The sequence below is a fragment of the Salvia miltiorrhiza genome, chromosome 2 (genome assembly GCF_028751815.1).
Source record: "Salvia miltiorrhiza cultivar Shanhuang (shh) chromosome 2, IMPLAD_Smil_shh, whole genome shotgun sequence".
NCBI classification, from domain to species: domain Eukaryota; kingdom Viridiplantae; phylum Streptophyta; class Magnoliopsida; order Lamiales; family Lamiaceae; genus Salvia; species Salvia miltiorrhiza.
Window position 1 is genome coordinate 65847741 of NC_080388.1, and position 71422 is coordinate 65919162.

The 71422-nt window shown below is 35.3% G+C and overlaps 7 protein-coding genes across 10 annotated transcripts; 4 read left to right on the forward strand and 3 right to left on the reverse strand.

Annotated features, from left to right (window-relative positions):
* Positions 1-4457: 4457 nt before the first annotated feature.
* On the forward strand, positions 4458-5568 carry LOC131009895 (uncharacterized). The gene is made up of 3 exons (XM_057937298.1): positions 4458-4606; positions 4677-5047; positions 5125-5568. The coding sequence occupies exons 2-3, from the start codon at positions 4685-4687 to the stop codon at positions 5566-5568; spliced, it is 807 nt and encodes a 268-aa protein (XP_057793281.1). The 5' UTR covers positions 4458-4606; positions 4677-4684.
* Positions 5569-18322: 12754 nt separating this feature from the next.
* On the forward strand, positions 18323-20848 carry LOC131013103 (pollen receptor-like kinase 3). The gene is made up of 2 exons (XM_057941115.1): positions 18323-19855; positions 19929-20848. The coding sequence occupies exons 1-2, from the start codon at positions 18553-18555 to the stop codon at positions 20600-20602; spliced, it is 1977 nt and encodes a 658-aa protein (XP_057797098.1). The 5' UTR covers positions 18323-18552; the 3' UTR covers positions 20603-20848.
* A 243-nt stretch (positions 20849-21091) lies between these two features.
* On the reverse strand, positions 21092-24959 carry LOC131013104 (uncharacterized). The gene is made up of 5 exons (XM_057941116.1): positions 24470-24959; positions 22752-23670; positions 22202-22297; positions 21885-22021; positions 21092-21520 (listed from the first exon to the last, which is right to left on the reverse strand). The coding sequence occupies exons 1-5, from the start codon at positions 24685-24687 to the stop codon at positions 21349-21351; spliced, it is 1542 nt and encodes a 513-aa protein (XP_057797099.1). The 5' UTR covers positions 24688-24959; the 3' UTR covers positions 21092-21348.
* A 2457-nt stretch (positions 24960-27416) lies between these two features.
* Positions 27417-30697, reverse strand: LOC131013105 (sm-like protein LSM1B). Of its 2 annotated transcripts, XM_057941117.1 has the most exons (5): positions 30119-30696; positions 28803-28871; positions 28598-28713; positions 28448-28510; positions 27417-27782 (listed from the first exon to the last, which is right to left on the reverse strand). In XM_057941117.1, the coding sequence occupies exons 1-5, from the start codon at positions 30189-30191 to the stop codon at positions 27705-27707; spliced, it is 399 nt and encodes a 132-aa protein (XP_057797100.1). In that variant the 5' UTR covers positions 30192-30696; the 3' UTR covers positions 27417-27704. The 2 variants fall into 2 exon arrangements, with proteins under 2 accessions (XP_057797100.1, XP_057797101.1); XM_057941118.1 differs by lacking the exon at positions 28803-28871 and having other exon boundaries at positions 30119-30697.
* A 1656-nt stretch (positions 30698-32353) lies between these two features.
* Positions 32354-33701, reverse strand: LOC131013106 (protein DEEPER ROOTING 1-like). 3 transcript variants are annotated; one of them, XM_057941120.1, is made up of 5 exons: positions 33424-33701; positions 33297-33343; positions 32858-33143; positions 32674-32773; positions 32354-32603 (listed from the first exon to the last, which is right to left on the reverse strand). In XM_057941120.1, the coding sequence occupies exons 1-5, from the start codon at positions 33427-33429 to the stop codon at positions 32584-32586; spliced, it is 459 nt and encodes a 152-aa protein (XP_057797103.1). In that variant the 5' UTR covers positions 33430-33701; the 3' UTR covers positions 32354-32583. The 3 variants fall into 3 exon arrangements, with proteins under 3 accessions (XP_057797103.1, XP_057797102.1, XP_057797104.1); XM_057941119.1 differs by having other exon boundaries at positions 32858-33176; XM_057941121.1 differs by having other exon boundaries at positions 32858-33186; positions 33424-33610.
* Positions 33702-39074: 5373 nt separating this feature from the next.
* Positions 39075-44108, forward strand: LOC131013107 (uncharacterized). Its single transcript, XM_057941122.1, has 9 exons — positions 39075-39400; positions 39864-39974; positions 40288-40606; positions 41364-41561; positions 41668-41940; positions 42397-42499; positions 42606-42724; positions 42804-42980; positions 43199-44108. Coding segments are annotated over exons 2-9 (1995 nt in total). The 5' UTR covers positions 39075-39400; positions 39864-39972; the 3' UTR covers positions 44003-44108.
* Positions 44109-60713: 16605 nt separating this feature from the next.
* LOC131013108 (uncharacterized) lies at positions 60714-62289 on the forward strand. Its single transcript, XM_057941123.1, has 3 exons — positions 60714-61190; positions 61293-61455; positions 61773-62289. The coding sequence occupies exons 2-3, from the start codon at positions 61295-61297 to the stop codon at positions 62113-62115; spliced, it is 504 nt and encodes a 167-aa protein (XP_057797106.1). The 5' UTR covers positions 60714-61190; positions 61293-61294; the 3' UTR covers positions 62116-62289.
* Positions 62290-71422: the final 9133 nt, after the last annotated feature.

Here is a 71422-nt window from a genome sequence, read left to right on the forward strand (position 1 = left end):
AGGCTGTAAGCGGCGTCGGAGGGTGGAAACGGTGACAATGTTGTGATAATGGAATATGGGAGGCGGAGATAGGCCAAGTAGGCTAGGCGGCGGAGTAGAGAGCAAGTAGGATTTCGTTCCCTTTAATGATCTAGTCTGGACGTTTATATAGGAGACGTCAGGCCGCTAGGGTTTCTACAGTCTGGCCTCGTCAAAACCCTTATCTCCCAGGTTGTTGCGCTTTGGACGGGATCATGAAGATTACCCTTTGACTGCGTTAGCTTGGTGGGCGACCCCCTTTAGAGTTTGACGACCGAGAGACGTCTTTAGGGTTTGACGGCCGGATTGATGGTACCGTTTGGGCCGGATGCGAGATATCCGGCTTGGCATTCCAAGTTGATGTATAATTATTCGGGCTAGATGGGTCAATCTGCTTGACTAATTGGGCCTTTTAGGATCGTGTCAGGTTGGCGAACTTATCGTAATGGGCTTAGACTGAGTGGGAATTATTCAGTCCGACCGTTTAGACCACTTGGGTTTGAAGTGAGATATTCAACCTGGAACGGTCCAGGTTGATCTTACAATAAACATAACTGGGCTTGTCGGGCTGGACAAACAAGTTTCCTTAAGTAATTGGGGTAGCCTTGTTATCAATCCAAGTTGGTTCGAAATTTGACGGGCTGGATTAATCGGATCGCTCGTCTCATTGGTCCAGCTTGGGGTGTTAATTGGGCTTGAGCCAAGTTGACGGATTTTGTCCACTACAGTTAGCCCCCCACTCTACAATTAGAATTTTCTAATTTGGAGAGTTGATTCGATTATAACCATTCTGGAGGTGAAATTGTGAAAATAGCGGGCCGCTCAGTCACTCGATTGTAGAAAACCATTTGCTAGCCAGCCTGACAAATGATCGTGAAGGGAATGTGCGGCTGGGAAATTCGAGCTTGGCCAGCTGAAAATAGGAAAATATCCCGAAATTTGCAAGTTACTTCAGCCTGGTTCTTATTTTGATGTAACTAACTATTCCAGCCAGCCTGTATATAACACATTGAATCCATCTGAATAATCAATTCTTCAAATTGATTAATCTCCAGCCTGGCTCGAAAACTGAAGACAGAAGGGTATCCAGCCTGTAAATTGTTAGAGTCAAATTGGTCTCTCTCATTTTGCTTTTATTTTTTTAGTTGGGTTGGTGTTGGCCCAAATTGCTCGGCTGTCTCGGTGAATCAAAGGGGAAAACACTTTCTTGTCTCTCTCCAGACCGCCTCTCGTTCAAAACATGAGGAAAAGGGGATCTCGCCTCTTTCTCTTTCATCGCTCTTCCCGTTCGAGCAGAATATGGCGGCCATCGCCGTTTTATCGTCGGCGTAGTTCAGATTGCCAGACGGAGGGGGACCCATCGGCGATTGACGCCTAGGGTTTTCTGGGCGTGGCTAAGGGGCTGCTGCGACTGTTAGATGGGGACCGGCTTCGCCAGATAGTCGAAGGAAAAGGGTTCGTTGGCCGGATCTCTGCGTGCTTGAGACGGGTTCGGAGGGAGTAGAGAAGAATGAGAGGAAGAGAGGGCGTCGGCTCGGTGGCGATTTGCTTCCCCTGCCGCTGCGACCGCCGGATTTCGGGAGGATGGGCTCTCTGTTGGTGAGTTCGTGACAAAAGGAGATGGCGGCGACTATTTTTCGCCGTTGTCGAGGAGGGACGGTAGAGACTGCCACCTGTCGATCTTTAAGGCTCAAGTGTGGTGCCCCCAACTCGATTTTTCGACCATTTTTTCCAGAAATTTGAGGTGTCATCGGATCCAGTTTTCTCAACAAGTTTGATGCGGCAATGTGTAGTCGTGGGTGGAGGGTGAGTCATGCAGCGACGATGTGGTGTCGCTGGCCGCCGTTCCCAATTTTCAAGGTGACAGAGACGAGCTGAGGGGCGGCGGAGGTCCAATCGGATTTTTCGTCTTCTGTCGGAATTCTCACAGGCGGTGGCAGGGGTCCCCAACCGGAGTTTCGACGACTTGGTTTGTCATGTCTTCACTGCGGCGGTGTGCCTTTATTTTGCAATTTGAACTGTTGTGTAGCAATAATTGTTTAATCCTAAGTCGAGTAATTGTTTTGCAATTTGAACTGTTGTGTAGCAGCTGTAATTGTTTAACTGTAAAATAAGTACAGTCACAGCTAAGGTTTCTTCTTTTGCTTGTTATGAAGTACGATTCTCTGTGTAAATACTAAAGAGTGCTGGTCATATCCTCTTCTTAGACCCAGCTATTTGAGAGTCCTTCTTAGGCTTTAGTAAATAAACAATCTTTTCGTATCTGATTTTCCAGCTTTTGGTGGTTGAGTGGTTTTATTAGTGTATCTTGGAATTGTAAGAATAGTATCATCCTACGTTCCAGTCTTCATTCTTCACTCTACTTTTCATTTGGTGGTGAGAGACTGAGCTCTGCAACGAAGAGAAGTGCAAGAGGAGGCCTTTGTGCAAGAGCTTGGAGAGGAGGAAGCAAGAGGAGGCTTTTGTTTGGTTAGTAACTTCCTTTTGGTATATCAAAGCGAAGAGAATGGTCCTCCCTTTTTGTTCGTTTATTTATGGATTTCTATTTCGTCTTTTGAAGGTTTTCAATCATCTATGGCGAAGGCTAACTCGGGATAGAGGGGCAGCGCCGTAACGAGATAAAACGAGACAGCGAGGTTACAGGCTTCCTCCATTTTTTGAACGGATTTGGATGTTATTTGCTCTATTTGTGCCTTGTAGACTCGTTGGTTTCAACTATCCACTTATTTCTAGACAAGCGGTTGTCGTGCTGTTGTTATTTTACGTTTCCTAAACTCGTTATTGCTGGTCTTTGTTGATGTGTAAATTTTGCATAATTTCTTATGTGATTTGAATCTGGAGGCTAGAATGTGAAAGATCGAGCATGTATACTTTTCGTATATTGGGAGTTGTTTTGATATTTACAACCTATAAACATATTTTGTAAATCAGGCGAAATGTGGAGTAGAATGGAGTAATGACCATAAAGTGGGATGGTGGGGTAACCAGTGTAATTTTTCATCCATAATAGGTGGCCAAAATGTGGCAGAGTAATCAATCAGAGTGAATAAATCTAACTTGAGGGTCTATTATAAATTCGTTGGACCAAATTTGATCTTTGTCTCGTAGAGCTGTAAATATGACTTAAGTTTGTGTATTGGAATACTTTTTTGAACGTCGTATATGATCTGAATTTGCTGAAAATTAAAAGTGAGATATGATTTTGATTTTTTATCTCGTTTTCTTGGATCGTTAAACTAATAATGGATGTCGTGATTCCATGTATACCACTCGATTGTAGTAATAATTTAAAGGAATATTGAAGTTCATTCATAATGGGTTGCAGCCTTAAGCAGCAATGAAATTTAGAGGTTGTTTTTGTTGACCTCTCTTGTAGCGATAATTACCGTGGAAGTGAGGAATTTTCTTTAGCATCTCACAAGTATTTGATGTTGGAATGTTGTTGTCTACTTCCAGCTTGTGTTCAAAGTACCAACTTCTCATTTAGTTTATAATTCTGACAATGCAATGTGTGCAATGATTTTGTTCACTCTGAGTTTATCTAGTATCGTTTTCATCTTCTTTTTGTTGCATTGTTTAGTACTTAGCAATTTATTTGTTTAGGTGTTTCTGGACATGTCTGCCTCTTTTGTGTCGAGTGGGTCGAGTAATGAAAATTCTAGATCGTCGGACGACCACACAAACTGTGTAAGTGGTGTGATAAGGAATAGGTCCCGGGCCGGGCGTGACATGGTTGTGTTTGACTCCGGGATTGGTGAGAATTTTTCTAGACCGCATGAAGGGAGTATTCCTGCATATAAGCTGGAAGACGGGGGTCCGAAATCCGTTATAACTTTTGACAAGTTGGATGAACTCCGTGCTGCCTATGCTATTCCTTCTTGTGCCAGTCTGGCTGCCCCATCCGATTCAGAAAGGCCAGATTGGTTATATCCAGGATGGACGGTACTGTATGAGTGTTTTCTTCAGATGGGGGCCCGTTTTCCTCTTCCTCGACTTGTGTTCGAGGCTTGTACTCACTACCGCATTGCCCCAGGTCAATTGGTTCCGAATGTGTGGCGCACTCTCATGGCCATTCAGGTTTTTAGCGAGCTGAGGGGGGTTCACTTCAGTTTTTCTGAAGTTTTGCAGGCTTACAGTCTGGAGACGCATATGACTGATAATGTTCGATATCAATTTAAGGCAAACCGTCCGCTTGTGCTATCTCTTCCAGATAGCGCCAAGAAATGGCGTTCTAGATACTTTTTCATATCCAATAACGCCTTAGGGGAGCCGCGTGATTCGATTATTCCACAGGCATGGGAAGCTTGTAGTGAGTGTTACGTGTTGGATGACTTAGAATTTGAGTATTTTTTGTTGTAGCAACATGCTATTATTTTTATGTATTCATGACTTATATATATATATATATATATATATATATATATTTGCTTTGCAGCTTGTCCAAGGAGGGGGCCTATCGGCTTGGCTTTCGATAGTGCTAGCAAGATCGATTGGTTTTTAGGTTTTAGTGAAGAGGATCGCCATTTCTGTAACATTTTGACCGAGGCCAACTTGCGAGTTAGCTCTTTGTGGAGCCACGTGCCCGCGGGTATTGCTTTGCTTGTCAATTTTATTCCGACTTGTCGTTAATACGACTAAGTGTTTTTATTTTGATGCAGATCACAGGATGTCGAAGTCATATGTTCCACCTCTGCTTGGGAAGGGCGCTGCAATGGACGTGATCCGTAGGAATAGGCAGAAGGCTGCTAGCTCGAGTGGTGCGGTTACAGCTGATGTTACTGCAGCACGTGTCCCGAATTCGACCCGTGTTCCGGCTCACAAGAAAAAGCGGTCTGCTGAGGTTGACCTCACTTTGTCCGACCAGGTGGACGATCCCGTCAACCTGTCATTTCCGAACGTATCGGCGCATGCCCAGCTTGGACCTGTTCGAGGGGTGGCCGAACAGCTATTACTCCCACGTGACCGGGATTATTTGAAGGAGATGGGGAGTGGCAGCGTGGCTAGTGAGCTCTTCGATCATGCCTTCTTGGTAAGTATTTTCGAGTATAGATTATTTTGTTGACATGAGAATTTTTCTAACTTGTTGCATTTTCATGTTTGATGTAGAGTTTGCAGAAAGCCGCCTTCCTCATGGAGAGGACTGTTGCTATGGAGGCGGAGCTTAGCGAGTTGAGGGCCGAGCGGGAGAACTGGAAGGGAGAGATGACGGCTGTCAAGAAGACGCGTGATGAGGCCCGTCAGGTTGTCAAGAAGTTGGAGTCTGCCATGTTGGAAGATGCTCGCCGACTGGAGCGGGCTGTAGCGGACTGCAAGGAACTCGAAGCCAAAGTTGTTGCGTTGGAGCAACAAGTACTTTATAAAAGCTGTGAGACAGAGGTTCGAGTTCGGGGCGAGATGGCCTTGGCGTATCTCGAGAATCAGCCCCCCAAGACTTGGGATGTCCAACAATACATCGATGAGTTTAATGAGTGGAAGGCTGGCCAGGAGGAGCAGGAGATGCCGCTTGCAAGCAACTTTGCCGGGATGACCACTGGAGACGACCATCCTTAGACGGGGAAACGACTTCTTGAAGCGGGGAAGAGATATCTTGTTATTTTTCTCGCACTGTTTGAAACTTGACTGTTTGACTAACTGTTCGTATTGGTATGCCTCCAGCTTGAACTTTAGACCATTGGGTCGGTTCAAGCTGTCTATTATATTATGATGTTTTGTTTGTGAACTCTTGGGAAATCAACATTGTTGGCTAGAGTTGAGATTTTCCTTATTCTATGAGATGTGGTTGCCTTACAACTTGTATCACAATTTTGCATGCGAAATTACCTTATTCAAATCATGGCTTCAATACCGTATAGATTGATGCAACATATTGCAGCTTGTATATTTGAGAAAACAACAACATTGGAAGGGGTGAATAGACACAATTTTTCCTTTTGTCTTCATTTCGTTGCACCAGCCTGGACCCAACGTTGAAAAATTTATTGTATTTGGACAAGGCCAGACTGGACTTTGATTTTATTTGGTTGTCCAAGTTGGAATCGACTGATATTAGCCAACTTGTCATTTGTGTTTGACTTGGGCGAGTTGGGTTCCAACTTGGAGTGTTAGCTAATTATATAGTTTCATGCAGCATGCCGGCTTGGGAGTATTTTTACCAATCAAAATTGTAGAATCGTTGGCTCTGAATTGTCCAAAAATAGTTGAAGTTGAAGCAAGTTGGAATTCATTGGATTTGGGTCGTACTGACTTCTACCAATTGTGGCTAATACAATGTGACGAGTGCACTTAAACGAGACGCTATTCTAACTTTAAAAAATATAAATGTTTACGATCTTCTCACTTATCTCGTTGATTGTTCACAAGCTGGGTGGTTCCTTCGACTGGATGACCAGAGACCAAAGGTCTCGAACTCTATGTGGTGATGATTTCTTCTTTATAGATCCAGGTTGACGTCGTCCGTGTAGGCGAGTCATCATTAGCGGCTTGTATCTCGCAAGCTGGGACATGTAGATTTGAGGTTGGTGGCTGCACTCCGGAGAGTTGCCTACATACCTCTTGCGAGGATCAAGCCAAATGTAGTTCTTGGGCCGGACTGAGCTCCGTAGAGCCATGCTCCGTAGAGTTGCCTACATACCCTTTGACGGGATCAAGTCCGATGTAGTTCCGACTTGGCCTGGGTAAAATTGTTAGTAACAGTGTGGAAAAAATTATAAACTTAACGAAAAAATAAATAATCGAATGGAAAGTTTAGAAATGATAAGACCGAAGGTGGATGGCGTTCCAGCTGTTGCTGATGTCGCGCCCATCCTTATCCTGCAGCTTGTAAGCGCCATTGCCGAACACCTTGGTGATCAAGTATGGACCCTCCCATGTTGGACCCAGCTTGCCAGCTCCGATCTCCTTGGTGTTTTGGAATACACGTCGGAGTACCCAATCGCCCAGCTTGAACGTCCGAGTGCGAACATGCCGGTTGTAGTGTCTGGCGACACTCTGCTGGTAGGATGCAAGCCGTAGTCTTGCCGTATCTCTCTTTTCATCCAGTGTGTCGAGCTCGTGGCATATTGCTTGGTCATTTTGGCTGTCTAAGGCGATCTCGGTCCTGGCTGTGGGCACTTTGCTTTCGGTTGGAATGACTGCCTCCATCCCGTATGCTAGTGAGAATGGAGTTTCTCCCGTCGGGGTTCTGGTGGTCGTTCGGTATGACCAAAGCACTCCCGACAGTTCGGCGGCCCATAAGCCTTTGGCTTTTTCGAGCCTTTTCTTCAAGGTGTTGATTATCGTCTTATTGGATGATTCAGCTTGGCCGTTCGCCTGTGGATATCTAGGCGTTGAAAAGCTGAGCTTGATGTTCCAAGATTCGCAGAAGTCTTGGAAGTCGTTGCTGATGAATTGTGAGCCGTTGTCGGTTACAATCTCCTTTGGTATTCCATATCGGCATATCACATTCTTCCATATGAATCCTTTCACCTCTTTATCCCGGACTTTGTGGAATGCTTCGGCTTCTATCCACTTGGTGAAATAATCTGTTACGACCAGCATGTACTCCAGTTGTCCAGGTGCCCTGGGTAGCTTTCCTACGATGTCCATTCCCCACTTCATAAAAGGCCACGGCGACGTGACTGAGATCAATGGTTAGGGTGGAAGGTGAGATAATTGGGCAAACCGCTGGCACTTGTCGCATCGTTTGGCGTAGTCGGCCGAATCTGACTTCATTGTGGGCCAATAGTACCCACTCGTTAAAGCTTTGTGAGCTAGGCTCCTCCCGCCAGAGTGATTCCCGCATTCTCCATCATGTAGTTCGGCTAAGACCATTTCTGCTTCTGCATGGTTAATACATTTTAAATATGGACCAGAATATGATCGTTTGTACAACTTACCTCGGATGATGGAGAATCGGGCAGACTGAGCCTTTACTCGGCGTGCTTCATTTTTGTCATCCGGGAGTATGTTTTGCTCCAGGTATTCTAGTATCGGGGTCATCCAGGTACGTCCGTCTGATATGTTTGACACCTGTTCTTCTTCTTGCTTCCAGACTGCCGGCCATTGAAGGTAGATAACCGGAATGGTTTTGGAGGTGGTAGTCTGGATGGAGGAGCCCAGGTTGGCTAAGGCGTCCGCGTGGCTATTGTCTTCTCTGGGTACCTGACTGATTGTGAATTCTGCGAAGCCGGACTGCAACTCCTTCACCTTGGTTAGGTAGGCTGTCATCTTGTTGTCCCGAGCTTGATAGGTTCCTTGCATTTGATTTACTACCAGTTGAGAGTCGCTAAAGACGTTGATCTTCTTGGCTCCTAACTCCTTGGCCAAGGCAAGACCGGCTAGCATTGCTTCATACTCGGCTTCATTGTTGGTTGCTTTAAATCCACATCTGACTGCTTGTTCCATTTTGTCTCCTTGGGGTGATGAAAGGACTATCCCGAGTCCACTTCCGTGTCTGTTACTCGACCCATCCACGAAGAGCTTCCACGCCCCTAGCGCTTCGTCCTCGGTGAGGCAACAAATCTCTTTGTCTGCCTGTATCGAGAGGTTAGGCGTAAAATCATTTATAAAATCGACCAATACCTGTGATTTTAGTGAAGTGCGCGGCTTGTAAGATATGTCATATTCGCTTAGCTCGACCGTCCACTTGGTTAGTCTGCCGGACAGCTCCGGTCTGTGGAGGATGGCCTTCAAAGGATATGTGGTGAGGACCACTATCGGATGGCACTGAAAATATGGACGGAGTTTCCTTGCTGCATGAACAAGTGCTAGGGCTAACTTCTCCAGCAGGCCGTATCTTATCTCTGCATCCAGTAATGACTTGCTAACATAGTAGACTGGTGACTGCTTGCCTTCATCATCACGAACTAGGACCGTGCTGACTGCTGTTTCTGACACGGCTAGATACATGTACAATATTTCACCGTCTTTTGGTTTGGATAGAAGCGGCGGCTTTGTTAAATACTGCTTCAGCTGGCTGAGTGCTTCCTCACATTCTGGTGTCCATTCAAACGTTTTAGATTTCCTCAACGTGTTGAAAAACGGGTGACATCGCTCTGATGACCTTGAGATGAACCGGCTAAGGGCCGCCACCCTTCCAGTAAGTCTTTGCACATCTTTGATACATGTTGGAGATGCAATTCTTTGCACGGAATCGATTTGGGCCGGGTTGGCTTCTATTCCTCTTTGGGTCACCATGTAGCCAAGAAATTTACCTGCAGTCACACCAAATGAACATTTAGTCGGATTAAGTTTCATGTTATACTCACGAAGTATATCGAAAGATTGTCGGAGGTGGTCGATGTGATCTTCTGCTCGTAGGGACTTCACAAGCATGTCGTCTATGTAGACCTCTATTGTCCTTCCCAATAGTTCTTCAAACATCTTATTGACCAAACGTTGGTAGGTTGCTCCAGCATTCTTCAGTCCGAATGGCATATATTTGTAACAGTAGATGCCTATGTTGGACATAAATGACGTCTTCTCCTGATCGTCTGGATGCATCAGTATCTGGTGGTACCCGGAGTACGCGTCCATGAAGCTAAGTAACTCGTGCCCGGCTGTAGCATCGACAAGCATGTCTATGTGGGGTAGTGGAAAAGAATCCTTAGGGCACGCCTTGTTCAGATCTGTGAAGTCTATGCACACTCGCCATTTCCCGTTCTTTTTCTTTACGACCACCACGTTGGCTAGCCAGTCTGGGTATTGAACCTCTCTGACCAGCCCATTGTCCACAAGTTGCTTGATTTCATCGTTGATGACTTTGTTCCTTTCTGGGGCGAATTTTCTTCGCTTTTGTTTTCTTGGAGGGTAGTCGGGATCGACATTCAACCTGTGCACAATAATATTAGGATCAATACCAGTCATGTCCGCATGGGACCAAGCAAAACAATCATAGTGTTCAGAGAGAAATTGAAGGAGTCTCTCTCTGAGAGAGGGTTCCAACTGTGCTCCAATCCGGACTTTGTTGTCCGGGAAGTCTGGATGAATGGAGACTTCATCTAACTCCACTGCATCAGGTTGGTCAGGCTGGACGGGCTGGGGGTCGGATGATTCTTTTCGCTGTAATTGCTATAAGACAGCTTGCTTTGCTTTCATCGTTGTTTGATAGCACGATCTGGAATCCCTTTGGTCTCCTCGAATCTCCCTAACTCCCCACTTTGTCGGGAACCTCAGGACTTGGTGGTAGGTGGACGGTACAGCCCTCCATCTCGTGTATCCATGGTCGACCCAAAATGACATTGTAAGCGGATGGAGAATCCACCACTAGGAACCGCGTGCATAGGTTGACCCCTTCAGCATAGACGGGTAGCTCGATTTCACCAAGCGTGCTTTTTTGCTCTCCGCTGAAGCCAACGAGAACGGTCATCTTCCTTATGATCTTAGTTTCGTCGATTCCCATTTCCTTGAGAGTAGACAAAAATAGGACATTGGCAGAACTACCATTGTCGATTAGTACACGCTTGGTTAAACAGTTTGCAATACAAATTGAAATTACTAAAGCATCATGATGGGGATTAAGTAGCCTGGTGGATTCGGATGTGGTGAAAGAGATGGTTTGTGCCGGCTGGATGGTTGCGTTTCTTTCGGCTTTGCCATGTTCAGCTTGTAAATGTCCAGCCTGCCTGGTGTGTCTCCTGGCTGCCGAGTGAGTGATTCCACTAACTTCTGATCCGCCAGTTATCACGTTCACCGTTCGATCAGGTTGCGGTGGTCTAGGCGGGGTGACATCCGTGTTGCTCTGCTGACGATCTTGGCCTTGTTGCAAGGTTTGACGTCCCTTGTCGGTAAGGAGGTCAGTCAGGTGACCTTGCTTTAGTAAGTGCGACACTTCTAACTTCAATGCGATGCAATCTTCTGTTCGGTGTCCGTGATCAGCGTGGAAATCGCACCACTTTGACTTGTCCCTCTGATCAGCTGGTGTCCTCATCTTTTCTGGCCATTTGACCTTGTCTCCGAGCCCCTTAAGAGCTTCGACCGCCTCGGCTGGTGAGATAGACAAGTTGTATTCTGGTATATTTGCCCTCTCACGTGGTCGTGACTCGTAAGGGTGGTCATACTGTCTCCTTCTGTATTCTTGTCGTGGGGGTGGGTAAGGCTCAGATCGCCTGTCACTCGTCCGTCTATCCACCCTGGAATCTCTTCTAGTGTGTCTGCTTGGTGAAGATCGGTGATGGCTGTATTGATCTTCCTCCCACTTGATTTGTGCCCACGCCTTGGCGAGGACGTCTTCCATTGTTCTACAAGGGTATTTGGTGAGGTCTTTGTAGAGGTCCGAGTCGGGCAGAAGACCCTTTCGAAAGGCGGTGATCGCTGTCTGGGTGCTGCAATTTGTAATGGACACCTTCTCCTTGTTGAATCGACCTATGTAGTCTCGAAGGGACTCGTCACGTCGTTGGATCACGGCGTAAAGATCCTCTGATATCTTTTCAAGTTTCCTGCTACTAGCATATTGCTGCACAAATATATCGGTTAGTTGAGCAAAACTTGAAATAGAATAATTGGGAAGGTTAGTGTACCACTGGAGGGCCGGTCCTGTCAAACTAGAACCGAACCCCTTACACATGCAGGCCTGCCTCAATCCGCGAGGAATTGCGGCAGTGAACATCCGTTGCTTGTATTGAGCTATGTGGTCGGTCGGATCCGTTGTTCCATCAAACATTTGCATGATTGGAAAGTTGAACTTGACGGGCATTTCAACTAGAGCAATTTCATCCACAAATGGCGAGTCGGCGTAGCAATTCTCTGAGCTTTTGTGGATGGGTGCCGGGACACCAGGAATTCGCTGGATCAAGGCCTCCATTTCGGCCAACTTTCTTGCCAGGCCCTCGTCTCTGATTGCATACGGGCCGATCGCGGTTGGTTGGGTGAATTCATTCCCAAACAGCTGCTCTTGGGTGATCTCCCTCTGGCTGGGTCCGTCCGCCGGTTGATTGGCTTGGCTTGGCGCGACCGCCAGGTTGGGCCCCAGTATAGTAGGTTGTGTGCCTCCTACGGCGGCATTGCTCATTGCTATGCCCGGGGTGGTGAAGTTGGTTCGGGTGAGTTGTCCTCCGATGGTGGTTGTTCCATCCTGTCGGAGTGTTCCTGCATTCAAAGTAACACGGCCTGGATCAGTCAGGTTACTAACGACATTGCGGTTTCTTACCGAAGATGACGGATCCATCATGAGATGGTTGGATCCATCCTTGTGAGTGATCGGTGTATCTCCCAGGGGTTGCATGGAAGATACTTGGGCTCGAAAGCCGGGAGGTTCAATGATCTCGATAGGCTCCATGGCTTCGAGACGGTCATACAAGTTGGCGTTCTCCTTTTCCAACTTCTTGCACCTCTCCCGTTCCTGATTCATCTGTTCAGTCAGTGCGGAAATCTGGGCGGCTAGGTCAGCCTGAGTAGTTTGAGCAACCACGTGGGGTGCGTCAGGAGTTTCAGATCCGTCGCGACCGTCAGACATGATTGATGCTTGTAGAGATCTACGGAAAGTGCGTTGATTCGCTTTATTGCTAGGGCCCCACGGTGGGCGCCAAATTGTAGAGGCTAAAATCTACAATTGAAGTTGACGTTTGCACGTCCGGATGGATTGGGCACTAGCAACCTGTCAACACAATAACACGTAAGAGCCCTAGGTTGAGCACCGGGTAGGGGTGTCGACCGTAGAGCCTCCGACGCTCAAGTCAGTATCGGAATAGCCAAATAGTGATAAACGAATTGAAATAGAGAGAAAGGCAGGCTGGAGTGTGCGGTTACTCCAGGCTGTAAGCGGCGTCGGAGGGTGGAAACGGTGACAATGTTGTGATAATGGAATATGGGAGGCGGAGATAGGCCAAGTAGGCTAGGCGGCGGAGTAGAGAGAATTCAAAGAGTAGAGAGCAAGTAGGATTTCGTTCCCTTTAATGATCTAGTCTGGACGTTTATATAGGAGACGTCAGGCCGCTAGGGTTTCTACAGTCTGGCCTCGTAAAAACCCTTATCTCCCAGGTTGTTGCGCTTTGGACGGGATCATGAAGATTACCCTTTGACTGCGTCAGCTTGGCGGGCGACCCCCTTTAGAGTTTGACGACTGAGAGACGTCTTTAGGGTTTGACGGCCGGATTGATGGTACCGTTTGGGCCGGATGCGAGATATCCGGCTTGGCATTCCAAGTTGATGTATAATTATTCGGGCTAGATGGGTCGATCTGCTTGACTAATTGGGCCTTTTAGGATCGTGTCAGGTTGGCGAACTTATCGTAATGGGCTTAGACTGAGTGGGAATTATTCAGTCCGACCGTTTAGACCACTTGGGTTTGAAGTGAGATATTCAACCTGGAACGGTCCAGGTTGATCTTACAATAAACATAACTGGGCTTGTCGGGCTGGACAAACAAGTTTCCTTAAGTAATTGGGGTAGCCTTGTTATCAATCCAAGTTGGTTCGAAATTTGACGGGCTGGATTAATCGAATCGCTCGTCTCATTGGTCCAGCTTGGGGTGTTAATTGGGCTTGAGCCAAGTTGACGGATTTTGTCCACTACACTGACTAAGATTAAAACACAATCAAAACATAATTTTTTTATTTTACTTCTTTTTCGTCTTTTATAAAAATATATTTGATGTGTATCTTAAGTTAAAGATTATGACAAGATCTTAAAATTCATTAAATATGAATTTGTAATAAATAATTTATTATAATTTAAAATTTTAAAGTGATTGTTTTTCTCCCTCCTATCTCTTTTACAATATTCTTTATTTTTTTCCCTTTCTCCTTATTTTGTTATTATATTATTTTTATTTGTATCTCTTTCTCCTACAAAATTTATATATCTTCTCTTCTCTTTTGATTAAAAAAACATAATATTTATTTGTTGAATTATTTTATCAAAGCATACATAAAAATATTTAAATTTAAAATATTAATTAAAAAATATAATGCACAATTATCAACAAAAATCGAGACAATATTATAAAAGTATTTATTAATTTTAATTTTAATAAAAAATAAAAATCAATAACAAAAAACTTTCGGTAAATTTAATTATTATTATACGATACTCATTGAACTTAATATTATACTCCTACTCATTAAGTTGATAAAATTATTACTATACACTATTTAAATCAAATACTAATATTTAAATTAATATATTTTTTGTTATTAATTAATTTGATTCATAAATAATAATATTTTTACATAATTTCAAATTTTAAAAATAAATAAATATATCGTGGCCGTGCATCGTACGGGAGGGCGTACTAGTTTAAGGAAAATAGGGGATACTGAAATAAGTTCGACGAAAAAGAAGAAAAATAAAAGAATTAGGTTTTGATTTTATTTTAATCTTAGTCAGAAATTAATTACGTGGAAAAAAAAATCCACATAAGCTCCAACTCATCACTCCGGTGGCCGGAAAAAATTGAGGGGACGAAATTGCAAAAATTGAAAAGGTTATGATTTAATTCGCAACATTTCAAAAGTTGCGTTAAAATTGCAAATTCAAAATTGTTCGTGATTTTATTTGCAAAAACCCCTATTTTATACTATAAACAATTAACTTCGACTAATTAATATCTAAACCACATAAAACTAAATATTCTATAATCAAATAAATTATTATACTTCCTCTGTTCACAAAAAATAATCTTAGACGAAATGCTGCGAATTTTAATAAAAATAAATGAGCATATTGTGAGTAAAGATTAATGAGTCTCATTTAAAAAATAACGTTAATAATGATAATCAATTGTATTGTTAGAGCATCCGCATCGGTTACACGATAGCGGCCTACTCGTGTAAGGCTGCTATCGTGTAAGCCGATGCAACCCTCATTTACACGAGGGCTACACGTTCTATCGTGTAGCCCGATCGACCGTTGATAAAAGGCGCGTGTTTTACACGCGCCTTTAAAAAAAATCGAATTTTGAATTTTGAAGGCAGATTTGACTGCCTCGATTTGTGTGCAAATTTTTACCGTTCGATTTTTTTTCCTCCTTCTTCTCTTTATATTCTCTTTTCCTCCTTCTTCTTCCTCATTTTCACTCCCAAATTCTCCTCTTTCAATCTACACCTTTCTAGCCTTTTTTCTTATTTTTTCTTCCGACAATGACGGAATCCGACCACGGTTCTTCGTCTGATTCATCCGACGGTGTAGCTCATGCGATCATGGAGGAGATAGAGTTGCAGAAACAATTGCTTGCTCACATCTACGCCCAGCTGGCGCCGGAGGCGGGCCGTGTGAAACGTTCCCGGTCTTACGTCCACCGTGATGGAGCATGTTTGGGCACGTTTCGGACCTCTAGGGCCGGAATAGTTATTTGTATGATTTGTTTTTATTTTATTAAGTTTTATGTAATTTTTAGGATTTCAAAATTAATGCAATTTAAATTTGAAGACAATTGTGTGATTTAAATTTATGAAATTAAACTTAAATGAAAAATGAAAAAATCAAAACTAAAAAAAATCATGTAGGCTATCATGTACCCCAATGCAGCCTCTTTACACCATGTGGTCCCCCTCATAAAGTAAGCTATCATGAAACACCAATGCGGATGCTCTTAGCAAAAAAAAAGGTTTATCATACAATAAAAAAAATTAAAAATAAAATGAATAATTATTTATGCAAGTCTCAAAATGATAAAATATATATATATATATATAGGGTTGGGTTCCGGTGGATCCCTATGCTTATAATAGATCCGTAGATCCAAATCTAGACCACACATTTATGACATGTGGCGCATCAAGATGGTGACACGTGGCAAGGCATTTCAAGGCAAAATCTGGAGAGGGGTAAAATTGGAATGTAATTTTCGAAATTCAAAAAAAAAAAAAAATTATATTTTCTCAAAATAGGTATATTTTAGACGCATAAAGTTTCATACGAGAATGCATGAACTTTCATATAAAAATGCATAAAGTTTCATATAAATATGCATAAGATTTCACCCCACCCCAACCCCACCCCCCACACCCCAGAACCCCACCCCCACCCACCCCCTACCCCCCCCCACCCCCCCACCCACCCCCCCCCCCCCCAAAAAAAAAAAATTTTTTTTATTTTTTTAAAAACTGATTTTCTGACCACTGACCCACCCCTACCCCCACCCCCACCCCCCACCCACCCACCCCCCCACCCCCCCCCAAATTTTTTTTTTTTTTTAATTTTTTTTTTTTCTCAAAAACTGATTTTCTGACCACTGACCCCCCCACCCACCCACCCCCCACCCCCCCACCCACCCACCCCCCACCCCCCCAAAAAAATTTTTTTTTTTGAAAATCAGTTTTTAAAAAAATAATAAAAAAAAATTTGGGGGGGGTGGGGGGGGGTGGGGGTGGGGGTGGGTCGGTGGGGGGTGGGGGTGGGCCAGCAATTAGAAAATCAGTTTTTGAAAAAAAAAAAAAAAAAATTTTGGGGGGGGGTGGGGGGGTGGGCCAGCAATTAGAAAATCAGTTTTTGAAAAAAAAAAAAAAAAAATTTTGGGGGGGGGTGGGGGGGGGGGGGGGGGGGAGGCAGGGGGCAGGGGCTGGGGTGGGGTGGCGAAACTACCAGATTTATTAAAATGAAATGCATTTTTTGTATAGTTTAATGCATTTTATGTGAAAACTTTATGCATTTTTGTTTGATTTTATATGCATGTGAAACATGCCTATTTTTGGGGGGTGGTAATGGGGAGGGTTGGGGGGTGGTGTGGGCTGGATTGGGGGGTGGTATGGGGTGGGGTGGTGAAAATACCAAAACTGGAAAAATTAAATGCATTTTTCTGTTCAAAGTTATGCATTTCATGTGAAAACTTTATGCATCTTTGTGTGAAACTATATGCATCTAAAATATATCTATTTTGAGAAAATCTAAAAAAATATATATTTTTTTTAATTATTAAATCCGAAAATTACATTCCAATTTTACCCCTCCAGATTTTGCCTTGGAATCCTTGCCACGTGTCACCATCTTGATGCGCCACATGTCATAAATGTGTGGTCAAGATTTGGATCTAGGGATCTATTATAAGCATTGGGATCTATATGATCCCATTCCTATATATATATATATATTTTATATACAAAGGGAGGATATAAAAGCTGAATAGAATGAAGCCATGAGATATGTTTGACTTGATTCGCCTAGTTTTGCATGTTCGTATAAATTAGAACCGCCGAGAATTAAAGCCTCATTTATTTATTATTATCCATTGAGATTTTCTTTTTCTTAAACTGAATTTTGAGAATTAAAAGAGTTTCTGGATTTCTGGATTAATATATTGATATAGTAAATCTTATCTTATCTTATAGTACTATATGTACAACTGGAGATTCTGCCGGAAAATGACTAGTTTGAGATACTTTGTATGCTAGTACATCTCTACATGTGCATTTTTTTTTTTGAGGGAATAGTACATGTATATTATTAGAAAGCTTAGATCACATCGTCTATGGTAAGCTGGTAACATTTATACGAAGAAATATTTCATCATAATGCTTTATATATTTATTATTTAATTCCCAATCACTTGTTATCCTGAATTTACGAATTACTATTAATTATTAATATAATTGTTATGCAAAAATCGTGTTCTATTATAATTTATACAATAAATAAACAAATCATATAGGTGTCAATTTAAAACGTACTTAAATAGAGTCATGTCTCACCTGACACAATATAATGAGAAGAGGGTTTTAAACTTATACAATAAATATTTATGATGAAAATTAATTTTAAATACTCAACTATTATTATTATTTGAAAGCAATACTCAACTGCTACAAGTGAAGTAATTATCGATCGACTACGTAAAATTTTGTCTGAATAACAGAAAGATATTATAAATACATATTGATTATGAGATATAGGAAAACCAATTTCGTAATAAATATCATTAAACCATTTAAAAGATATAAACAACTTATTGCTAAAAATAAAAAACGAGTGCAGCCGTATAACAACTTATAGTGTAACCAGTTGAAGGAAAGAATAAGAAAAAAGAATAAAAATAATATATCAGGATTCAGGAAAGCTATTTAAGATGTCTAAATCAATTAATTAGCATAATAACTCACTAAACTCCAAGTTAGAATTATGTAAAAGAATTAATTAATTAATTAAAGGGAGAGATCGTAAACATTAAATCGCGCGTAAAATTTTCATAAAGTATCTCAAAGTACATGCCATAGATAATTATTCAAATACTACTCCATACCATACGATAAAAGATGTGAAATGATTCATAAAGTATTTGAAACTATTTATATCTAAGATGTACGTTCATTAATTAGTATTCAATCCATTCGCTAAGGGATAATAGTAATAGACATCGTAAAATCTCTCATCCCACCCCAAGATTTAAGAATAAAATAAAATTTCCCAAAATTATTTGACAAAAAAGAAATTGAATATGGAGGTAGTTATTACAGTTGGAGCTATTGAACCTGAATGCCCAAACACAGAGAATAACGGTTTTCCACCGGTAACAAAAAAAATTAAGAAAGCAACTCTCTCTCTCTGAAACAAATTCCCCGCGAAAATTAGTGCTGAAAATCAAGAACAGATTTTCATAAATGAATTCTTCATCCCCCCATCAGCCCGATGGCCATAATCTCTGTTCTTGGTTCATCCATATTTTTATGCATTTTTCTGGTAATTTCTCCTCCAACACTTTGCATTTCTGAATCCGAAGCTCTCCTCAAACTCAAGAAATCCTTCGCCAATTCATCCTCTCTCGATTCATGGAAGCCCGGGACGGAACCCTGCGCAGCCAACGCGCAATGGATCGGCATAATCTGCGCCAACGGATTGGTCTCGAGCCTCAGGCTCAAGAACTTGGGCCTCTCCGGGGAGATAGATGTTGAGTCGCTGGCCTCACTTCCGGGCCTCAGAAGCGTTGGCTTCGTCTCGAATTCCTTCACGGGCCCTATCCCGAATTTCCATCGCATGGTGCTGCTCAAGGGATTGTACCTGTCTCGGAACCAGTTTTCAGGTGAGATTGCAGCCGACTATTTCAAACCCATGGCCGGCCTCAAGAAGGTTTGGTTGTCCGGGAACAGGTTTTCGGGCCGGATTCCAGCCTCGTTGTTTCAGCTGTCCCATCTGATGGAGCTACGCCTTGATAACAACCAGTTTTCAGGGGGCCTTCCCCTGCCCGAGCTGCCAGCTCTCGTGTTCTTGGATGTCTCGAATAATAACTTGGAAGGAGAGATCCCTCCGGGCCTGATGAGATTTGGGGCAAACACTTTCAAGGGTAATCCCGGGCTTTGTGGTAGCGATGAGGCCTGTGATCCCTCCGCCATGTCCACAGACCCCGGGATGAGTAGCACACACATGTCGCTTTTTATGTGGTTTATGGTGGCGGCAGCTCTCATGTTTTTGGTGATGGTGATTGGGATTTTCGCGATGAAGAGAAGGCAGGAGAGTGGTGATGATGATATAGATGAATGTCCTAGCTTCCACATATCAAGTGTTAGGAGGACTGATGGGGTGGTATGCAGGGGGGAGGGGATAGCCCTCGGCCCGCCCCAGTGTTCTGTTCAGTCCGTGTCCGGCCGCAAGGGGTCGAGGAAATATGGGAAAGGGATGGAGATAGTGATGATAAATGACGAGAAGGGTGAGTTCACCATGCAGGATCTCATGAAATCTACGGCTGAAGTGCTCTCAAACGGGGCGTCCAGCTGCTCGTACAAGGCCGTGATGCTCACTGGGATGACCGTCGTGGTGAAGAGGATCAAAGAAAATGCTAAGATTGGGAAGGAACAATTTGATGGTGAGATGAGAAGGCTTGGGTGTTTAAAGCATGAAAATGTGTCGACGCCTTTGGCTTATCACTTTCGTAGAGATGAGAAGCTTTTGGTGTCTGACTATAAACCTAAAGGCAGTCTGCTCTATGCATTGCACGGTAAGACATCTTAGGCTGGGCCGGGCCGGGCTTTGACTCGTACCATCTTAACTTGATCTCTCTGTTTATCCAGGTGATCGCGGTAGCTCCCGTTCAGAGCTGGACTGGTCTGCAAGACTGAAGATAGTTCAAGGGATTGCCAGAGGGTTGGCTTATCTTCATGCCGAGCTCTCCTCGCTGGACTTGCCACACGGTAACCTAAAATCGAGCAACGTGCTTCTAAGTCAAGAAAACGAGCCTCTACTCACAGACTACGGGTTATGCCTAGTGATCAGCAGCTGCCTTGCTGCACAAACACTTGCAGCATACAAGGCTCCAGAAGCAATTTTGGATCACCACATTTCACCAAAATGCGACGTCTATTGCCTAGGAATCATCATTCTTGAAGTTCTTACTGGGAAATTCCCTTGTCAGTTTGTCAACAACGGAGAAGGTGGGGTAGATACAGTCCAATTGGCAAGATCAGCCATTGCTGATGAGAATGAGCATGATCTATTTGATCCGCACATGGAACAGACCGACAAGTCGAAACATGAGATGAAGCAGCTTCTCCACATCGGTGTAGCCTGCACGGAGATTAAACCCGAGCAGCGTTTGGACATGACAGAGGCCCTTACGCGGATAGAAGGGATAACGGTGGAGGGACGATCTCATGACCAAACGACCATCCAGGTCGAGGCCTTGTCGAGAGATGGGTCGTTCAGGGAGGTTGTGTTGTCGAGAGATGGGTCGTTCAGGGAGGTGTGATGAATGTGGCATCTGAGATCATGAATGACCAGTTATTGGGCATGGATGTGAGCTGAAGAGAATGAAATACACTCCACTTCTTGCAAGAATTTTGTTTATGGTTGACAGAACTCGATTTGGCAACAAGCACATATAATTAAATTCTTGATTTAATGAGGCTTTGTACATATTTCTGGGAGTAGATTCAACTATTGGTTTTCTGATTTATGCACGATTATGGAGGTTGATGTGGGGAAATTCTCATTACTCTCTCTCTCTCTCTCTCTCTCTCTCTCTCTCTCTTATTTTCTGAATTTTCACTCACTTTGTTCAACATCGACTACACGTCTACACCTGCTTATAATCACCCTTATCATCCATAGCAAACGTGTCCTACGGATACAACGACAATACTACTTCTTATCCTTCCAAAAACATTTATAAAAATCAAACTTTACACCAAAAAGATCAGACGAGATGAAAAGGAATCCTAAAGTTGCTTACTTCTAGTAAGGTCACAAAATCAATCAATAAATATATGGAAAGAGAACAGATAGATGGCTGAAATACAATAAGTAGAAAACAGAAAGCAAAGAAGAAACAATCCGCCCTCACAAATTGCTATTTCCAAGTTTCTTTCTCGTATTCCACCTCGCACTTTCTACAAAGACACTCACTGGCAACAACTTTTCAAGTATTCTACTGAGATTAGCCACGCCACATGTATATTTGTGATTTGAAGTTACAGAGTGTATAAGTGTACCATTTTAGGCGGTCTTTTCTTGTTCAAGATCACTATGAGGTGAACCATTGCCGCTTGTGGGAGATTCGAGCCCTGGGCTCCTTACATCCTTTGGGACTAGTGGTGATGGTTTTATGAGCTTCAAAGTGTCGTCTTTGTAAAACTCTTCCTCGGCATCCTCAGAAGAATAAGCATATCTGGTTGAGGCATGAAGTTATCAATCATACACAAGGCAGATGCAAAAAGAGGGAGACGGAGGGAATAATTTTTGTGCATAGCATTTCATAGATCTTAGCATAGAGTTCTATAGGCAATTCTGCTAATGAAGTTGCTTTGAGTAATTGGATATATATATAACAGGAAAATAACCAAAGATCTCAGTTTTTCTTTCCCTGACTTGCTCATGCATGTAAACAGTATCAGGATGCTAATGGCGAGGTGACAAAAGAAATATAGAAAGTGGCAGGTTGAGGGAATATGAAAAAAAAAATCCTTATTTTAAGCAGAAGAACCACCAAATACCAGAAAAATATAAATAAGAGTTCTGAACAAGATGGTTACCGCATTGAGTTTTGTGATGGCGCCCAAAGAGCACATATGACGCACAACAGGGAGAATGACAGTACTTGCCAGAAGGCAGGGATGATCCAAGCATTCTGCCATTGCTCATTGTATACATCATTTGATTTGAAATAAAGCTGCAAAAAGTAAGACAGTGGGTCATTACATCAAAGCGCTACGAAGTATGCAATAGAGGGCAACTATTAATTGCGACTCAGTTGTTGTCCATGAATAGTGTTTTATTGTTAGACTTTGGTAAACACTGTTGTGGGACAAGATATTGGATTTGACTCATTAGAATAAGCTGCCAACATTACCTCATAGCAAATCCAGCCAACAGACACGATAACTGCAACCGCTAATGCATTTGTGAACTTCCTGTAAATATCTAACTTGGCAGTCAACCTTCTAGCCTGATAGGTTGAGTAAACAAAGAATTGGAGCAAATAGGCATGTCAGTAAACAAAGAAAGGAGTCCAAGGAAAATAGTTAGAACAACCAGGCACCAATCGTTTCCAAGTCCATGATGGACTATGAAAGGAATATCAACTGTATATCAAGTCACTGGCTTCTTAAGAATATGAAAGAATTAATTTAACTTGAAATCAGAAATCATATATATATATATATATATATATATGTGTGTATGAGAGTGTATTTTCCTCTGGATTTTACTGAATAGACCGTCAAATACAACTCAAGACAGGATTTCCCCAATACCACATCCAACCCCTTACTTTTAGCACCAGGCTACATGCAGAATCCAATGGCAAAGAATTCAAACATGAAACCTTTACTTTGAGAAATATACTTGCAACATCCACAAGCTGGGAAACAGATGTTAACTTCAGAATGAGAATCATGTACCTGAAGCTTATTCAAGGTGGAAGAGAGGGAGGTAAATATCCAAAGAATGAAGAAAGCATCCAAAATTGCCACCGGCAGGACGAAAAATAGTCTAGCCTTCCCTGAGCGGTCACTCACTGTACCAACATTTTCAATAATTTCAAGCACTTCAGATGCAAGAAAGAAAGTCCCTCCAAGTAACATAACTTTTGATGTGAGACCACCTAAGGTAGGTCTAACAACACCATAACCCATGGAGACAATGAGAATGACAAGTCGTGCCACAGTCCGTTTCACCGTCCCAAAAGTGACTGCCCAGAGAGTGATCCCAGTAGGTCTGGTTCCAGTTTCATTAAACTCAGCATAATCAAAGTACCACAAGGCCATCTCAAACATTCCCAGTGTTATCACGAGTGTAATACAATTTTGCAATGGAAGGACTTCTCTCCAAAATCTTGCATACTGTGAAAACCAGAATACACCAAGTAGCACAAATGCGAGAGACATGAACCCATAGAATTTCATGAGTGGAGCCATTCTACCAGGTAGGTAACCAGTAGGATTTTTCCAAACAGATTTCCCCTCAACATAAACCTCTTTAAGCCGTGGATCACAATGAATGAAATACAGGTTATACATCCCAGTTTTTGTAATTTGCAGGGATCTTGGCAACAGAGTAGCGTCTGTTGCGTCTATTTCAAATGACACGCCAAATACTTGTGGCCAACCTGGATTACTGGTAGAAGGGCGGTAAATGATTTGGCCTTGTTTGCAGACTCCAAGTTTTGCAAGGTCCGCTGAGCAGCAGACAGCTCTCTGACCTCCATATGCCGAACCTCCAATTGTGTCCCTGTCATCGACCTCAAATACAACGGCATGAATAGATTCTGAGCTGAAATTGGACAGGTCCAGAGGCCTCTGAAATGTTATCTTTTCAAATCTGGATTTTAGATTAAAAAAATAGGGTATCAGCTATCTCTTAGTATCTACAATGACTTAAGATCCTTAGATCAAGAGCAAACATATCCCATAAAAATGAATTAGGAAAAGCAGAAACTTGAAATAGGGAAAATAAAAAAAAAGTTTAAAGAAACATTCTTAGTTCCAGAAAAAGGGGATTCTGATTAGCTTTTCCAACCTACTTCAAATCATTGCAGAACAAACCATTATATGCTGTTTCGGATCCCTAAAGAAATGCATTTTCAATTGGTCTATCAGTCTAGAGGCATTCATTTTCAGCAAGTGAGATTAAAAATTAGCTCAAGTACAAGTAAACAGCGATCTTTCCATTAGCTTTGGCCTCAATGCTCAAACCTGACATGTCAGTAATAAATAAATAATAAGAAAGTAGGCAGATGCTTTTCTTGAAGTACAATGACTACCACTATCCAATCGATCCCTATCAATTCAGACTCAAAGAAACAAGAGTTGGTTATTGGAACACAACTAGAAGAGTAACCACACTCATCACCGCATGCAGGATCACGTTAATCAATCCATTTCACCAGAGAGTAAAATCCAAAGCATTTCACCGAACACTCTACATACTTCCCAACCACCGACAACTACAAACATCAATTCCAAGTCAATTTTCGAGCGGATCTCCCCAAACCACTAGAAGTCAACACCTCCAATCGACAATACCTCAATCAAACAATCGTGCAACATCAATCCAACACAACAAAGCGCACCAAAATTCCACGAAAGATAAAAAAAAGTCGGTAAAATTGTAAATTCACCGAATAAAAGAGTCTCCGGGGGAGGACTCGTTGAGTCCAGGGGCGGAAGCGTAAATTCCCTCGCTGCCGCCGTGAACAACGAACGCATTTCCTTTGGCGGCGAATCTCTCCCCGGTGTACTCGTGCACCGACGCCTCAATGCGAAGAGCGCAGAGCAGAAGCAGCGCCGCCGCCGCCGCGACGGGCAGAATGGGGGTTGCGGAGCTCAAGCGCAGCATTGTGAAAGCAACTTGAGCTCGGGCGTGTGGATCTGCAGAGAGCAAGAGAGAGAGAGAGAGAGAGAGATCTGGCGCTGAAAATGGTGAAGGTGAGAGTATAGAGAGAGAGTAGTCAAGCTGCTCTAACTCTGGTTAAACCCATTGACTCATCTAGTAGTATTAAATGGGAGTTATCTGGTGCGGCGAGCTCACTTATGGCCTAACTTCTAGGCCATTAATGGTTTTACACGTAGTGCTTATAGATAGCAATAAATAATACAGTACTTATTTCGTCCCACAAAATCATGGGTAATTTTTAGTTGCATGTGTTTTAATAAATATTTGAGAGTTAATACTCCCTCCGTCCCTGAAATAAGTTCATCTTTTTCCTTTTTGGGACGTCCCCCAAATAAGTTCCTCTTTCTTTTTTTTCATTTTTTGACAACTACCCCACCACTAATAATATTTTATTTATTCTTACTTTTCACTTTTTCACCACTCCCAATACTAATTATAACACTTTTTCACCTTTTCATCACTCCCAATATTAATTATAATATATTTTTTTCCACTATCAATACACTTTATCACTTTTTATTAAAACTCGTGTCATCCTCAAAGAGGAATTTATTTTGGGGACAGAGGGAGTAATAAATTCTACTTTATTGTAAATAAAGTGGTCACTGGTCGGTCATGGGTAATTTTTTGTGTAAAAAGTTGATAAGATAGGGGGGGGGGAAATAAGAAATTTGTGGTGTACAATGTACAAAAAAAAGTAAATAATAAATTATTACTACATATTTTTATGGAATTGATTGAATGGGATAGTAAATTAATTATCTTTATCAATTGCTCATTTAAAAATTTACGTTTATAGTCTTTAGGTATGAGAAATTATCACGTGTTCGTTTAGATTTTACCATTTTTTTAACATGCTTCGTGTATATACATATTATTTCTGTCGTATTTTTAATTTATTGTTGATAATATGATATGAATAGAACAAATACAAAGTTTGAAGATCTAACCAAACCAAACAATAATTAGATAACTCGATCATAATAGGAAAACCAAGCGAAATTTGAACATCCAGTTGGAATTAGATAAATGTTTAAAGATCAGCCCTGTAATAATTAAATAAATCCACAGTTGTATTTTGAATTTGATAGAGAAACAATGGTGCAACCTGTTACAGTGGATACGGACATTAGAGTAGGGGCCCAAAACTCTGAACTGCTAATATGCAATAAAACATGTCTCAGTCTGTCGGTTGAGTACGAGGTCATTTCTAATTTCATTAATCATTTATATATAATTAATTACAAATTTGAATCAGCCACTTCTAATTTCATTTTTAATCCTTACTAATTTATATATATTCACATATTTCTTTACTTAAAGGTAATCGGTTTAAATATAAAACGAGCATGCTTAAAAAAAAGACTTAATTGTTTATTGGTCTAATTTGCTTGAATTATTTTTTTTCATTTAATGGATAAAAAATTATTAAATATCATAATCATTGCTCATATATTTCAAGATAATTGTTGGTAAACTGTATTTGTTATTTTATCAAAATACAAAAATTTTAAAATTAAACTATATATTCATTAAATATAAAAATATTATAAATAGATATTGTATATTAACATATATATGTCCAATTATTAGCATTGTATATATTTTAGTAGAATATATATAAGTTATTTTAATATAATTTCATATATTATATATTTCTTTCGTCCACGAAACTTATACAGTAAAGTGGAGAACACGAGTTTCAATAAATAATTGAAAGATGTGTATAAAATATAGAAGAAAGCCCACCAAAATTGGGCGAAAAAAATACGCACCAAAATTGATGTGTTAAATGATTGGACATTTTGTGAATATTGAGTGTTAATGAAATTTAAAATATAAGAAATAGTTTCCCAAAAAAAAACATACAATCTTTGTCGAGTGAGTGTTTAAGTTTAATTTCACTATGGATGCATTTACTTTGGTGGAAATTTTTCCATTAGAAAAGAATGAATAAGAAAAAATGAGAAAATATATACTCCCTCCGTCCCCAAAATAAGTTCCTCTTTGGGGACGGCACGGGTATTAAGGAAAAGTGGTAAAATGTATTGATAGTGGAGAAAAATATGTTATAATTAGTATTGAGAGTGGTGAAAAGATGAAAAAGTGTTATAATTAGTATTGGGAGTGGTGAAAAAGTGAAAAATAAGAATAAATAAAGTATTATTAGTAGTGGGGTAGTTGTCCAAAAATGGAAAGAAATAAAGAGAAACTTATTTGGGGGACGTCCCAAAAAGAAAAAAGATAAACTTATTTTAAGGACAGAGGGAGTATATTTTTTTGTTAGAGATGAAAATATGAGAAAATATTTTCGCACCCTTATCTTAGGATAATATTATCCAACATTAGAAAGAAAAGAAGTGATAAGGAGCTGCCCGAAAAAATATTCCACCTTGTCCGGGAAAAAAAAAATTCATCATAATTTATTATGTGGAAATGGTGAAAAATGAGTGAAAATATGCATTTTTTTCTCGTTTTCCATCAAAGTAGACACACCCTATGCAATTTTAATTTGGACGAAATTGAAAATTTGGAGCAAATTTCTGAATGACTAAAATTTATATATTTAGAGTTGAAAAAATAACGGCATTCACTAATGGTTTATAGTTACAATGAATTAATTAGACAAAACACAAAGCAAAACCACCAAAATAGTAGAGCTCAACTCCATGTTTGACAATCATGATGAATCCATAAGAAGGGCTTTAAACGTTAGTTAAGATGGCGATTATCACTAGTTTATACATAGAAAAGGAGAGCAACAAGAACAAGAATCCGGAGTCCCTCCAGAACAAAATATACGGAAGGACCCCAGCTACTTCAAACTTCGACCCTAAGACCCACATCATCTGTAATTTCTAAGACGAAGAAGGTGTGCAGAAATAATTTGAAAATTCCAGGAGAAATCTACTTATCTGTTGTCATTGCAACAAAGGACTCTGCCAAGAAAAACTTGTGCATCAATCCATATCAAGGAAATCCATCCTCTTTTTCATCGTACCCATGAGCTCTGAAGCCTCCCTCTCCACTTTTTGTGCCTGACCAAAAACAATACATGCTACTCAGAATGCTAGAAATGTACAACAATAATTAATAGCAAGCACGCAGAGCAAACTTCTGGGAAGAGTATAATGAAAGAGCAGTTCTGGGAAGAGTATAATGAAAGAGCAGTTCTGGGAAGAGTATAATGAAAGAGCAGTTGAAACAGAAACGAGACAAGTTTCGAGCAACTTCCATGGTATAAAACACGACAACTTCTCGAATTAGAGAAAATAAGAGCACGTAGCATGCCATGTTGTGGAGGCTGAGAGAACAAGCAAAGAGTGCCAGAGAAAGACATAAATCAACTTTGTTTTAAGGCATATCATGAGGAGAGGGAGAAGGGGAAGACAGGTGTTTGACCACAAGGACTTGTCCCCACTCCACTAGGAATATAGATTACGCAGGACATCATTAGAAGACACTCATATTTGCTGAATTCCAAGAGCTTTAAAATTCAAATTTTGGTTAGCTAATCAAACAGTTGATTACATTGCCTAGTCATTATGGTCTAAATGTTATTCACCAAGTTCAATATTAAACCAATGTTCAGATGTCTGCAATAACAGTACTTGTTTGCACCTAAATACACCAGGCACAAACAAATAGAAAATTGTCAATCAGTTCCAGCATTTCGATTGTTATGACAGAAAGTGGAGCTTACACTTCTTATCTCTGGTTCTGAAACACGAACCATATTTGGGGGTAGTTCCCTCTTCAGCGGGTCCTGACCAATCATATTATGTTATATGCAAGAACAAAAGATAAAAGGGTAACAAATGTAAAAGGTTCTAAAAAGCTTAACATCACATACCAGCTCCCCAATCAAGACAACATTTTCCCCACGGATTACATATAGACCTAATGGAATGTCACAATATAGATCACCAACAATAAGACGCTCACATGCACCTTCTAGGACAACATTAGCTACATACACAGTAAAACTTTGTTAGTCGAACATTACATTTAGGACGCATGCGGGCTCTAATAAATGATAAGTAATTCAAGATCAATACCAAACTGATCAAACGAACGAAGAATCCCTAAAAGTTTCCGTCCATCTCGAAGTAACACAAGAAGTTTCTCTGGGAGAAAGACAAAAATTTCAATTCAAATGTAACATATTCAAGAACTTTCAAAGAGAAAAATCATGAATATATATAGGTCTGTAGTTAAAGAGATTGTCACATGAAAAGAATACAATTGGTTCCCCTTACAGGATGACACATAAGAAAATGAGTATATACTAAATGGCAAACTCAGATTGATGTTTATTTTTCTACAACACTCTGAATCATGGGATCAGAACAGATGAAGATATAGAGCTCAATTTGCAAGAGTAGAAAAATTGAAGAACTACACCCAATCTAAAAAGAAAAAAACTTTTCCATCTCACTTACAAATTAGTGCTAGTGGAAACTTTTAAGAGAATGAATCAACTGTTCTTTGAAGAAGAGGCTGCAACACAAAGAAAACTACTTGTGCCAATTTCTTCTTAAAAAACCAGAACTCCAGACTAGTAAAATAAAATAAACATCCTATAGATTTGTAGATAAAAGAATTTAATGCCAAATTTTCTAGGAGGAGCAATAATGACCTCATCCAGTTCATAATATTATATAGATTTGGACCATATATTGAAACTCCAGGAAATATATGACCTTGACATAGTAACTTCAATTATGAAGTTATGATTGGTTTAAATCTTCATGACATGTCCTATTACAGGTTTTCTGTCATCATTGATCAAAAGGAGCACTTTCCTTATTTGTGCTGCCAATCCTTCACAGAGTCACAGTGATGGATCAAAGCAAGCACCAAAAGAGACTCGTTTTGAAGTCAGCAATGCAATCATTCTCAAACGAGTTGACAACTATTCCCTCTCTGTCAGATGCTTATCACAGGTTTCCTATTTTCTGTAAAACATCATTAGAAATTATGCATTTGAAACTCTGCTAAGTCTTCTAGAGAAAATAATGTCCCGGCAAAAATATGAAAGGGCGTGAATTTGCTCTACAATCTTTCGGAATAATACATCGAAGTTCCTACAATACAATGCGATAACTCTAGGCTACAATACACAAAATCTCTTCAAGAAAAGCACTGAGACGAATAGTGCCCATAAAGAACACCAACTCATCAAAACCTCACTCCAAGAAAATAAAATTTTAGAGTCCCACAAAAAATTCCACTCAAACCTTCAAGAATTAACGGCAACAGCTCGAGAATCTCTCCCAAGATTCGAAAAAATAACCTAAAATCGTAAAAAATATTATCGCCTCCAATTTCTAACAAAATTCGGAACTAAGGATATAGAATTACAAAAACTTACTGTCAAGATAACTGGCAAGAGAAGTAGAGAGATAAACATCCGCTGGTTCCGCCCAAGACATTGATGAACTCATAACTAGACTTCAAATTCTTCGAAATTATCCAAAAACGCAGCGGAAATCAAACCAATTCAGTGAACTAAATTGCATTGGCAGCTCAAAATTGCACCTTTTAAAAAGCCCCAATTCCGTACTTCAACCCAAAACAGTACAAGATTGAAAATTGACTGTACATATAAGAAACCCGCTTAAACCCTAATTCAAACAGATGGGAGAAGGGGCTAACAGCTTTCGATTTAAGGAGAGTTGGAGTTGACTTATGCTTGAAGTTCAGATCTGAAAAGTAAAACCCTAAAAGTAGGTGGAAGGGGCGAAATTGGGCCTATCTACAGATTTGTGGAATAATGTGTGAGACTTTCAAACAGAAATCGGTAGGAGTTCATAGTCATTGCGCTGCTTGCCATGATTTTGTTTTTTCTATATCAATATGAAGAGATTATTTTCTTTCTAAATATTGTTTTCTTTTTCTTTTTTCTTTTGGGGGTCGGAGAGAATTTTCTTCTGGCTCTTACTTTACTTTAGGTAAAGACTTTGTTTTCTTATGTTTTTTTTATATTCACATTTTTCTGTCACTTTATGCTTGCCTTTGCAAAAATAAAAATTATTTTTTTCACATCTTTGAAGTTTGATTTGAGCATGAGTGCCACAAAAAACAAGAACAATTTCTTCCGTGTAATATTATGAACTAATTGAGTATTATTTTCCTGTAATTGTAGTATAATTTGTGACTTGTGCATGGAAACAAAATTTACCTATAAATTTTTGTAAGGTTAATAGTGTTTTGTATCATCAATTCTCAATATTTTCTATAAAATATTTTTAACTTTTGTTTTTTTCTTAAAAAAAATCTCAACCTTCAACATTTTTTATTTATACAAAATTCGGTGATGGAGAGATAATTTATTTCGTTAGAGTCTAAAGTGATTTTTTTTAAAACTCCTTTCATTTTGATGCTTACGTGAAAAAAAAATGAAAAATTCTCTGTCGTTCATGTCTATCTCTAGAATCTCATCAATATCACCTTTCAACTTTACAACCATCTTCTTCCTAACTCCGGTGAAATGTTGTCGTTATTGTTATCCACGACGACTCTCATCTTCTCCATCAATTCTTCAGCAATTGGTGATAGTGAGAGATTATGAAATTATTGAATTTTCAGCTTTTGTTTTTCACTTAACATCTAAATGACATCGCTTCATATGGTGAGATGAGATGGGGAAAAAATATCCATCATGGACTTCGATAAAATAAATCATTTTTTCATCATTGAAATTCTCGTCGCCAGATATTTTATAAAAAAATATTGAAAATGAAGATATTATTAAAAGAATATGAAAATTAAGGATATTTAATAAAAAGGCTAAAAATTGAAGATATAATATTAACCAATTTTTGTTTAATGTATATGTGAGTAGATGTATCGAAAATATATGTTAAATATTATGGATGTCAATCGGGAACCTATCGAGTTTCAAGCCAACCCTATTGAGTTACGGGTTATTTGGATTGATACGTTTTTGAACTATAAATTCTCGACCTTAACCCTAAATTTTCGGGTTACGGGCTCGAAATTTATTTTTAAAAAAATCAACTAATATATTTATATTAACAATTCTATATATATTTGTAACTAACAAATACATAACCTTGACTTAAAAAATATATATAGAACCTTGACTTACATAATATTCCTAATGTGCAACTCCTAGAGGGATATGTATTTGCATACATTTATCTTAAACGATTATCATTTTCTAATTCTTACACTGAAGTGAAATTATGAGTATAACTTTCGAATATATGTCACAAATATTTGGGAAAAAAATATATTAGTATATTAACTTTCAGAAGCAAAGTAATGAAATCGAAAAATCAAATAATGAGAAAAAGATCATATAATTAGGTGAACACATTGTTTTTGGATCAGCGCTATAGGATTCCGGACTATTTTTCGAGTCAACCCTATCAAATTATTGGATTATTTGGACTAAAATTTTATCGGGTTAAAAAAAGTTGAGCCCTAACCTTTATAGATTATCAAGTTCGGGCCAATCACAAGTTTCGAGCAGGATTGACATAAATAGATATTGGTAAACGGCGACCATATTAGTTTAATTTGATGACTCGTCGAACACTCGAACTTATTGTATTACTTCATATATAATGAAAGATAAAAGTAATTAAAAAGAAAATTACATTACTCAACTTACTGTTTCACTATTCAACTACATATAAACTATAAATAAAAGGGTGTAGTATTATATATTTATATACAATAGGTATTGTGAGTTGTGAGCAGCACAAAAACTATGTAAAATAGTCTAAATATAATCATGTGACATGATTGCATCCTTCACCTAAACAATCATGAGACTTCAATCCCTCGCTTATCTCCAATTGAGATGGGCTAAATCTCTAGCACAATAACTGCAAAAACAAGAAACAAAATCAGAAACTAAGCAACAATTGCAGACAATATTAAATCGAAGTTACTGACATTCAGAATCGGTTTTATCCCATTTAAATCCATGCTCTGCATTTTGATTTGCCGATGAATTCCGAGGGTGGATTTTCTTGGCTAGCATCGCCCTCATAAGCTGTACACCACCCACAAACACAAATACTATACTAAGTATCACTTTCTATGCTGAATTCCTACTAAGAAAAGCTAGAATGCTTACCTTCTCCATTCTGGATTCTTGAAATGCATCTCTGAAAGTAGTAGGAGTTGAAGTTGTGCGGAGAAACAGTTTTCTGACAAGAAAAGACAAAGATTTCTTCCCCGTTGCTGTCTTATTCTGACAGCCATGTTTGCATCTTCCTAGAATAATCCGAATCGTTCGATCAATGTCTTGACCCAATTCGTTTTCCTCAGCTGATGAGAAATTACATTCAGGAATCTCACTATCCAACCTAATTCCTTCAACGTGTTTGTGCATCTCATCTTTGTAGTCCATTGATAGTAGCCTATAATTAGGAGCTTCTTCATTCTTTTCATCTCTATAATATACTTCAAACAACCAAACATCAATACTATCATGCTCACTGCTCAACTAAAAAAGCGGGTTCACATCTTAATTACAAAATTCTTCAACGATAACGAAAATCGAAATAACTCACCGATGGCCATGTCCTGCACTCAACTTGCTTTGCATCCAGCTCAATAACTGCACCAAAACATTTTAAAACAACCCTTTAAATACAAAAACATAGAATTAAAAATCTCTCTGTTTTATTACGTACGTACCTTCATCAAAACTCTTCAAACTTGATCAAAGATTTTTTTTTCCTCTCAACGAATGCAGTTGTGCAATCTCAGGTAGTTACCCACACTTCCCACAATATTCTCCTTTATATACATGCATGGTATATATATACACACACACAAACACAATCACATTTGTATGGGGATTCTTATTTTATTTGATTTTATGCGTAACGATAAATATGCATGTTGCATCTTGTATTTCATTCCGTGTTATACTCTCCTATCTTTATACGTACCAAATTTTATCATTCACATTTTCAAGATGTGTCATCAGTTTTGAACAACTATATATATATATATATATATATATATATATATATATATATATATAGCTATTACGTAGTTTGAAGTCTAGTATCTAGAAAAACAATATTGAAACACTACACAAAATTAAAATATAATTCGAAATATAGTCAATTGTTGAATTAAACTCAACCTTTCCCCACAATTGCAATTACAACACAATTTTCAATATTCTGTTGCACACTCACATTTTTTTTTTTGTTGAAAGACATTCAACGTGTACATTGATTAACTCAATATATAATATATACAACGGATGCGATCGGGTAATTTAAGTACAAAGATTGGTGACTTTCAAAATTCAAAATTTTAAGAAAAAATGAATTCAATCCAAATCAAATTATTCAAAAAAAATCACGATTGAAAATCGAAGAATCCGAAAATGTAAAAAAAAAAATCATAAAATAAGACTATAATAATTCAATTTTTTTATTTTATTTTAAGATATACCAATTCAAATCGATCCAAACATCCAAAATTTGGACAAAACTCAATCCAATTTGAACCATTTGAAAGATTCAAACTAAGTTTGGGATGAATATTCGAATTTTGGGTATGATGTTCACTTTTTTTTAATTGGGTGGTGGATTGCTAAGAGGGCAACGTGTCACTTGTCTAATCCACGAGATTGTTGTACAAAAATAAGAGATTAGCGCTAGTTTTGAGGTTTTATAGTGTAACAATGAAAGCTAATTACGAAGATTTGTGCTAATTATATATCAAAAGGCCAACAAGATGACACGACACTGCCTATAAACAAGTCGGATTAAGACTTTGACCACAATTCGTGCTATAAAACATAAATTTTCGGAACCAAGAAAGAAGAAATTAATTAAAAGAATAAAAAGGACGACGAAACACAGTTGTTGGTAAGACGCTTCTCTTCCAACTAATAGGTCCGGAGTTCGAGTCATCTATAGAGAGCTAGAGTGTGAGTGTATTTTTCCTTTTTTGATAATAACAATTTAAAAAATAAAAAGAACAAACACAAGACATGACTATACATTATTTATGTGTATATTTTAAACTATTTTTTCTTTAAAGTTAACAAATATATACGATTGCATATGTATCATCCCTTTTCTTAAAATCAGCTTATCAAACCCTATAGAATGATAAGTTTTGATTACATTTTTTTACGTACAGTCATCAAAAGTGTCGTGCGATATACTCACCTTACTAATTTTGACTCATAAAAAGATCTCAAATTAATAAATTTTATCACGTATTAATTTAATTCAAATTGTGGGGGGACATTTATGCTGCAATCTTTAATAACTCTATGAAAATTCTACAGCATGATTTATCAAAATATTATAGTTCATCACCTCAATAAAAAAAAAACATTCATATTTCCAGCAATCTATTATATAATAGGATTAAGCCTTAACCTATGTGGCATATCTAAAATCTCACCATTTCAAAATTTACCATATATAATCTTCATCATTTATTAATTAATTAACTATTACATTCTATATAAAGATTCATTAATCATAATAAATATAATTAATAATATATATATATAATATTAATATTAACATTACATATAATCTAAATTAATAAATTTTATTATTTATTTTTTCTAGGTAAAAAATAGATTTACATGTCTGATAAGAAAAAAATTATAATCTATATACGATAAATTATTTTAATTGAATGTAGTGATTAGATGTATATTTGTTATTAATTTTATATTTCTCAATAGCGTACATATTATATGTATATGTTGCAATATATTATATTGTATGAATATATATATATATATATATATAATATTTATATTCTTAATTTTCAATAAAATTAATTTTAAATTAAGTTTGAATTGAGACATGCACGTGTATGTAAATTATAAACGGGCCCGGTCATTGATTTACATGTTTGCATAATAAGGCACAAATTCTATAAACTGATTACTTTAAAACAAAATCTTATTTTATGTCTATCAAATAATTAAAATTTTATTTTTATTTTTTTATAAAAATAAATCCATACATTTTATTTATATAGGGAAGAAAAATATATTTTTCATTTTTGCAAACTTTATTTGTTTATGTTCGTCCATTAATAATAATAATAATAAAACTATGAAATTAGTAATGCATAAATGAATAATTTAGATAAAGAACAATAGAGGATATGATGTTAAAATATATTAGAAATCTTTAATCATGTATCAAATTTATAATAATCTCAATCGAGTGAATAATTCATATAAATCACCTCATTTCACATTGAATATTTTTATAAGATTTCACCAAAATAAAACTTATACAAGAATAAGCTCTTGCTTTCCAAATTAAAAATCTACATTTAATTGGCGGAATGATTGAGACTAATATTTGAATTGTTTTGTCAATTTAATTTGACCAAATTTACTTAATTAAATACATGGTCTAATTAATTTAATTTGAAAAAAATAAATTGGTTTGATTAAGTAACTTATTTCTTCAATTTAATTTGATTATAAAATAATATATTTTGTATAAAATTTTAAAAATAAAATATGGATTCAACATAGATTTTTTATGAAAATCTATCAATTAAATTACTAAATAAATTAATACAATTTGAATCTCGTGTCAACTTTCTTAAGCTACACACAAGATGATTTTCAAAACTTAGTTATGGTATTTCAAACTTCAAACGAGATAATGCTCACGAGTCAATTTTATTCTTTCAATTTTCAGACGGAATGATGCTCGAAACTCAAAATTTGAAGATAATTAATGTTCACGAGTCCATTTTATTCTTTCAACTTTCAAATTTCAAACGAAATGATCCTCGAAACTCAATTATGATATTTCAAGCTCCACATGAAATAATGCACAAAAAATTGTCAAAATTTTTCAAGCTGCATACAAGATGATGTTTAGATGTTAGTTATGATCTTACAAGCTAAAGATGATAATGATCTTTAAAGCTACACACAAGATAATTCTTGTAACTTAATTGTGGTAATTCAAAGTTCAAATGAGATGATACTCATAAGTTAAATTTGTTTTTTAAACTCCAAACGAGATGATTCTTGGAACTCAATTATAATATTTAGAACTAATAATGCATAAAAGTTTGTCAAGATTTTTTCAAGTTCCATACAAAATGATGTTTACAAGTTAGTTATGATGTTAGAAGCTCCAAATCATACAATCTCACAAGTCAACTTTGATTTTTAAAGCTACAGATAGTGATGTTAAAAAAACTTGACGCATAAAAGTTCATTTTTTGTATTTTAAGGTTTAGATGAGATGATACTCAAAAGTCTGATGTTCAAACGTTAGTTGTCGTCTTCCGAAATTTAGATTATGATATGATCCTATAAGGTTCAGACGAGATGATGCTCAGATGAAATAAAATTTTCAATATCGATACATTTTTCAAAATATTATTAAATAAAAATCTACATAAAAAGAATATTTATTATTCTAACAAAAGGTTAACATTTAATTGGAGAATATGATTCAAATTAATATAATTTCAACTATATTACCTTAGATTAAATAAATTTAAAAATAATTTATATAATAAGTTAAAATAATTTCCCGTCGAATTTCGACGGGTTGCGCACTAGTAGTTAAGTAATAACCCATATTAATTTCACTACAAATTTACACTCGTATTAATTTCACTACAAACATTCATATTTCCAGCAATAGTTAATTTCCAGCTTAGTATTTGAACATTTTGTGCATTCACTCATGCATGGAAAATATGTATTTTTTTTTTTATATTTTTTTTTTAAGGATGATCATCTGCATCTAAAATGGTTGATATAAACATAATGGTTTTAAACACATATAGGTATTTTCTTTTGGAGCTATAGTATTTTATTAAAGGAAAAACGTCATCCAATTCGTCATCGTCTCTATCAAATTTCCTCAAGCTTCATATCAGGTACAATTCCTCGTAATGTGTGTTGAGAAACAAGCTAATTAAAGATATATAGAGCCAACTATCAATAAAATTAGTCTTGTTGTTTATTTAAATAAATTTAAGGGAAGAGCCATATATATGAGTGTACAGTATGGATCTTGGTAACAATATGGGTAGTTTATATCGCGCGTCTACTATTATATTTATACATGTCGCATATAATAACATTATCACATGCAAGATCAAAGCATCATAAAACATATATAAGTTCATCAATACTTTCAATCATAATCTAATTTTACGCTTAATTATTTCATATAATATACCAAATTTACAAGGAAAAGTAATATATATAGTTTAATGCTCCATCCGTCCCACGAATCTTGACACATTTATAAATATAGTAACAATTAGCTAAACAATAAGGGTTTTTAATTACCTTTCTCTCTCATACATTATCATTTTATTACCTTCTCTATCATACTTTATCACTTTTATACTTTTTTACATACACACTTAAAACATTAATCTACAACTCTTTAATTTCCGTGTCGAAATCAAATGTGTCAAGATTCGTGGGACGGAGGGAATATAATCATAGGTGAAACTATACGGCCACAAGTCTATAGACATGTCATAATCAAATTGATTTAAGTAGAAGTTTGCACTTATATATAAAATAAAGAAGGATACTACATGATGGTGTGGGCTACTTAACCTCCATAAATTTACAATTAGTTGACTTGCTACTATCTAATTAGATATTGCATTGATCATTGTTTAAAGTTTATCCATGATTAAAACCGTGGTCCAATTCGTATTCACCTATACGTGAAGTAATTATTTTGAACACAACTCCAAAGAAAAAGAAGAAGCATCACAATGAAAATAAATATACTGAAAAAATAAATATTAAAGACACCATCATATCCAATCACATTTATAGTCAATATGTAATACTCGTTTAGTAAATTAAATTCGAATGTAGCATTCTTCTCTTCTAAAAGAGATGTAACATGATCTTGTTATAAAAGTATATCAATTGCATTGATTTGCTAGCGTTTATTGGTAAAGGGAATATAAATTAGGCACAGTAGTCATTAGTCAATATTCAATATGGGCTTTAGATAGATCAAATTGAAAAATGTATGTAACGTACATTTTTAGATTAAATAATGTTTGTTTTGGATTATTATCTCCCATAGCAAATAGCTATAGCATGCATGGCTAATTAGTAATTGTAATAACTAAAATAAACTAGTAGCTGTGTATTACACGATTCACACATTTCGCACCATCAAATCTGATAGCAGCATATATAGTTGTAGATTATTAGATATTATCTTTATCAATTAATGGTTATTATTTATATCGAATGTGAGAAGGGAAAAAGAAAGAAATAGATTGATCATTGATGTAAAAAGAAAGAAAATAAACTCAAGCACCGTCATAAATAATTCTGTAATAGTTTCTATTTGCGTGGAAGCAGGAAACTTCAAATACTAAGCTAACCGCAAAAGAAAAAAAAATCGAAATTCCAATTTTGCGTTCAATTGAAGAAAAACTCAAAGCTCAAATCTTCCAAATCCAAAATTTTCCCCAAATTAGCCAAGACGCAAGGAATTTTCATTTCATATCCTTAATTTTCGTGTTGACTGCACCCCAAATTTGTATTCTATTATTTTTCCTTTTTACTTAATTCTCGCATTTCTTTCACTCGAAGCTAAAATTATCCGCCATCAGTTATCTAGTTTCTCTCGATACTCGTCCACCAATTCAGGTCCGTTGATAATTTAAATGCTTTAGTATTTTTGAGTTTTTTTTTTTTTTTTTGGTTTTACTTTTTTTTTGGGCTTGAGTATTCTTTGTGCAAGCAGTCATTTTAATATATGCCTCAGAATCGGGTTGTTCAGGGTTTTTCTTTACGAGGTTTTAATCATGTTCAGGTTAATTTCTATGAGCGCTTTTTAGGTTTTTGCAGTTTTGAGGGGATAATCTTGTGGGCTTTGTATTTGTTGTTTTCATGTGTGATAAATGTTTCTAATTGCATAATCAATTAAATGATTGTGAGAAATGGTTTTGATCGTTTTTCTATTGAAAGTTTATCAATGTCGAATGAATTGATAAAGTTTGGATTTTTCTGGTGCACTGTTCTAGTAATTGATTAGATATAAAGTTTTTAAATTTGACTGTGGCTATTCAAGGAATGAGAAGGTTTCTGATATAAATTCATTTTTGGGTAGTTGTAATTTTTTGGTGTGTTCGTGGATTGGTTGTTGTTATTGAAGTCAAATTGAGACTTGATGAGGAGTGAAGATTTCTGCTTTCCTCACATCCTTGTACATTTTATCTATGTAAGTTCAGTAGTTGAAGATTTTGGCTTCCTTTTCTTCTCCTGTCTTCGTTCTAAATTCGTACATTAGTTATACTTTGTTGATAGATTATCAGGGATTTTGACGCTTTATACGAGCTTGTTGAAAATTTAAGGAAGGATTTGTGTTGTGTAGTTTCTTATAAGTATCACCAGTTTCTTGCAGTAGTTAAAACTTATAATGCTTGCCTTCAACTTTATACACTTCTTTACAAGTAGTGTTGGAGAGGTTAAAGAAACTTTATTTGAATGCAACGTGAATTGAGCTTTTGCATTTATGATTTATTTTACCCTAGGGACTCGAGAATCATGGCAACCGCCACAATGGCCACAGCAGCTGGTGCTGCTGCACTTTTGTATTATACATTAAATAAGAAACTACAGTCAAGTCCAACAACTGGTGATGATGATGACGAAAATGGAGCCGAGATACAAGTTCATGCTCCGCTAGGGATTGAAAGAGTTTCTCATAGACTTATACAAGCTCCTGCAACATGGCTAGAAACAATTTCAACTCTGTCAGAGACCCTTAGATTCACTTATTCAGAAACTTTGGGGAAGTGGCCGATTGGTGATTTGGCTTTCGGCATCAGCTTTCTCTTAAAAGGCAGGTATGTTTGCGCTGATTTGTGATAACTGTTGGCTGCTGTTTCATTGCAGAATCTCTCTCTCTCTATGACTCTATGGCACGTTCCATTGTTCTGACTTTCTAACTGCGCCCATAGTAAATGAATCTCCAATGTAACTAGAAATAGAAAGTAGACCTGTAAAGGTCAAATATGAATCACAGCTTAAACTCTGATAATCTGATGTGTTTGGTGTTGGTTTTGACCTGTCGCCCTACCTGATTTTAACTTAGATGCACAAAATTACTCTTTATAGATAAGGTGTCAGTTTTTTATATCACCCAAGTAACTAATACACTGCAGATGTTGTACAGAAACTTTAATTTAATTACATATGATATTGGCTAAGACAGCGCATGCATTTGAAGGTACTTCAAATAAGAAAGTGTGTTGGATTTGTGCATTGTCACTATCTAATAATTAATTAAATGTCAATCTCCAGTTGCCATTCCCTACTTAGAGATCTATTGCTTTGCTATCTCGAAAGTTTTGAGTTTGGCAGAACAGTAAAATGTCATTTGTTGGTACACAGCTAGTGCCGCATTAAGTTTATCTTTCTTCAACTTATTCCTGCATAATCTTATAGTGAATTATCAGGTATTTGGTTACCTAAAATAGTACTTATTCACCCTTTAAAGTTTTATTCAGCACGTGCTCTCTTTTTGTTTAAAGTCTTTTGCACTAAATTAGACATCCTTCAATTAAATTGATGAACCTGAGTATTAAGCTATGGGCAAACTCTACAGGGAAATTTACAAGTTGGCCGTGAATTTGGAGGTAGTGATAGTATACGGCTTAAAGGACCTGAAATTGCTGCTGATCTCAGATATCTTTTAAATTTGCTCACTCTGTGTTGGCATTTCTCAAAGAAACCCTTTCCTAAGTTTCTCGAGGAGACTGGCTATTCTCAAGAAGATGTTATCCTGCAAGAGCCTAAAGCTGGAGTAAGTCTCATTTGTAAATTATTGTGCTCTCTTTAAAATTCATAGGCTAGAGATTTGTTTCAATAGTTTTTTATTATTCTGACGACAAAGATTTCTACTCTTGCAGATTTTGAAGCCAGCCTTTACTGTCTTGATTGACCACAAATCAAAAACTGTCCTATTACTGATTCGTGGAACTCACAGTATAAAGGATACTTTGACAGCAGTTACCGGAGCTGTTGTGCCATTCCATCATTCAGTGGTGTGTGAGGGAGGAGTCAGCAACCTGGTTCTAGGTTATGCACATGGTGGAATGGTTGCAGCTGCTAGATGGATTGCAAAGCTTTCAACTCCTTGTCTTCTCACGTCACTTAATAAGCGACCTGATTACAAACTTAAGGTTAACTTTGTTCACTATCTTACTTGAGATTTTATTTTTCATTTTTAAATTATGTGCCCAATGTCAGCCAGCTTGGATTTGTCTGCTTCGGAATATGAATATCATTTTCCTGGATATGTGAATAAATATTTTATTGCCAAATGGCTGCTTTGAGAAAAAAAACATAAGTGGGAACCAAATATAAATATTTTATTTTCATCTCTCTCTCTCTCTCTCCTCTCTCTCTCTCTCTCTCTCTCTCTCTCTCTCCCCTTTGTGGCTTTGTGGCAGGTTAAGAGTGGGGGGAGTTATTTAGAAGAACTTTGTCACTAGAGCATTCTCTTTACCTTCTTGGTAACCAAATATGCCCGTAGGAAATCAGAAGTAGTACATTACCTCTTTACATTCCACACTAAGTTCTTGCGTTCTGTCTCTAATGATGCTCTCGTTACATGACTTGTTTACATTTGCCTACAGATTGTAGGACATTCTCTTGGTGGCGGTACGGCTGCTCTATTAACATATATTTTGCGTGAAAGACAAGAACTATCGACTGCTACCTGTGTTGCGTTTGCTCCAGGTTCCCTTTGTATTACTGTTATCCTCCTTTGCAAATGAAAGATTGATATTGAAGGTATGAGTAATGTTGGGCAATTATTAACTGCCTCTTCGATGATCATATGCAGCTGCTTGTATGACGTGGGAACTGGCTGAATCTGGAAATGACTGCATTACTTCTGTAATAAATGGAGCTGATTTAGTGCCCACATTCTCGGCTGCATCAGTAGATGATTTGCGTGCTGAGGTGTTGTTATGAGTCTTCTTCATGTTCTAACTTCATTTTTGACATGTGTTCATTGCCTAATGACTAGTAAGTTCTGTAGGTAACAGCATCTGCTTGGTTGAATGATCTGAGAAATCAAATTGAACATACCAGAATACTTAGTACAGTTTATCGCTCCGCTTCAGCCTTGGGTTCTCGTCTTCCTTCCATGGCAAGTGCTAAAGCCAAAGTAGCTGGTGCAGGTGCAATGCTACGTCCAGTCTCCAGTCGTACTCAGGTGTCTTTTTCTCATCTTAATATTGTTTTCAATTGGATAATATGGAAAATATAAGTTTTATTTTTCAAGTGATGTTTTAAGCCTTTTCTCCAAATCATGTTGAAGTTTTTAATATCCCTATTCCATTCCAAGAAAGATAAGAAAAGTGGATACTTAATACTTGTCGATACGATATCAATAGCTATATCTGTTGACTGAATTCTTTCTTACCTATATAGGTCGTCATGAAGAGAGCTCAAAGTATGGCTCAAGCTGCTTGGTCCCGCCCAGCCCTACGGTCATGGTCTTGCATAGGCCCTCGTCGTAGAGGTTCAGCAGCTGAGATGAACTGCAATGTAACTGAAGACCCTTCAGAATCCTCATCTGCTCCAAGAGACATGTCGGAGGAGTCTTTGATCGAAACTATTGAAGAAACAACCACAATTATTGAAAATTTGGATCTTCCTGTATCTTCACCAGACAGAAGAGATAAGCATAAGATCGACTTCACTGTTGATACCGAAGTTGTGGAGGATGACGATATCATGGACCCCGCGAAGTTTCAAGATCGGATGACAGAGGTAGAGTTGTGGCAGCAAATAGAGCGTGAGCTTTATGAACATCCAGAATCCGACGAGGAGGAAGGGGCTACAATCAAAGAAATCCGGGAAGAAGAGGAAGCAGCCATTGCTGAGGTAAGTGACCCTCAATCTCAAGCCTCAGTTCCTAACACAAAGGAGGTACATAGATTTTTCCCGGCCGGCAAGATAATGCACATAGTGACACTAATTTCTGATGAGACGGAGCGAGGAAGAGATAGCGACGCTTCCTCCAGCGACTCGGATAATAGCCCGGAGGAAGACGTAGAAGTCGCGATCTTTCTCACTCCTAGGTCACTATATAGTAAACTAAGGCTCTCACAGACCATGATTGCTGATCACTTCATGCCTGTATATAGACGACAGATAGAAAAGCTGATAAGAGTACTTGAAAATGATGGGGGTGCGTCGGATACTCATAGTCGAGTCGGAGATGCTCGTTAGGGTATGTTGTCGAACTCTCTTCTTAACGCTAGGATGGATGTGCACAGTGTGTAGGGAGGATTCTTGATTCCTTTACTAAAATAGCAACATAGTTATTTGCATTTAATCTCGTTGACTACATTTTCTGCCTCTTTTTTACGTGGTTTTCTTGAGCTTGAATATGTGATTCTTCATCCACAAAATCGGAAATTATTAGAGAGTTTTATGGGGCTGTTCAGGTTTTGTGTAACATCTGATGTTCTACTCAATGAATACTTGCTATGTGTGCATTTGCGTAGTTAGTAGATGCATTGATATGTCATGTCACGACGGTGCTAATCAAACGGTATAATTCAAAAATATAATTGAAAATCTCACACCTTCGTATTGAACCTTCTATCATTAAGCAACTGCTAATCTATTAACTGGTTTCTGATCTCATGAATAGTAAATTTTAGATCATTAAAATTTGATTTAGTAAAATTAATTAATATATACTCCCTCCGTCCACGACAGAACTTCCTAGGAGGGAGAGACACAAGTTTTAAGAAAAAAGTTGTTACGTGTGGGAAAATGTTGTTGAGAGTGATGAAAAGATATTGCAAGTAGTATTAAGAGTGGTGAAAAGTGAAGAGTAATTGGTGGGGTATAGTCCAAAAATAGATACGAAATTTTTTTGTGGACGTTCCAAAAAAGAACAGTAGAAAGTTTTTTCGTGGACGGAGGGAGTATAATAATTAGCTATGAGTGGTATGAGTTTTAATTCATGCCCATTTTGCCATGTATCCAATTTGTATGTTTGTTTGAGTTGGGTATACAATTCACTACTATATGTTATGTAAATTACTTTTGCTTTTATCGTATGGATATTTACACATATTCTGAGACAAAATACTAGTAATATTATTATTGACCTTGTGGCAATGTTTGATGTGAAATACTAAAGTATTACCCGAAAAATAGGTAGTATAAATTTTACCTTTCTTTCTATTACAAGATTGAGACATAGACACCTACCAAGACGCATTGATCACAATTAAAAATATTCAATTAGTATTTGAAAAGATGCCATCCTTAGTTATTCTGAGCAGTGTTTCCACTATTGAATGTGGCCTACAAATATCTAACTACGAAACGATCTGCTGCAACAACCGCGTCTTAGTTTATGGATGCATTTTGGTTTGCGTGGCTTCATTTGAAATCATGATTATGTTTCTAATGATTTTTTTTAGTTATATTATAACCTACACATGCGGGTCGGATAACTCAAATTCCCGATTTATTAATTGAAATAAAAGCTTTCTAATACGGATTTACACTTCGTTATCGTTATATTTTTAATAATAAGAATTGTAATTATGATATATTAATTATTAGTTCACAACTGGTTGCTAGAATGACGCTACTTTATTCGGAAAATGACACTTAAACATTTTCAAATGACACTACTTCAACATACAAATGACACTTGCTTCAAGTGTCATTTGTATGTTGAAGTAGTGTTATTCAGAAACCAGTTACACGGTGCAACCGATTGCACATGACAGTGTCTCTTATTAATTTCAAAGAAGGTGCAACCAGCAACATAGTGAAACTGGCATGATTGTAAATTTGTACAAAAATACAATTTACCAAAGTTAAGTAACGACTAGTGGATACGAATTTCTCATAGTCGCATCAACAACAACAACAACAACAACAACAACAACAATAATAATAATAATAATAATAATAATAATAATAATAATAATAATAATAAATGGCTTCTTCGTTGTGTCAAATATTGTGGTTAGAAATTGGAAAAAGCGATTGATATGTCTGCTTGTGGTTGCAGCACTGCTCATAATATCATTCATAAATTTCTTTGAAAACTGACTATCAAGAAAATTATTAGTACATTTTTTGACGGATCAAGAAAATGACATACTCTATATGCAACACGTGTTTAGATAGTATATGGACAAAATATTGGAAAAGTTAAATATTGTTGTAAATATATCTTCTAGATATATCTTATGTGTGTTGACCAAGAAATCTAGAGGGTGAATAACACTTGACATCTTCAAGCCACCGGAGTTGACTGTCCTCCGTTCACACCGGACGTGTGTGAACGTTCACACCGGACGTTCACACTTGGTTTAACACCTATAAATATGGGTGTGTTGTGAACTTCATAATAATGATATTTGTATTCTCTACTATATTCTCTCGCTTCTCTCTAATTTATAACACGTTATCAGCACGATAGTTCTAGTCCTCTCATCTTCCTTCGATCGTAAAAGGATTGGAGGTATGCCCTAGGAAAGAATTGTGTCTTTCCAATAAGGTACGACTAATTTTCTTTTCATCTGAATTTCAATCCGTATAATTTTAGTAATCATCTAAATCCAGACGAAAGAAACTTTGAAGTATTAGAATATTATACTGTTTAATATGTTTATATCAATAAATTGGCTTGGAAATAACCAGAAAACGGAATCATGGTAACATATATGCTTTGCATAAAAGAGATTGTTATTGAAATTTGTGCAAATTCCCCTTATATTTGTGGTTTGATGCAAATATGTTATATTTGTTTATTACAAATGATATAATTTTCGTTATTCTTGAAGAAATACAAATATCCTAAAAGTTATATTTTGATGCTATTAAAATAGCATTTGTTTGAGCATATTAAATTAGTGATGCATTTCGAATGATATTGATCTTAATCATTCCACCAAACAAAAGTGAATTTTGATTGGAATTTGGAGGATATAAAGTAAATTTTTGATCTGTACTTAGACGGAATATGTCATTTTATGTAAACTTGTATTTGATGTGGTATAAAAAGTCAATGTGAAATAGTAGATTTTAGAAAAATAATAAAGAAAAATATGAAAAGTTCACGCAAAATAGAAGACTATTTTGATAATTGGAGACATAATAGATTCGCCCGATTATGTTAAAAAGATATGATGCCAATAGATTTAATCTCAATATTTTTGTGCACCCTTTCGGTGAGATGACAAACATATATAATTGAGTTTTAATTTATTTTGTTTGTTAAGAGTGCAATATTTGATTGGATCTTATTCTACAAAATCTTGAATATGATTTACTACTACGTGGCAATTCTTGTTTCGTATTATTTTATATAATCAGTAAACTTCAATGTTCTACTACTTGAATCACTATTGATATTATCATGTATTGGGAAATTTTTTAATTCATAGTGGATATATACTTTGTATATTATATATATACAACGTATTTTTTTAAATAATCTTGAAAAACTCATTGATGCTATTCAAATAGCACAAGTAGTATTCCTGAAGAATATTACATTCAAAATCTTAAATTGATGCTATTAAAGTAGCACAAGTAATATTCCTGAAGAATATTATATGCTCTAAGAGCAAGTAAATTAAATATTTGGATAACATATCCTTGAATCTTTATCTATTTGATTCATATTGTTGCTCCCGATGTAGCACAATCAATATTCCATGAAGGATATTACATACTCTTCAAGAGCAATCCATATTATATGCTTTTGAAAATTAGACCTTGAAGGTCAAACGGCCCTAAAGGCCGAATGGTTGTACTCTTTTTCCCTTACTAAGTTTTTTCCTACGAGGTTTTCTTAGTTAAGGTTTTTAACGAGACAACTAGTGTAATATATGAGTAAATATATATGTCTTGTACTATTTTCCTCTACCAAATTTTTCCCATGGGGTTTTTACGGAGAGGTTTTTAACAAGGCATGAATATATATATATATATATATATTAATATCATATGAAATCTTGTGATATTTGTCTTGGTAAATAAATACACATATTATTCTTCAAAAGAAGAAGTATTTCCTTAAGTTGACATTAGATGAGAATAATGTTAACATAATATCAGGTGCATCAAAAATCATTGAAGGCTCCGGAAGAGCTTGTATCATTTTGCCAAATGATACTAAATTAGATATTGAAAATGCCCTGCACTTTAGTAAGTAACTTACTAAGTTTCAAGGATATCCGAAATAATGGATACCACATCGAGACAATTATGTGAAAGGTAGCAATGAATATCTTTACATAAATTCTTTTGTTTCAGGCTATAAGCTGACAAAAGAAAAATTAGCAACACTACCTTCTGGAATGTATTACACATTCATAAAAGCAATTGAGACAAACCATGTCATGAACATAAAGTTCAATGATACAAAAAGCTTTAAGCTTTGTCATGATAGGTTTGGACATCCTGGAGCGACTATGATGCGCCGAATAATCAATAATTCATATGGGCACAATATAAAGAATCAAAAGATTCTTTCTACAAATGAATTCTCATGTGATGCTTGTGCGCAAGGCAAGTTAGTCATTAGACCTTCATATACGAAGGATAATACTGAATCTCCATATTTCTTAGAAAGAATTGAAGGAGACATTTATGGACCTATACATCCACCTTGTGGACCTTTTCGATAATTTATGGTATTAATTAATGCCTTTTATAGATGGTCCCATGTATGCTTGCTTTCTACTAGAAATGCAACATTTGCTAGACTACTTGCTCAAATCATAAAATTAAGAGCTCAATTCCCAGACAAATCAATTAAAAGAATTCGTCTTGATAATGCTGGTGAGTTTACATCTCAAGCATTTGATAACTATTGTATGGCTATTGGAATTGAGATTGAACATCCAGTAGCTCATGTCCATACTCAAAATGGTTTAGCGGAATCATTTATTAAACGTCTTCAAATTATTGCTAGACCATTACTTATGAAATCAAAACTATCAACTACTGTTTGGGGTCATGCCATATTACATGCTGCAACATTAGTTCGACTAAGGCCATCAGCAAATCATGAATACTCCCCAATGCAAATTATATTTGGCCGAGAACCTGATGTTTCTCACTTACGAACTTTTGGTTGCGCGGTTCAAGTCACAATTGCACTCCCACAACGTACAAAAATGGGTCCCCAACGAAGACTTGGGATATATGTTGGATTTGATTCACCATCGATTATAAGGTATCTAGAACCTTTAACAGGTGATTTATTTACTGCACGTTTTGCAGATTGTCATTTAGATGAAATGACATTTCCAACATTAGGAGGAATAAATCTACATCCAGAAAAGCACAAGGAAATCTCTTGAAATGAGAAAAACTTATCACATTTTGATTCTAGAACAAATCAATGTGAACAAGAAAATGAAAAGATCATTCATTTGCAAAATATTGCAAATCAAATTCCTGATGCTTTTGTAGATACAAGAAAAGTGACATAATCTCACATACATGCTGCAAATACTCCAGCTAAAATTGATGTCCCTGAAGGACAAATAGCTTTGGCAGCAAATGAGTCCAAAATTCGTCAAAAACGTGGTCGACCAGTTGGTTCCAAAGATTCTATGCCTAGAAAAAAGAAAAGGGGCAAGATATAAACCAAACAATGACGAAAACGACTAATCAATCAAATGAAAGTGATGTAATTCCTAAAGAATTACAAGTATCTGAAAATCATGAGATCTCAATAAATTATTTACATCAGATACTAGAGAGAGAAAATATCATTGTTGATGATATATTTGCCTTTCATATAGCTCTTCATGTTTTAAATGAGGATCCTCAACTAAAGTCTGTTGCAGAATGCAAACATAGACTTGATTGGCCAAAGTGGAAAGAAGCTATAGAAAGGGAATTAAATTCCTGTGATAACCGGAAAGTATTTGGGCCTATAGCCTTAACTCCGGAATCTAAAATCCCTGTTGGATATAGATGGATTTTTGTTAGAAAGAGAAACGAGAAAAATGAAGTTACAAGATATAGAGCAAGACTCGTAGCACAAGGTTTCTCACAAAAACCAGGAATTGATTATGAGGAAACATACTCTCCAGTAATGGACGCTATTACTTTTAGATTTTTGATTAGTCTGGCTGTGTCACAAAGGCTTGATATGCGCCTTATGGATGTAGTGACTGCTTATCAATATGGGTCATTAGATAATGACATATTTATGAAAATTCCCGAAGGATTTAAAATGCCTGAAGGATTGCAGTCAAAACCCAAAAGCATGTATTCAATTAAACTGCAAAAATCGTTGTATAGGTTGAAACAGTCTGATCGTATGTGGTACAATAGACTGAGCGAGTATCTTTTGAAAGAAGGATACAAGAATGATGATATCTGCCCTTATGTTTTCATTAAGAAAACCGAAAGTGGATTTGCAATCATAGCAGTTTATGTTGATGATTTAAATTTAATTGGGACTCCTGAAGAGCTCAATAAAACTGCTGAATATTTGCAGAAAGAATTTGAGATTAAAAATTTGGGAAAGACGAAGTTTTGTCTTGGTTTGCAAATGGAACGTATCCGTGGAGGAACGTTTATCCATCAATCCACATATACAGAAAAAGTGTTAAAACGCTTCTATATGGATAATGCACATCAATTAGCATCACCAATGGTCGTTAGATCTCTTGATACTAAGAAAGATCCATTTCGACCAATTGAAGAGGGTGAAACGATACTTGGTCCTGAAGTACCATATCTAAGTGCAATTGGAGCATTGACTTATCTGGCTAATAATACTAGACCAGATATAGCTTTTTCTGTTAATCTTCTAGCAAGATTTAGCTCTGCACCCACTTTGAGACATTGGAATGGTGTTAAGCACATTCTACGTTATCTAAAGGGTACCATTGACCTTGGATTATATTATCAAGAAAATTCTGATAATACTCTAGTGGGGTATTCGGATGCAGGATTTTTATCCGATCCACATGAAGCTAAGTCACAAACTGGATATATTTTCACATGTGGTGGAACTGCTATATCATGGAAGTCTGTGAAACAAACCTTGACTGCAACATCCTCAAATCATTCTGAAATCATTGCAATCCACGAAACAAGTCGAGAATGTGTATGGTTGAGAAATGTGACGAGTCATATCCAAGAGTCGTGCGGGTTAGCTTCATCAAAGGCCAAACCAACTGTTTTATATGAAGACAATGCTGATTGCATCGCGCAACTCAAGGAAGGATACATCAAAGGAGATAGGACGAAGCATATTTTTCCAAAGCTCTTCTACACACACGACCTTCAAAAGGGTTACGATATCGACGTGCAACAAATTCGCTCAAGTGAAAATCTGGCGGACTTATTCACCAAGGCATTACCAACACCGACATTCAGAAAGTTGGTACACGAGATCGGCATACGTCGACTCAAAGATATTCAATGATCTCAAGTTCAGGGGAAGCAGTTGTACTCTTTTTCCTTCGACTAGGTTTTGTCCCATTGGGTTTTCCTAGCAAGGTTTTAATGAGGCAACATTTTTTTAGGGATTGGTCAATCAAGGGGAAGTGTTGTAAATATATCTTCTAAATATATCTTATGTGTGTTGACCAAGAAACCTAGAGGGAGAATAACACTTGACATCTTCAAGCCACCGGAGTTGACTGTCCTCCGTTCACACCGGACGTGTGTGAACGTTCACACCGGATGTTCACACTTGGTTTAACACCTATAAATATGGGTGTGTTGTGAACTTCATAATAATGATATTTGTATTCTCTACTATATTCTCTCGCTTCTCTCTAGTTTATAACAAATATTTATATATTTTGAAAGGGAATTTATAGTAACGAGTTATTAGTCGAGGAAAATGTCGGATCATTGTATCCAAATTTTACCTTCTAAAGACTAAAAAACATATTCAAAATTTTATCATCGATTTCATTCTCAAGTAAATAAATAAAATAAAAAACAACTGGCTAGTGGATTAGATGTTTTATTGGGTATTAAAACAATATTTTAAATAGTTGAATTCAATTTTCTATTTCCCTTTTGTATTTTCTTCTATTTTTTATCCGAGTGAATTTTGGACTTGCTAGACTATATGTAATGCTGATATTAGGATAACTATAGCAGTTCCTATTTATTTGATTGAACTGGTTTCAAATAGTAAAAAGGTACGCAAATGCAATTTTTTTTTTAAAAAAAAAAAAGAAGAAAAGAAGAAAAGATCAATAGTTCACCATTTTTCCTTATGTTATCTTAAACTTAATCTATTAGTTAGAGAAGAAGAATTTCCTTAAGTGAGCTGCACTTCGTTGTCTAGGTAAATGTATAGTTCGTGTTACTTGTGTATATATATTCAATTTAGGTAATCTTCATAACCAAATCGAACTAAATTACCATTTATGGTCAAAAATCGAATTCCAGTCCTTAATACATAACTAAATATGGTTAAATCCAAAATATACTTTAAATAAAGATATATTAGTGTAGTAACTAGTAAGTTTGCATGTTTAAGTGTATTTCACCATTTAACGGGTGAAAGTGATATAAAATAACAATAATTGCTCTATTTTCAGATTTTGTATATATTTTCAATTATAATTGTACACCTTTTTTTACACAAGTACCTTTGTGTACTAACTTTTACAAAAATTCATGCAAACGTATCATCATTTAAGGATAGAATCGATACTTCACGTTAATTTGAGTAGATTTATTATATTTTTATAAAAGCGAATATTTTCAACAAGTAAATTATGAACATGGGTATTTCACCCTATTAATACAATGTTTTTTGTCTTTTTAATTTTAAAATATGTAAAAACTACCGCTAAGAGCATCTCCAATGCTTGTGTCTTAGAGGGGTGTCTTAGGAGTGGGCCCCACCTAAGACACACCCCTCTCCAATGCATTGTGTCTTAGGTGGGTGCTTAGATCCTCATTTCCACAAAATTCACATTTCTACACTTTTAATTTTAAATTTCAAATTTCATTAAAATTAAAATTCAACATTACAATAATTAAAATAAAAATTAAAGACACAATTAAAATACGATAATAAAATAAAATTACGAAAATTTCCTAGGGCTCAATCGGACAAAAACGAGACCAACTCACCCTCTTCGTCTTTGATGATCATGTTGTGTAAAATAATGCACGTGAAAAGCTAAAATAAAATATAAAATTTTAAAATTAAAAATATTACAACAATTAAGAATTAGGTGAAAATTTAAAAAAATAAAATAAAAAATTGGGATTTTAAAAGACAAAAAAAAAACAAAAACAAAAATTAAAATTAAAATCAAAAGCAACACCAAAAAAGAAAATTTTAAAAGTCTACCCCACCAGCCGACATCCCTCTTCTTCCCCAACCCACCTTTTTTTTTCTCATCTTTTTCCCCCATTGTTGCACTGCTTCTTTTTCTTTCTTCTTCTTTTTTCGCTCTTCATTTTTTTTTATTAAATCGGCGCGTGTAGCGCACGATTTCGCCAAAATCCGCCAACGACCCGCGTCTTGCCTTCGACGCCGCCTCGCATCACGCCGCGTCTCCAATGCGGCACACCCCTCTTCGCCCCGCGTCGACCCAGCGCTCGACACGAGCGCGGGGATGCTCTAAGTGCAACTCTTTAATAAAACACGTGTATCATGACACATTATGATCGAGCAAATTAAAAGATATTCATGGTCCATTTCATTTCATTTCATTTTCACAATATTATTTTAGATCAATTATTTTCAAAATGGGATCGGACCCAGTTGATTTGGCTTAACACGTTGGAAAGATGTGTTGTGTCGCTTAATCAAACACCTTTATAATTTCACACGATGAATTTACACTTGGATTTTGACTAAATATGTTATGAATAAATTCTTGTACATTTAAAGCTAATTTACTTATAAGTCATTTTATTATGAATTTATGATATTTCAGAATATGGTATTTAATTATGACTATTTATTTATTTGATGGATTGAGTTTGAATCATTTAACTACTGAGCAAAAATAATAATTGAAACATTTCTTTTGGAGGAAATTATTGAAATAATTATTAAGAATAGTTGGTGTCCCTTTCGAAGTTATGCAAAATGTTCACGCTTTGTTACCTTTTCTTGGTCCACCCTCTCTAATTACATTTCATACTCCTATATTTTATTGTCAAAACCAACTAAATACCAATGATTATTTGTAGATCATATTAAAATAAAAATAACATTAATTTGAGTGGCCAACTAGATTAGCCACTTGGAATCTTGAAATCATTTCACTTTAAGCTTAGTTTGGTTACCAAATTGGAGAGGAAGAACACACACTTTACGCACACAAACGAAGGTCCACTATGCTCTTAAACAACTACTAATTTATTTACCCAATTGGGTACTAAAATTTTAAAAGCATATATTTTGATAAAGACGTTTGTATTAAAAAAATTGCCAATAAATACCAATTAGTTATATATCATGGAATATCCATTTTTCAGGTGCACAATACTCTTTTGTACGTACACACTACACCCCCTAAAAATTCCTCATGCGGCTATATACATAGACATAGTCTCAGGCGAGAATTTTAAATATCCGTCGGAACTAAAAATTATTGTATTCATTAATTTTCTAAATTCTACGATTAATTTATCATAAAATTAGACGTGTATATTAATACTGGTCCTTTCTTTAATAAGTGGGATTCATACTGATTTTAATTATGACAAATCTTAATTATATAATCATTCGGGCGATAGAATCACTGTGAATATCTTTTATTTCTCATACCTCCTTTGCGTTTATGAACAATATGTGAAATGAATTTTATTTTATCGTGTTATTCACATAAATCGTGATTTATTCACGGCTTATCAGTATTTATTGTTGCATAGATTATGAAAAAATAACTTGGGGTAAAATAATTTTTTTAGGGAGTTTATAAGCTATTGAAACTTTATTAAAGCTTATCGGATGCTTAGGAGCTTATTTTGCCAAACACTTTAAAAGAGTTTATAAACTCCGATCCTAAGTAACTTATAAGTTATTTCAATGAGCTTATAAATCCAATCTAATACCCTCTTAGTTCTCACTCTAATGTAAAATTTTCAATAGAAGCTAACCCCATATATATATATATATATATATATATATATATATATATATATATGTTAATCAAGCAAAGTGAAAAATCAAGATGCAGATACCAAGTTGAAAATCTTAAATCCAAAAACTGTCCTTTTCATATTATTATTATTATTATTATTATTATTATTATTTGGAGAACTATAAACATCACAATTAACACAAAAGATCATCATTGTTTGAAAAAAGCGCTTTTGAAATAGTCATTTTGAAGGAGGAAATACAATATTTGGCCACTAACTAATTGAATAAATAAAAAATCTGGTCATTTATTACATGTAAAGACTATTTTGTCCTTAATTAGGGCAGACCGGATTCGGGTTTGCGCCAAAAAAACACTAAGTATATGGCACTAATGGCACTAATGACACTAATATAGTCATAAGTATCATTCGTGCAACACTAATGACACTAATAGTGCCATGTGTGCCTAATCCGCGCGCAAACCCGAATCTGACCCAAGTTTGGTTCGCCCTAATTAAAAGCAAAACAGTCCTAAAACATAAAAAATGATCAGATTTTGTGTTTTTTTAATTAGTGGCCAAATATTGTGTTTCCTTCTTCAAAATGGTCGTGTGAGTATATTGTTTCTTGTTTGAATTAATATGACAAAAATTTACGTGAGCTCTCTTAACAAATTAAGAGTTATTTCATAGAATAAGGATAATTAGAATTTTAATTTTTATTTATAATTTTTAAGTTTTAATTAAATTGATTAAATAATAAACAATATTAATTAATGATGATTAGAGCTGCCTCACCGTGCTCAGATGGAGATCAGTTCAATTAATATTTATAGTTAAAACACAAAGTAAGATATTATATCAAATTGGAATGAAAAGATACAATATATAGTCTCTTGCCTCTAATCTTATTTCAATCTCAAATCTATCAACTCGTGACTTAATTTCCCAGCATAGCTGAGGAATATTGTTATTTCTAAGTCTACTTTATTTTAATATAAGAAAAGTAAATAAATAGATAAATAAATAAAGGGTAAATATTATAAAAACTCCTGAACTATATCTACTTTATCAAAAATACCCTGAAACTTTTGAAATGTTCTCTAAACCCTCAAACTATCAGGTTTTTATCAAATATATCTCGCATCTATTTTTCGGTTACCAGAAACGTGATATGGCTCGCCGGATGCCACAATGTAATTTATAGTTTATTTTTTAAAATGACATGGAAAAAATGACTTCGTTTCGTACCATATTCTATTGTGTTTATCCATAATTCGAAATTATTAGAGTGAATCTCAAACACGATAGGAGTGAATTCTAAATTTCAGAGTGATTTTTTTTAAATGATATGGTACGAAACGACGTCGTTTTTATCATTGCCTTTTTAAAAAATAGAATATAAATTACATTGTGGCATCCGGCGAGCCACATCACATTTTTGGTGACCGAAAAATAGATGCGGGATATATTTGATAAACCTGATAGTTTGAGGGTTTAAACAACATTTTAAAAGTTTCAGAGTATTTTTAATAAAACGAATATACTTCAAAGGTTTTCATGATATTTACTCATAAATAAACTTATCAAACTCATTTAATTACAAGGAATATCCCTAGCTTAGTCTTGAATATCAACAAATAAAAAAAAAAGGATCAAGAAACGTGCATTGGTAAGGAATAATAACAAACAAATTTAAGTGATGAATCATCATAATTTAGTGTGAACACATCGATAAATTTCATTTAATTATCACCGTTTACGCCATTTACGTGACTAATATAATATTCTCCACAGACTAAGCTGAGAATATAAATAAAGAAATACACGTCGGCATATTCTAGTGGCAGCTGTTCATTCGCCAAAGTAGCATAAAAAAAGTTCATACATTTCTTTCAAATATATTCCCAATCTAAAATCCTTGATTTTGCATCAATATTATAGTTTTATTTCGTTTACCCACTTACGCGTTACATGTGATATGACTTCATCGTTATTTAATGTTAGTTTGCCGTCTAAAAAAATATTACTCGCTCCTTCCCTCCAAATTGTGGTCAATAAAAATGACAAGATTTTAAAAAAAAATTTATTTATCTTAATTATTATAAATGTCCAATTACTTTTAGATGTGAAGATTAAGAGTATGTGTAATTAATAGATAATGAGTTAGCGAATTATTTAAATATTAGGTATAGAAAGATAATATTTTATCAAAAAAGAAATTAGCTAGACATTTATAATACGACATTCCATTATAAAAAAGTGAGATATTTGTAATGAGACATATGGAGTATGATAATGATAATTGTGTTTGATTGAGTGAAGTTTGAGTCCCACATTTTTCTATAAGTAGTGAGAGGAAGTTTGTGGGATCATTTTCAAATAAGGAAATACTATAATTTTAAAAAATGTTCTAATATAATAATAAGACCAAAATTTTCAAGGACAGAAGGAATAATTCATTTGTAAAAGACATTTGTCATTTACATTGTTGAATGAAGCCTTTGGACTTATTTTTTATTTTTTTGGTATTCAATGAATTATTTTTTGTAGTACAATTTTTTGAGCCATATTGAATTTCGTTTAGTAACTTTTAGGGACGTCCCCCCCTAGAAAAGGACACAATTATTTCACATATTCATGTCTTTAAAATTGAATAAAAAGGACATAATATTATTATAGATAGGTGATAGCAACTATTAGTCACACATACACACACTAAATAATTCTGGAAAAGATTAATGCAGCAAATCCTTACAGACTCATTTAGTAGTAATAATAATAATAATAATAATAATAATAATAATAATAATAATAATAATAATAATAATAATAATAATAATAATAATAATAAAACTCGAGTGAAATAAGCTAATAATTTAATTAAGGTCAAATAATACAATTTTTCTAATTTAAACTACTATATATTTGATAATAGTTCATATGTAGCCACATTACCATCTAGCCGTATGATATGAACACAATAAAAAACACAATGCAAACGTGCAAGTTAAAAGTCAATTATACACTATAAATAATCTTTAGTATATAATAGGATTAAGCCTTAACCTATGTGGCATATCTAAAATCTCACCATTTCAAAATTTACCATATATAATCTTCATCATTTATTAATTAATTAACTATTACATTCTATATAAAGATTCATTAATAATAATAAATATAATTAATAATAAATGTATATATATAATAATAATATTAACATTACATATAATCTATATTAATAAATTTTATTATTTGTTTTTTCTAGATAAAAATTAGATTTACATGTTTGATAAGAAAAAAAATTATAATCTATATAAGATAAATTATTTTAATTGAATGTTAGTGATTAGATGTATATTTGTTATTAATTTTATATTTCTCAATAGCGTACATATTATATGTATATGTTGCAATATATTATATTGTATGAATATATATATATATATATAATATTTATATTCTTAATTTTCAATAGAATTAATTTTAAATTAAGTTTGAATTGAGACATGCACGTATATATAAATTATAAACGGGTCCTGTCATTGATTTACATGTTTGCATAATAAGGCACAAATTCTATAAACTGATTACTTTAAAACAAAATCTTATTTTATGTCTTTCAAAATAATTAAAATTTTATTTTTATTTTTTATAAAATAAATCCATACATTTTATTTATATAGGGAAGAAAAATATATTTTTCATTTATGCAAACTTTATTTGTTTCTGTTCGTCCATTACTACAATAATAATAAGGGATTATAGCCAAAAAATACACGAACTTTGATAAAAGTTGCAATTTTCACCTGAACTTTTAAATTGGCCAAAATATACGTGAACTTATATTTTTTGTTGTAAATTTCACCTCGACGGAGTTCAATCATTGCAAGTTCAGGTGAAATTTACAACAAAATATATAAATTCAGGTATATTTTGGCTAATTTGAAAGTTCAGGTGAAAATTGCAATTTTTATCAAAGTTTGTGTATTTTTTGGCTATAATCCCTAATAATAATAATAATAATAATAATAATAATAATAATAATAATAATAATAATAATAATAATAATAATAATAATAATAATAAAAAAAGATAAATTATGAAATTAGTAATGCATAAATGAAGAATTTAGATAAAGAACAATAGAGGATATGATGTTAAAATATTATTAGAAATCTTTAATCATGTATCAAATTTATAATAATCTCAATCGAGTGAAGAATTCATATAAATCACCTCATTACACATTGAGTATTTTTATAAGATTTCACCAAAATAAAACTTATACAAGAATAAGCTCTTGCTCTCCAAATTAAAAATCTACATTTAATTGGCGGAATGATTGAGATTAGCTAATACAATTTGAATTGTTTTGTCAATTTAATTTGACCAAATTTATTTAATTAAATACATGGTCTAATTAATTTAATTTGAAAAAATAAATTGGTTTGATTAAGTAAATTATTTCTTCAATTTAATTTGATTATAAAATAATATATTTTGTATAAAATTTTAAAAATAAAATTTGGATTCAAAGTAGATTTTTTTATGAAAATTTATCAATTAAATTACTAAATAAATTAATACAAATTTGAATCTCGTGTCAACTTTCTTAAGCTACACACGAGATGATTTTTAAAACTTAGTTATGGTCTTTCAATCTTGAAACGAGATAATGTTCACGAGTCAATTTTATTCTTTTAACTTTCAGATGGAATGATGCTCGAAACTCAAGATTTGAAGATAATTAATGTTCACGAGTCCATTTTATTCTTTCAAATTTCAAACGAAATGATGCTCGAAACTCAATTATGATATTTCAAGCTCCACATGAAATAATGCACAAAAAATTGTCAAGATTTTTCAAGCTGCATACAAGATGATGTTTAGAAGTTAGTTATGATCTTACAAGCTAAAAATGATAATGATCTTTAAAGCTACACACAAGATAATTCTTGTAACTTAATTGTGGTCATTCAAAGTTCAAATGAGATGATACTCACAAGTTAAATTTGTTTTTTTAAACTCCAAACGAGATAATTCTTGGAACCCAATTATAATATTTAGAACTAATAATGCATAAAAGTTTGTCAAGATTTTTTCAAGTTCCATACAAAATGATGTTTACAAGTTAGTTATGATGTTAGAAGCTCCAAATCATACAATCTCACAAGTCAACTTTGATTTTTAAAGCTCCAGATAGTGATGTTAAAAAAACTTGACGCATAAAAGTTTATTTTTTGTATTTTACGGTCTAGACGAGATGATACTCAAAAGTCTGATGTTCAAACGTTATAAGTTGTCGTCTTCCGAAATTTAGATTATGATATGATTCTACAAGGTTCAGACGAGATGATGCTCAGATGAAATAAAATTTTCAATATCGATAACTTTTTCAAAATATTATTAAATAAAAATCTACATAAAAAGAATATTTATTACTCTGACAAAAGGTTAACATTTAATTGAGAAATATGATTCAAATTAATATAATTTCAACTATATTATCTTAAATTAAATAAATTTTAAAATAATTTATATAATAAGTTAAAATAATTTCCCGTCGAATTTCGACGGGTTGCGCACTAGTGACTATTAATATTGTGTTATAAATTACTCCATATAATTTGCATTTAAATTTTTCTCTATACGCATCAGATTGTTAACAATATACTCGCTACAAATTTATCGCGTCTACTACGAATTCATTATCATCATTAATAGATATTACAAATTTAAGAATACATTACAAACATGTAATACGAGATTAAAATATATGTATAAATACATTGAATATTTTATTAGTTACAAGATTCAATATATTTATACACCAAAAATATTTCGACAGCTCTCCAAACACAGATAACGCTGTGTGCTGGCAACTCCATTAACATACGGCCAGAATTTACCTGCCCACACCACCCCCTAACCCCCACCCCACCCCCTCTGACTGCCAATCATTGAATCCTTCTTTCTACACAATAAAACACGCACACAAAATCACTCTGTTTATAAATACACTAATTCAGTCTCCATTTTCCTGCCCCTAGCCCTTTTATGGTATAAAAATTATTTCTTTTTTTAACTATGCTGATTTTTATAGAAAGATTGCTACAATCTTCTCTGTTTACAGCTAGTTATTGACTGAAGAAATTAGGGTTCGATTTGTGACCCTTTTTTCTGAAATGTATTTCGCCTACACATTCTGCATCGAAGCTGAGGTGGAAGAAGGCCAGTGGGAAAAAGAGAGATAGCAAGAAACCGAAAAAGATTTTATTTTTTATTTTTTTATATTCGAAATCAGTGCTTTTGTATAGGAAAAAAACTGGTAATTTTCTCTTTGGTGAAGGTTTTAATCTCAGTTTCATTGAATACCGGTTTCGAAATTCTTGATTTTTGATAAGATTTTGCTGATTATTTTGTGGATCAGGTATGTCAGCTAGTGTAATCGGTGATTCCATGGTGATGAACTCCGGGCCTGATGGGCCCGTTAATAAGCTTTCGGGCCAAAACGATGTGGATTTTGTGAAGTGCGATTGCTGCGGGCTTTCTGAAGAATGCACCCCTTCTTACATCAACACAGTTCGAGAGATGTAATTACAATTAAATTCTCTGTTTGATTTGGATTCTTGATTTTTTATTTCGAACTAAATGAATTCTTGTTTAGCTTTTTCTTTTCAAGAACAAAAAAAAAAGTTTTTCCATCATAAAAGTCGGGCTCAAACTCGACAGATTTGATTGTTCTTGTGGCTTTATTATACTTGGACTGTTTAATTTTTAGTTCTTGTTCAAAAAGAAGTTATTAAATTAATTATGTAGCAATTTTCTGTAAATTTGAACGTTAATTCGTAGTTATTATCTCCAACTGCGAGTTTCTATTGGTCTTTTAAAAGTTGTTGTTGAAAATCAGGTACGGCGGGAAATGGATTTGCGGGCTTTGTGCAGAGGCCGTGAAAGACGAAGTGTTGCGGTGCCAGAAGCTGATAAGCCCGGACGAGGCCATGGCTCGCCATTTGAGCTTCTGCAGCAAGTTTCGGGCCGGCGGGCCGCCGCAGGATCCCACGCTGCTCTTGATTCGGGCCATGACGCAGGTGCTTAGGAAGAGTCTGGAGAGCCCGAAATCAATGCCGACTAGCCCGACGACCAGCCGCAACGTCTCCGCTGGTGTGTTGACTCGGTCCGAGAGTTGTATGCCGAGTTTAACCCTGGTCGAGGCGTCGGTGTATTGTGGGATCAATGAAGGCTGTGAGTGAGGATCGAGGGTAAAATAGTAAATTTTGACGTTCAAGGGGAGGGGGAAAGTGAAGAAATGAAAATTGGAACAACTCTAGGCAAAGTAGGGCTGAATTTTGGTTTAAAGATTTGGTAACTGTAAAAAATAATTGTTTTGTGGTTTTGGAATGAAAAATGGGACACTTTTAGTAGTAGTTTTTCTATTCTAACTTTTTCTGCTTTTTGGGGGCATATGTAGTTATGTTTGGTCAGTTCGTTTCAAAATTACAACGTGTGAATTAGTAGAACGGTCCCAACTAAAACGAATTGATTGCTTTCAAAAGAGTAAGTAAACTAAATCGAAAACTATTAACCAAATTTTGGAACTTATTTGAATCTAATTAATCGAGCTAAATTTAGCAGGACCATATCAAATTGATAAAACTTTACATTTTTGTTCAATTTTACTCACTTATACTACTTTATATATATATATATATATATATATATATATATATATATATTTATACTCGTCCTAGAATATTATAGCTATTTTCGTTTGGCTTCGTCTTATTTCAAACAGCTTGAGAATTAGAATTTCAAATTTGCATAAAATCACGTGTTTATTATTTTATCAATTCTTTTATTAGCACCTTTTATTATTGAAAAAATTCGATTAAACTCTTTCATATCATTTATGATAACCAAACTTTCATTTTAATTCCAACAAAAATAGTGTATAATCATTAATTAAAACATCTCTTGAAGTCATAATATAAAAAATTAAATCCACTTATTCATTAAAAACCAACATTTTAGCATTCAACTCGTTGACTATCAATAAGATATTGCCAACAATAGCTGTACAACTGAAATTTTATGGGACTATTATTTATTTATTTAAGTACTTCCCTAATGACTATATTTGGTAAGCAACTTTTCCAACACGACAAGCAATGTAAATATAATTTTTTTGTTTGTAGTTTCTGTGTTGAGAAGGCATATATCGTTCTTTCGAGAGAATAATCAAATTCTAAGTTCAAGAGAACAATCAAATTCTGAGTTTAAAACACACACACACACACATGACACAACTTCGCCAACAATTTTTGCAATTACATATTGTAGTAAGAAAGAAACTAGCACACATTCATTGTATCATACATTTTGAGTAATTAGTATCATAATTGTTGGGGCCTTCATTTTCTGCAAGGCCCGAGCTCACAGAAAAGGCCCATTATGGTTGAGCAAAATCTTGAACATGAGATTGAACTAAGATTTCTAGAAGTAGTTTTATTACGAGTTCCTTATAGTATTATATAAGGGTTTTTTTTCAAACCGAATTAAAATATGGTTTGGTTTAGTTTTAGCAAACACCGAACCATATAATCGAATGCACACCCCTACTTATATATAACACTGCATGTCTCACACAAGATTGAAGATTTTATCAATGATTATTTTATTAGAGGGATAAGTTATATTGTAGTAAAATATGGTATTTTATTGATTTATTAAGATTAATTTTAATGAAACATTGTTAATGAGTGTATATACCTATATATATATATTAATATTGTTTCACATAAGAAATTAAAAATTCCAATCACACTAGTTTATAGAAAGAAATCCCTTCTCTCCATCTCCTCCCTTTTCACTCTCATTGGCTCTCACAACAAATTAAAGGAGAGGCGGATGAGAATAGAGGAGAGCGATGGAATGGAATTTTTTTTTGCAATTAGAGTGGGATTAGATTTACTTTTTCCTTTTTTTTTTACAAGACAACACCGTGTAGTTGGTGAAGTAGAGAAAAATCCATCTCAATTAAATTATAGTTTACTTAAAAATTCAACGAGCTAACTCACGTCCTCAGACTTAAATGATTTTTTTTTATTTAAACCTCCTTCTATATATAAATTAATAAAATGTTATATAACTATTACAATCCTAAATAATTAACTTCTAATGAAAATATAAAATAAAATTTCCCAAAAGAAAAAACCTCCCAAAAGAAAGCCTCAATAACCAATTCAATATCCGCACATTAGTGACGAACTCAAACCCCGCCACCACTGCCTTCCGGTGGACACTCGATTGGCGATGGTGGCGCGTGGCCACTGTCCGCCTGGATTATTTATTGCCAGGATTCGCAGAAGAGTGAAGCTAAAATGGCTAAGGGCAAAATACTTGGTGCAATTTTATACAAGGCAACTCCCATTAGGTATTCCAGGATTTACATATGCATGCATATATGTAAATATCAAGGATAGCAATAAATCTTAAAATTTTACATTTCAAAGTATAGTTACAATTTCATATTAAATTAGTTTTTTCATAATGCTTAGCCTCATTCAATTTATATAGTGGCATCCCCTCAAATAAACTATAATTTCAAAGAGAAGAATTGTATTTTTACTCTAGCTAATTTTGAACATGTAACTATACTCTAATGAAGTTACCAATGTGATGAGGAGTAAATCATGTATCAGCACTGATGCTGCGGAGTTGATCGATCCTTGAAATTCTAAGATTATAATTTTACTTATATCAAAGACGATTTATAAATTTGTCATTATTATTATTATTTGGATATTTTGTGGAGGTCTGATAGTCACAGGTCTTAGGATCAAGGCCTTGCACCAAATGATCCAAGTTTTGCGAAAAACATCCTAAATCAAGGGTAAATCAATGGTAAGGTTCCCATGCCTGAGATTTCATGGTTGAGGCCGTTTCATGACGTGGACCAGAATTGACAGACCCGAAAAGAATAAAGACAAAATAGTTAGTTATTAGGTAACTTCAATTAGATTTCTCATGATTACATCTGATTCATGTTATGTATGTGAACTAGGGCTGGCCCTTTAGTTAGGCCCAAGGGGCAATGGCCTAGGGCCCCTAAATTTAGGGGGCCTCAAAAAATGTAAAGCCTACTAGTATTACTAGCTCAATTACAAAAAATAAAATATAATTATCTATAAACTATTCATAATCAACAAAACAGCAAGCAACGTCTCTTTCTCACTTTCTCAATTTTATTTTTTTCCCTAGGTAACGTTTCTCTTCTCCTAATTCCTGAATCGCGTTGCTCCTTAAAATTGCATCTACTCATTTCTTTCTCATTCTATTTTGAATTTCAATTTGCTTCATTTGCTTCATTTGACATTGATGCTGAAGATTTATATTCTGAATTGCAAGTGCTACAAATGTATTTACCATCTGAAATAAAGTCGCTTGATGAAATTCTTGAGTTTGTTAAAGTTTCAGATTGCTTTCCTAATGTTGCTATTGCATATAGAGTATTGTTGACTATACCAGTTATTGTAGCTTCAGCAGAAAGAAGTTTTTCAAAATTAAAATTGATAAAATCATATTTGTGTTCTACTATGTCTCAAGAAAGATTGAATGGATTAGCGATTTTATGCATTGAACACAAGGTATTAGAAAAGCTTGATCTTGAAAAAATTATTGATGATTTTACTTCTCAAAATGCTAGAAGATCTAAATTACTTCTATAATTATTTGATCATTATTTTCTAATTTATTGCACTTTATAGTTAATGTTACAATTGTACAACTATCTCAAATTTGGTACAACTTTTTGAAGCTTCAGTTTTTAGAGGGCCCCCTTTTTTTTCTTTTCGCCTAGGGCCCCCGGAATGTCAGGGCCGGCCCTGATGTGAACCATTCTAAATGACTCTTATACCCTTGGTTATTTTGTACGATAACTAGGCTGCTCTTGTATACTATAGAGGGTATGCTCGTGAATACACAGAGATTCAGGCTTCGGATATCATTTTTCTCCTGGCCATTCAAGAGTATTAATTCTTCAGCAAATTCGTCTTTCTTCTCCAAGTCATTTACTCTGACTTGTTTCGGTGTTTAAATGGGATATACAGTTTATGGCTTCACCATAATGCATGCTAGCTTTGTTGTGTTTGTTATTTTGATCGGAATGATCGATAGAATCGATACATAAAAAATAGCATATGATTGCTAAAAAATAAAAAGGAAAAAGAAAAAAAGTGAAAATTAAGTTTTGATTTGATTTTCTTTAATTTAATTTGCTTAATATGTAATACGTAGAATCATATTATGACATATGTATTGATAAAATAAAATCCAAATGATTACCGTAATCCAAAATGAGTCCCATAATAATATATATAAATACCCTCAACCAACCATTATCATATCATCATGAAATCAAAACAGAAAAGCCCTTCAAATTAAAATGCTTCCACCAGCCGATCACAACACCGTGAAACTCAAATGCCGCCACCACTCTACCACCGGCTTTCGGTGGACAGTACTCCATCGACGAAGGCGGCGCTTGGCCACCGTCTTCCTGGGAGGGAATAAACGCCGCCGCAAAGCAATTCTTGGTGGGGTGAAGATACAATGGCTAAGTGCTAAATATAAATGCATGCTAAATAAGCTTAAAAAGTATTATAATTCTTTGGTGAAAGAGATGGACATGGTGGAAGAGGAAGGGGCAGAAGAGTCATTTCCGCGGAGGAGGAACATACAAACTCAATATTTTGTCCCTCAGCCGGTAGGCTATATCTGGGTATAATAATATATATGCATAACTATATTATCGGAATAATAAATAAATATGTAATTTTTCGTTTGGCATGATTGAGAACGTGGAACTTTACATTGTGTTGTAAATAGTTGTATCTAGTAAACTGAAGTATTAATTTTAATTAGTGTTATATAATGCGTACTGTATACATTTTGATTTCTGAATTGAAAATTTTAATAGGCAAAACTTCAATGACTCAATCACAATTATTTCAAATATAATGTAAAGTTGAAGTGTTGATTGACCTAATTAAAATTTGAAAACCAATCACTATATATATATATAGGGAGAAGATCCATAGAGAATGGTAAGTATTTTGAGAATGAAGAATTAATCACATCCTTTGAATTTATTAGATCTAACGGTTTATAGCATAACCGTGTATTATTTGATTATGTGAATTAAGTGATTAATTATGTTTAAGGCTAATTATGTAAATGCTCATTTTTTGTAACCGTGTATCTAGTTGTCAATCTAAACCAAATCTCTTTATTTTCGGTAATTATAAAACTGATATCATTGAAATTTTTTTATTCTTCTTTCTTTTATTTTTAATGCGTTATTAGAGTAAATTCAAGCTAAAACAATGCGAAAAAAAAAAAAAAAAAGTTACCCACCACTGTTTTCGAATACTTGCGAAAATTTGAGAATTTTGTTTGATGGTAAAACCATAAGTTTCATAACAACTTAAAAATTTATGTATTATCATACTAAAATTTAAATTCATGTGCAATTCATTGAATTGACTAAAAATTTGTGTATTTACAAGCTAACAAGTAATAGCCCTTCTTATTATGATACTTAACTTTTTTGGCTGGTTCTGGCTAAAAGTTAGACGATTGTGTTTTGTAAGTTGAAAATAATGTGAAAATTAAGTGGAATAAAGAAAGAATGAGTTGGGAGAGTAGAGACAAACACAGCAAACAGAAACGGGCTGGATTGAAGCTTGCACGTTTTCAAAAGGCGTGTCCACACGCTATACGCCTACTTCTCCACACGCTCTCACGTGTTTAGCTAGGCCGTCGTTCCGATCCCCCCTTTGCTTTAGATATTTATTTTTCGAGGCCCACAAGCAGCATTTGAATTTTGAGGTGCAGTGGATAAATCTTGTTTCTGTGTAATAATCTATAAATTACATACAAAAAATAAATTTGTGCATTTTTCACATTTAAAGACAAACATCCCCATCCATGAGGAGACTTACTTTAGATATTCAACTATGTGAAATGTTGGTTATTATTACTGATATATTAGTTGATAATTTTTCTATTACGCATTCATATCAAAATGTTAACGTGAATTAGTGAAGTGTGACATTGAATATGACATGTGATTGCAAACCAAATATATCACGTATGCAATACTCCATTACTTAGAGCTAGATCGGTTTGACCTATAATATTAGTGCTTCATTAATCACTTTCTAGCTTATCGAAGTTACTCAATCAACAAGCAATACATGATGCAATATATGTTTATGTGTACATAAAGAATTCCAACTCATCATGCATGTGCATATATATAATGCTTCGAAATATAAAAACATTCCACGAGGATTCAAGACGACTATTGGAAAAAATCAGACTGCATAACTGCTAGTCATTGTAAGAGTTGGATTGTAAAACTAAAAAATTCCAATAATTTGGATACTGATTTTTTTTTAAAATCAAGTCAAATATAAAAAAAATATTGTCCACGAATTAAGGATGGCCGGGGATGATAAAAATTAAATATATTTTTAACGAAATACTAATATTAATGGTGAAAAAAATAAACAAAATAATTATTTTAATAAATGAATATTAATGACAATTTGATGACAGGTAAATAATTAAACTTATAAACCTCCAAAATAAACTTAGCCGAACATCCCAAAATGTAGTAACTTCTTCGTCCCCCCACATCTCAAATTAAAAGAATATAGGACCTTTAATCCAACCCACTCCAAATTAAAGTTCTCAACTTTATCTTTTTCCTGTTCCTCTTTTTATAGGCATATTATGATTTGGGAAATTTTGTCTCCACACTTTCGGTCTTCCCGAGTTGATAAGGTTTGAGATTTGAGAATATATTTAATTGTTGTGATTCTCAGTTGAAATGGATCTTAAATTATACAATAATGCTATATGGACAAAATTTGTTCGGACTAAATTATAGTATCATGCATTTTTTAGAGGAACCGTGCATTACTATAAAGTGAAAATCTCTTAGCAGAAGATATAGCATGCTACGAACGCTTGGCATAATGCATGTGATTAAGCTTTTGATTTTCTATTAATATAATTAATCGCGCCTATTTATTGATGCACGTATTATTCAATGCGTTAACTCAATAATATACCAATGTCATGTATAATTATTAGCTAATTTAGTATTGTTAAACTAACAATGGTACACAACTTTCGTTAAATTTGATTGAAATGTCAATCACCTAGACGGCTAGACCTATATCTGATTCTTCTTTGATTCTTGGCATGGGATATTAGTCCAACTAAAATTTAACTGTGCGTATTTTGAGATAACTTTTAAGTTATAAGTGCAAGGGAGGGCATACAAGTAATTATCCTAAAATAGTACACGTCAAAATTGATACTTTTAAATAACCTAAAAATTGTAGAATAAATCTAAATCGAGTCTTTATATATTCAATTTTATTGCTGATATTCAAAGCAGAAAATATCAAAGCCCGTGATGGGGTCCATTCTCCAAGTTGCATAGGCAACCATTACTTGCAATAGACTCTTTATGTTTAGAAATTACTTATAAATTTCACCATCTTTTTAACTAACACGTCATCTTTAATCATGTCTAGTGTCCGTTTTATGCAATAATAATTAACTGGCGTCTAGCCCGTCCAAATTCGACGGGAATTATTTTATGTCATCATTTATAATTATTTTATGTTATTTTTATTACTATAGCATATGAAATAGTTTATATATAAATTATTTCTTTAATTAATTTGATATGATCAAATTAAATTAGTAATACAATATTTGAAATAATATTAATCTTAATCACTTTCGCCAATTAAATGTAGGTTGTGATAATAGAAATACATTTTTATATAAATATTCATTTGATGAAGTTTATAAAAAGTTGATGTAACACCCCGCCTATTTATATTAAGTTTAGAATTTATTTTAAACTTAGATTAGGATGATTCACGCCGGATTTAGAAAAAGAATTTATTTTAATTCCAACAAAAATAATTTACAAAAGCTTTGGTAAATTTAGTTATTTAAATTTATACGCATTGCATATTTATTTAATTTAGCATTTAAGCATTTTCACGAGCTTTTGATTAGCAAGATTTGAAAGGAATTCCTTTTATAAATGCACCAAGGATTTAATTACATTCCCATTACAATTTTACTACATCTATTATTCCTACATTATACAATAAAGAAAGTTACATTGGTACTCATTTATACATAGACATATACACACATTTATAAGATACAAGTACACCAAATACCAACACCTCCCCATCACCTACGACACCCTCCCTGCAGCTTTATTTCATTCACACAATTAAAGTCTATGCCTACACTCCATTTTCCTTCATTCACACAATTAAAGTCTATTCCTACACTCTATTTTCCTTCATTCACACAATTAAAGTCTATTCCTACACTCTATTTTCCTTCATTCACACATCTACTCTTGAAAGAGCAACAACATAGTCGTGCAGTCACCCCACCCTGTGCATCCCTTTATCTCATCAGCCAAAGTCCTCCTTCATCCCACACAACACTCTCTCGCCAAGAAAAAAAAAAACTCAGATTCCATATCTTAGATTTAAGAACCAAGCTTTTACCGAATATTACATCAAAATCAACCAAGTTCAGACAAGCTCGACCGAAAGTTTTAAGGTTTCATTTTCTTTAAACTTCACTAGTTTTTACAGTATTCTCCATTACTTTCAGAACACACAAATTTCAGAACACACAAACTTCGGCTGCCCAATCAAGAATCACACCCATACACACATTCATAACTGATATACGAAAACATATATGCATTCATGATCTGTGTACATCTATACATATATGAAACATGTTTTGTTTTAACAATGAAAGGAAAAGAAAGGTAGAGTCTTGAATTCTTGTATCAGCTTTGAACCGTGTGTGTGTGTTGGGTTGAGTTGAGCGGCGCCGGGATGGCGGCGTGCTCGCTGCCGGCCATCCGGCCGTGTAAGAGGAGGAGGCGCCGGAGTGAACAGAGAGAGAGGGCCGCAGGACAAAGGGAGGCGGCGGCGGCTCATCGCTGCTGTCCGTCCGGCGGTGGTGGTGGTCTGCCACTGACCGAGGAGAGAGAGAGAGATTGCGAGGGAGGTCAGCGGTGGCCTATTAGCTGCTGCTGCTTGCCGGTTGGACGGAGAGAAGGGTTAGGCGAGAGGGAGACAGAGGAGGTGGCGATGGCGTCGGCCGCGGCTGCTGTTGTCGCCGACAGTCGCTGATGGCGACGACTTCGCCGGAGGAAGGAGGCGGTGGATGGGTAGGCAGGAGTGTTCGCTATTATTTTCACCACGCCGCAAGTGTACGGTGTAGTTGCAATATAAGGGAAGCAAGGTCGTATTCCACAAGGATTGGTGAATTTAAACTTCTAAATATTATTAATAAGTTGTTTTCAATCTATTTAGACAACCAAAGTTCAAGAGGTATTGATAACTAAAACAAAACTAAATAAAGCAAGAAAAGTAAATAACAATAACATAAACTTAGTGAATAAATTGGGGAATGACTTGAATGAAAGTTATC

Bases quoted from the DNA above. Each gene is read 5' to 3' on its own strand.
- LOC131013104 (XM_057941116.1), bottom strand. From the start codon at position 24,687: ATGCTGCGCTTGAGCTCCGCAACCCCCATTCTGCCCGTCGCGGCGGCG. The intron at 23,671-24,469 runs GTGAATTTACAA...TCTAAAATCCAG, and splicing joins CCCGGAGACTCTTTTATTCG to ATTTGAAAAGATAACATTTC. The intron at 21,521-21,884 runs GTAACCATCTTG...TGCCTCAACCAG, and splicing joins CCATCACAAAACTCAATGCG to ATATGCTTATTCTTCTGAGG.
- LOC131009895 (XM_057937298.1), top strand. From the start codon at position 4,685: ATGTCGAAGTCATATGTTCCACCTCTGCTTGGGAAGGGCGCTGCAATG. The intron at 5,048-5,124 runs GTAAGTATTTTC...TGTTTGATGTAG, and splicing joins TCTTCGATCATGCCTTCTTG to AGTTTGCAGAAAGCCGCCTT.
- LOC131013105 (XM_057941117.1), bottom strand. From the start codon at position 30,191: ATGAGTTCATCAATGTCTTGGGCGGAACCAGCGGATGTTTATCTCTCT. The intron at 28,511-28,597 runs GTATGTGATGTT...ATGATTGGTCAG, and splicing joins TTGTCTTGATTGGGGAGCTG to GACCCGCTGAAGAGGGAACT. The intron at 27,783-28,447 runs GTAAGCTCCACT...GTTTTTGGTCAG, and splicing joins CAGAACCAGAGATAAGAAGT to GCACAAAAAGTGGAGAGGGA.
- LOC131013107 (XM_057941122.1), top strand. The intron at 42,500-42,605 runs GTTCCCTTTGTA...GATCATATGCAG, and splicing joins CTGTGTTGCGTTTGCTCCAG to CTGCTTGTATGACGTGGGAA. The intron at 42,725-42,803 runs GTGTTGTTATGA...TAAGTTCTGTAG, and splicing joins TAGATGATTTGCGTGCTGAG to GTAACAGCATCTGCTTGGTT.
- LOC131013108 (XM_057941123.1), top strand. From the start codon at position 61,295: ATGTCAGCTAGTGTAATCGGTGATTCCATGGTGATGAACTCCGGGCCT. The intron at 61,456-61,772 runs GTAATTACAATT...GTTGAAAATCAG, and splicing joins ATCAACACAGTTCGAGAGAT to GTACGGCGGGAAATGGATTT.
- LOC131013106 (XM_057941119.1), bottom strand. The intron at 32,774-32,857 runs GTAAGCATTCTA...GGTGGTGTACAG, and splicing joins AAGAATCCAGAATGGAGAAG to CTTATGAGGGCGATGCTAGC. The intron at 32,604-32,673 runs GTCAGTAACTTC...TTGTTTTTGCAG, and splicing joins GGATAAAACCGATTCTGAAT to TTATTGTGCTAGAGATTTAG.
- LOC131013103 (XM_057941115.1), top strand. From the start codon at position 18,553: ATGGCCATAATCTCTGTTCTTGGTTCATCCATATTTTTATGCATTTTT. The intron at 19,856-19,928 runs GTAAGACATCTT...CTGTTTATCCAG, and splicing joins TCTGCTCTATGCATTGCACG to GTGATCGCGGTAGCTCCCGT.